Source organism: Poecilia reticulata, unplaced genomic scaffold, assembly GCF_904066995.2.
Source record: "Poecilia reticulata unplaced genomic scaffold, P_reticulata-male-v2 Scaffold_30, whole genome shotgun sequence".
NCBI classification, from domain to species: Eukaryota; Metazoa; Chordata; class Actinopteri; order Cyprinodontiformes; family Poeciliidae; genus Poecilia; species Poecilia reticulata.
The window spans coordinates 56,309-128,397 of NW_027675128.1; the positions used below are offsets into that span (position 1 = coordinate 56,309).

The 72,089-nt window shown below is 38.4% G+C and overlaps 2 long non-coding RNA genes across 2 annotated transcripts; both read left to right on the plus strand.

Moving 5' to 3' along the window:
- The first annotated feature begins 42,528 nt into the window (after positions 1-42,528).
- Positions 42,529-43,067, plus strand: LOC145550277 (uncharacterized). The gene is made up of 3 exons (XR_014086184.1): positions 42,529-42,627; positions 42,749-42,842; positions 42,906-43,067. It is a non-coding gene; the product is annotated as an uncharacterized LOC145550277 (long non-coding RNA).
- Positions 43,068-43,103: 36 nt separating this feature from the next.
- On the plus strand, positions 43,104-53,747 carry LOC145550279 (uncharacterized). The gene is made up of 3 exons (XR_014086186.1): positions 43,104-43,343; positions 43,462-43,557; positions 52,481-53,747. It is a non-coding gene; the product is annotated as an uncharacterized LOC145550279 (long non-coding RNA).
- The last annotated feature ends 18,342 nt before the right edge of the window (positions 53,748-72,089 follow it).

Consider the following 72,089-nt stretch of genomic DNA (forward strand, 5'->3'; position numbering starts at 1 on the left):
AATAAACATCATCATCGTCATCATCATCACCTGGGTCTCAGTGTTCATCCTCACCACCAACAACCACAAATCATGGCAGTTTAAGTTTTGGGAGAATGTTTGTGCATCTGAACAGCTTTATTGATACTTTATCTTTTCACTTGTGTTGACATTAGCTACATTATGTTTACAGCAGTGCTCCCTGCTGCAGCCTGCAACATCTCATGCAGATTGGCCAATGTATAGAGGAGATACAGCTATTTCATTAACCAAAAGGGTGCAGTGGAGTCAAGTTATAATCTAATCTTTAGAGGATCACCACAGTCGATCATAGAAAATCTGGTGCAAATTGGATGAAGCCTGGTTGATTTAGAGACAATTGTAGACATGGCTGGCATTGCTATTTGCTAATAAGGCACGCCCACATGCTTCAGCTAGCAGCCAACATACACAGAGTTCATCATCATGTAATTTTATATCAATTAGCACAGCATTGAACCATTTGAGTCAGAATAAAAGTAAGACTTCCGGCAAACAAAAACAGGTGACTTCCTGTTGGAGGGGGGCGTGGCTAAGGTGATGTTATCATATGACCTTGTGAATGTGATCAAGGCTGGCCAATAATGAGACATGGAAAGTCTGATGAAGTTGTCACTTTTCCTGTAGAAGTTATTGCATTTTAATATTTCATGGCACAAAGCCAAAGTTTCACACTTAGCCACGCCCACATGCTTTGATGTACGAGAATTCTTTTGATAACTTTTCATCTTCAATGTCTTAAGTGTGTGCTGAGCGAGTTTGAAGTCTGTATCTCAAAAGCTGTAGGAGGAGTTCGATCAGATGCGACGTCTATGAAAAACAGGAAATGGTGGCTTTGAGCCAAAATGGCCGACATCCTGTTGGATTTGGACCATGGGTTCAAGAGGCTTTTTTGTACATCCTGACAAGATACACATGTGACCAAGTTTCATAATTCTAGGTTAAAGCATGGCTTGGGGCTGATGATTTAAACTCTTCTAGGGGCGCTGTTGAGACATTAGGCCACGCCCACCAAATATTGCACTGGATTACTGTCCGGAGTTGGATAAGGATCCATCTCAGTGAGTTTGGTGCAGCTGGACTCACAATTGTGGAATTAACAGCCAAACGTATGGACACGGCGTTACAGGTATATTCGCCACGCCGCCACGCCCACCTGCTGCATCCAAAACAAACAGCGTTGGAAACCATAACACACCAACATGTCTTCTGTTTGTGGACACAGTTTCATGTTGATTAGGTTAAAGAGGTCAGATAGGGACCGATCACAATAAAACATGACACTTCCTGTTCTAAGGGGGCGTGGCTTAGGTAATCGCAAAATTTCGCAATTGGGTCTTGTAGGGCATCCAAAGGTGATCACACACAGAATGGTTGGTGGCTCTGTGAGTTTCTTTGTAGGAGATATAACTGTTTATTATTTTATGGTGAGTCAGTGAACTTTGACCCCTAGTATCACCCCTTCAGCATGCACGAAAACTCACCGTTTTGATAACTTTTAATCGGGCATGCCTTCTGAACCAACTGACCAAGTTTGAAGCCGATCCATCAAAAGCTTCGATCAAATGCGAAGGCTATAAACGGCCAAAATGGGGTGAAATTTGGAAATTCAATTCAAAATGGCCGACTTCCTGTTTGACATACACTATGAGAACAATTATAAATTCTGAGTGCGTTGGGGAGTTCTACAAGTGTACCAAATTTCAAGTCTCTACAATAAAGTAAGTGAATAGGAAAGGGTCTTTTGAAATTTTCTAGGGGGCGCCGTTGAGCCATTTTTTTTGCGATTTTTGCATAGACCTTAAAATACGTAAATTTTTCACAGTCTCTATGGGCCCACCAATTTTGGTGAGTTTTTGAATATGTTAAAGCCCCCAAAAAGGCAATTCATTTGAGGCGAGAAAAATAAAAAAAATAATAAACATTTGAAAAACAATAGGCCTTCGCAGCGCTTAGCTGCTCGGGCCTAATAATAAACAGCACGATTACAATAGGCCTTCGCAGCGCTTAGCTGCTCGGGCCTAATAATAATTAAAGCTCCGCGGAGCCTCGAGCTGCCCTCGCAGCCAAGCGCCGCTCGGCCTATAGCCACCGCGTGTCCCAGCACCGCCTTCCCCCAGCCACCGCTGATGCTTGATGGAGCAGCCGAACCCGCCCTCCTTGAATTACTCAGTGTGTCATGTTTGGCTTTGCTCACAGAAAAGCACAAAAATCTGTTAAGGATTGGCTGCAGCATGTAGATCAGGGGTCACCAACCTTTTTGAAACTGAGAGCTACTTCGAGGCTACCGAGTCATATAAAGACTACCAGTTTTACACGCTCTTCTGAAATAAAAATTAGCTCAGTTTACCTTAGACATTATCATTAATGATTAATGATTCTCATCTATGGGTAGAAACCAATCACGTTAATGATTTCTCACAATAATTAGCATTGAAAACTTGGTGGGAAACAGATATCAATATTCAGCACTTTATCTCTTAATCTCAGTAATTGGGTGATTCTTTTTGCGGCAACATTTCGGCCTCAGGATTTTGAAAAAATATATTGTTTTAAGTTTTACATATTTGTTACAACACTGACATGTTTAACAACAAGAAATTAATATGGGTAAGCTCGGATTAGATAAATTAATAATTATATGTGGGGGTTTTCACCATTGTCTTTCAATGTGTTCCACCCTGTTCAAAGAGTGTGTCCCTTTTACTATATAATATGTTTTATTCTTGAAATTGTAACACATCATGAAGTTACAAATCATTTCTGACTGTATTGTAAAGAAAAATCTGTTTGTTAATTCATTATTACTGACAGCATTGAAAATATTGGTAATTTTAAAAATTATACCAATATTTGCATTTATTGGTCTTCAACTCCCAACATGGCTCAGAAAAATCCAAAGTACTTAATGTTTTGTAACAATATTTAATTAAAATGTGTGGAATGGAACATAACATGGTGGATTGTCCCATAACAGGGTGGAAAATCAAAGTCTTTGATTTTAAAATCTGATGATTTTATTATTAGTTGCAGGATTGGCTTTTTCAAGTCAAAGTATAGTAGAGTATTTTGTCCTGGCCTATTGGAAAGAACATGTGATATCTATATGACTTAAAATTATTTCTTTTCACCCTAATTTCTTCCTTATTTTGTTCATAAACATAACAGGGCGGAACATAACAGGGTGGAACTTTCTAACTAATCTACCTGTAGCTTTTATGTGGTCATCATTTAGCTAGCTAACATTCAACTGAATAACAAACTTTTAGTGACTAAATCTAACATTATGTTTTTTAAATTGTACTGAATAAACCTTTTTCACAATCTTTCCTAAAAGGGTGGAACATAACAGGATGGAACTTTCTAACTAATCTACCTGTAGCTCTTTATGTGGTCAACATTTAGCTAACTTACCATCAACAGAATTACAATCCATTAACCCATGGGATTCAGTGTTCTAAATGGCCATTTTTTATTAATTTTTGATTTTACCTTATATTCTTATAAAAAACATGAATATTTCTTTATGTGCCAACATTTTTTAGGACAACTGAACTTTGTCAATTTACACGTATTTTGTCATTTGGACATACTGACATTGCATTTTGGGCCTAAATCACACAAAAAAGAAAATTGAGTAGAAAAAGTTTTGTTTTTGTCACTGTTAAACCCACAAATATGTATAACAATTACGTTTTATGGTTTAGAATTCTAAAGTATACTCTATATTTCAAAATTAATATGTACAAATATAGCAAGCAACTCATGTATATTAAATTATTATCAATAAATGTAGGTAATCCATTTGTTCCTGTGCTACAATTTACAAAATATCAAATCAAGATTCCAAAAAATGTATAACTTTCCTAATATATTTAAATTCTGGCAATTACTTCTCCTGACAATTTAACACACTATAAATTTCAAAATCAATATGTAAAAATACAGGAAACAACTCATGTTACAGTTTAAATGTCATAAGGAAATCTATTACGCTGCACTGGGACACATGAAATTGAACATGTCAGTCAACAAAAAGGTGTGTAAAAACAAAATAATATTTAAAAGGCATTTTGTTTATATTGAATAATGGCAAACATCTTAATTCATCCATCCATCCATTTATCTGCACCCTTGTCCCTTAGTGGGCAGGGAGGGTTGCTGGTGTCCATCTCCAGCTGGCGTGAAAACATCTAAATGTATAATTAAAATACTTTGTTGTACATATTTGGCACATTTTACAAAAAATAATTGTAAGCAAAACATGGGACATGGAATGTTGCCGCAAAAAAGAATCAGCTTACATTTTTTAAAATAAATCTTATCACATTTTGAACTGACAAAATCTGCTGCATTTTTCACAAAATTGTAACTCTTGCATGTCATAAACACACTTTTAAATTGAACACAATTCCTCAATATTTTAATTAAAGTTTTCCATGACACTGCCATGTTGCTATTGACATCTGGTATTGGTATCCTTATTAGTGAGAAGACTGGCATTGTATGCTGTTCACCAGTACTCCATAATCTGGTGTGTAACTTGAAACTGCAACCATGAGTGCATCTTTCAGATGTGCATCAGTGAGGCATGTTCTGTGTTTGTTCTTGATGAATTTCATGTCAGAAAACACTGATTCACAGAGATCGGTTGAACCAAACAAGCTGGTAACCTTCATAGCTGCTGTGCATACACCACTGCACCATCAATTTTACTTGGCTTTCCACACCAGAGGGATCTAGTTTTAAATTGTATGTTTTGGTTTTTAAGCTGTATGTTTTAATATTTTAATAATATTGTGTTTTAATGTACACCACTTTGTATAAGCTGTGGTTGTTTTAAAGTGCTTTGTAAATAAAGTTGGTTTGGTTTGGTTTGATTCCACTTAATTTACAGGGCTAAGTGGAATCAAGTTATAATGTAGCTGTCACATTCAGTCTTCAGTTGTTTCAGTGGCTACCTGTATTAGCTGTGTGCAAGATTTCCTGCTGTGTTGCCCGTACTGGACTGTGTTTGAGCTTCTATTTATTAAATTATAATAAACATCATCATCATCACCTGGGTCTCAGTGTTCATCCTCACCACCAACAACCACAAATCATGGCTGTTTAAGTTTTGGGAGAATGTTTGTGCATCTGAAAAGCTTTATTGATACTTTATCTTTCACTTGTGTTGACATTAGCTACATTATGTTTACAGCAGTGCTCCCTGCTGCAGCCTGCAACATCTCATGCAGATGAGCCAATGTATAGAGGAGATACAGATATTTCATTAATCAAAAGGGTGCAGTGGAGTCAAGTTATAATCTAATCTTTAGAGGTCCACCAGAATCGATCATAGAAAATCTGGTGCAAATCACATGAAGCCTGGTTGATTTAGAGACGATTGTAGACATGGCTAGCATTGCTATTTGCTAATAAGGCACGCCCACATGCTTCAGCTAGCAGCCAACATACACAGAGTTCATCATCATGTCATTTTATATCAATTTGCACAGCACTGAACCCATTTGAGTCAGAGTAAAAGAAAGACTTCCGGCAGACAAAAACAGGTGACTTCCTGTTGGAGGGGGCGTGGCTAAGGTGATGTCATCAATTGACCATGTGAATGTGATTAGGGCTGGCAAATAATGAGACATGGAAAGTCTGATTCAGTTGTCACTTTGCCTGTAGAAGTTATTGCATTTTAGTATTTTATGGCACAAAGCCAAAGTTTGACACTTAGCCACGCCAACATCCTTTGATGTACAAGAATTCTTTTGATAACTTTTCATCTTCAATGTGATAAGTGTGTGCTGAGTGAGTTTGAAGTCTGTATCTCAAAAGCTGTAGGAGGAGTTCGATCAGATGCGACATCTATGTAAAACAGGAAATGGCGGCTTTGATCCAAAATGGCCGACTTCCTCTTGGGTTTGGACCATGGCTCCAAGAGACTTTTTTGTACATCCTGACAAGATACACATGTGTACCAAGTTTCATAATTCTAGGTCAAAGCATGGCTTGGGGCTGATAATTTAAACTCTTCTAGGGGCGCTGTTGAGACATTAGGCCACGCCCACCAAATATTGCACTGGATTACTGTCCGGAGTTGGATAAGGATCGATCTCAGTGAGTTTGGTGCAGCTGGACTCACAATTGTGGAATTAACAGCCAAACGTATGGACACAGCGTTACAGGTATATTCGCCATGCCGCCACGCACACCTGCTGCATCCAAAACAAACAGCGTTTGAAACCATAACACACCAACATGTCTTCTGTTTGTGGACACAGTTTCATGTTGATTAGGTGAAAGAGGTCAGATAGGGACCGATCACAATAAAACATGACACTTCCTGTTCTAAGGGGCGTGGCTTATGTGATCACAAAATTTCACAATTGGGTCTTGTAGGGCATCCAAAGGTGATCACACACAGAAAGGTTGGTGGCTCTGTGAGTTTCTTTGTAGGAGATATAACTGTTTATTATTTTATGGTGAGTCAGTGAACTTTGACCCCTAGTATCACCCCTTCAGCATGCACGAAAACTCACCGTTTTGATAACTTTTAATCGGGCATGCCTTCTGAACCAACTGACCAAGTTTGAAGCCGATCCATTGAAAGCCCTAGGAGGAGTTCGATCAAATGCGAGGGCTATAAACGGCCAAAATGGGGTGAAATTTGCAAATTCAATCCAAAATAGCCGACTTCCTGTTTGACATACACTATGAGAACAATTATAAATTCTGAGTGGCTTGGGGAGTTCTACAAGTGTACCGAATTTCAAGTCTCTACAATAAAGTAACTGAATAGGAAAGGGTCTTTTGAAATTTTCTAGGGGCGCTGTTGAGCCAATTTTTTTGCGATTTTTCGCGGTCCTTAAAATACGTAAATTTTTCACAGTCTCTATGGGCCTACCAATTTTGGTGAGTTTTTGAATATGTTAAAGCCCCCAAAAAGGCAATTCATTTGACAGAAGAAAAAAAAATAAATAAATTAAAGCTCCGCGGAGCATCGAGCGGCCCTCGCAGCCAAGCGCCGCTCGGCCTATAGCCACCGTGTGGTTCCAGCACCGCCTTCCCACAGCCACCGCCGATGCTCTGACGGAGCAGCCAAACCGACCCTCCTTGAATTACTCAGTGTGTCATGTTTGGCATTGCTGACAGACAATGCACAAAAATACGTTGCAGATTGGCTGCAGCAAGTAGATCAGGGGTCACCAACCTTTTTGAAACTGAGAGCTACTTCATGGGTACTGAGTCATACAATGGGCTACCAGTTTGCCACTCTCTTCTGAAATAACAAATTTACTCAGTTTGCCGTTAGTTATATATTATCAATAATGATTAATGATACTTATCCATGAGAATACTCATCCATGAGAAGACACTGATCACGTTAATTATCTCACAATAATTAGCAATGAAAACAAGGTGGGAAACAAATATATATTCAGCACTTTATCTCTTTTAATCTCAGTAATTGGGTGATTCTCTTTTTTGCGGCAAAATTTCGGCCTCAGGATTTTTGAAAAAAAAGTATTTTAAGTTGTGAATATTTTGTTACAACACTGACATGTTTAACAATAAGAAATTAATAATGGGCAAGCACAGGATTGGATAAATTAATTATTACATGTGGGGTTTTTTCACCATTGTCCCTGAATGTGTTCCACCCTTTTATGAACATTTACATATGGACCACAAATAGTTAAACATAAATAATGAATTTTTCTTAGAAAGAGTGTGTCCCTTTTACTATATAATATGTTTTTTTATTGAAATTGTCACACATCATGAAGTTACAAATCATTTATGACTGTATTGTAAAGAAAACCCTGTTTTTTATTCATTATTACTGACAGCATTGAATATATTGGTAATTTCAAAAACATACCAATATTTGCATTTATTGGTCTTCAACTCCCAACATGCTTCAGAAAAATCCACAGTACTTAATGTTTCTGTAACAATATTTAATAAAAACATGTGTGGAATGGAACATAACATGGTGGATTGTCCCATAACAGGGTGGAAAATAAAAGTATTTGATTCTAAAATCTGATGATTTTCATTATTAGTTGCAGGTTTCCTAACAGGGTGGAACTTTAAGCTTTACATATACAGGTTTAACATATTTAAGATAAGAAAAAGTACAGAGACGGTAATTGTTGAAGCTCACTTTGTTTTCCATGGTTGAACTCACATCAAAACCAATTGATGTCACTTACATTAAATGGTTTTTAAGGAATTTTAGACTTTTTGAATGCAGAAATGAAACATCCTAACAGGGTGGAAAGTTAGTACTGGCACATGTATAAGATGAAGAAAATATCAAATGAGAAAATGGTTTCAGTAGATTAAATTGCATATTAAAATAAGGTGTACTCCAGTCAATCAACATAAATATAAATATATTTTATAGTTTAAATGTCATGAGGAAGTCTATTACGCTGCACTGGTCAAACATGAAATTGAACATGTCCGTCAACAAAAGGTGTGTAAAGAACAAAATATTTGAAAGGCATTTCGTTTATATTTGAATAATGACAAACATCTAAATGTATAATTAAAATACTTTGTTGTAAATATTTGGCACATTTTACAAAAATTAATAGTAAGCAAAACATGGGGACATGGAATGTTGCCGCAAAAAAAATCACCCAATTGTTACATTTTTAGATAACCACTTACATCTCTACATTTCATAGGAAAAATATCCAATTTTCACTAGCCACTCAAACAATTTTTTCAACAAATCATGAACTATGTTGCACCATGCTTCAAAAAGTTATCAATTATGTAATGTTAAAGAAAAATCAACTTACATATTTTTAAAAAAATCTTGTCACATTTTGAACTCATGACCAAATCTGCTGCATTTTTAACAAAATTATAACTGTTATATGTCATGAACATACTTTTAAATTGAACACAATTCCTCAATATTTTATTTGACCTTTGCCATGACACTGCCATGTTGCCATTTACATCGGGTATTGGTTTCCTTATTAGTGAGAAGACTGGCATTGCATGTTGTTCACCAGTGCTCTGTAATCTGCACAATAACAATAGGCCTTTGCAACATGGTGGAACTTTTCTAACTTATCTACCTGTAGCTCTTTATGTGGTCAACATTTAGCTAGCTAACCTTCAACAGAATAGCAAACTTTTAATGACTAAATCTAACATTATGTTTTTTAAATTCTACTGAATAAACATTTTTCACAATCTTTCCTAACAGGATGGAACATAACAGGGTGGAACTTTCTAACTAATCTACCTGTAGCTCTTTATGTGGTCAACATTTAGCTAGCTAACCTTCAACAGAATAACAAACCTTTAATGATTAAATCTAACATTATGTTATTTAAATTCAACTGAATAAACATTTTTCACAATCTTTCCTAACAGGGTGGAACATAACAGGGTGGAACTTTCTAACTAATCTAACTGTAGCTCTTCATGTGGTCAACATTTAGCTAGCTAACCTTCAACAAAATAACAAATCTTTAATGACTAAATCTAACATTATGCTTTTTAAATTTTACTGAATAAACATTTTTCACAATCTTTCCTAACAATCTTTCCACTGTCCAATGGCGCAACAAGTAGCCAAGCAGAAGGAGCATCGTGACTGTTTTCATCCTCCCTCCCACTGCAATGTTTGCCATCATAATAGGAGACGAAATCAATTAGCAATGAGCATGCTCTGTGTTCATACGTTCAACTTTTACTTATTCAGCGATTAAATAAATGTGTGTGTATATATATATAAAAACAAATAAGGGCTCTAAGTGAGGCTTCAGTCCTTAGTAATTAGTAAAGATCCGTCCAGAAGAATCAGATCGTTCCTGAATGTTATATCACTATATTGCAGACTTTGGTCACAGCGTTGTCCCATATATGCGACACCTCAGTCAACACCGTATAATTCAGCGCATAGTGACAACTTTTTTTAATCAGATGCAACATGTGTGTCTGTACAGCTAGCTTAGCTAGCATCACGTCCACAGATATTACCTTTCTTTAAGCTATCCTTCCAAGTGACTCTAAAAGTTGGACGAAGTCCCCGCCGTCTGAAAGCGAAGCGCTGGTGATTTTACATGTCGCCATTTATTTTGATTTATGCAGCGCTTTTATATTACTGATGATTAGGCAGCTTCACCCGCTCAGAGGAAACCACTGCGCATGTCGTGGAGCTCCGCGTGCGAGTAAAGGTGGAGCCGATGGGTAACAACAGACACTACGTCACCTTATTGCTGGGATTTTACGGCGCCACCTTAAATCCCTGAACTTCACATTTTAACGGAAGAAAAGAGCAACGCGACTTGGATGTAACAGTAACGCTGCAGTTTTGTAGAAATGTAGTGAAGTAGAAAGTACTTATACTTACTGTAAAATGTAGTGGAGTAAAAGTAGAAAGAACCCATTATTAAATCTGCTTAAGTACAGAAACACGAAAACTCTACTTAAGTACAGTACTTCCCACCACTGTTTACAGCAGCGCTCCCTGCTGCAGCCCGCAACATCTCATGCAGATTAGCCAATGTAGAGAGGAGATATAGCTATTTGATTAACCGAAGGGGGAAGTGGAGTCAAGTTATAATCTAATGCTATTGGGGTCTTTAGAGGTTCACTGAAGTCAGCCATAAATATCTGGTGGAAATCACATGAAGTCTGGTTGATTTAGAGACGATCGTTGACATGGCTGGTATTGCTATTGCTAATAAGGCACGCCCACATGCTTCAGCTAGCAGCCGAAGCATGTGGCTTCGGCTGCTAGCTACGCTTCAGCTGAAGCACGCTTGAAATCAGGATTTGGGAACGGGGGGGGGGTGACATCACCATTAGAGATGGGTTTTTTTTTTACTGAGTAAAAACTCAGTAAAAAACTGAGTCTTTTACACAGACTCAGTTTGTGTTTTACACAAAATGAGTCTGTGTAAAACACAGACTCAAAACTGAGTCTGTGTAAAACTCAGTTATACACAGAGTTGATCATCATGTCATTTTATATCAATTAGCACAGCAAGGCAGAAATGAAACATCATAACAGGGTTTAAAGTTAGTACTGGACATGTATAATATGAAGAAAATATCAAATGTGAAAATGGTTTCAGTAGATTAAATTACATATTAAAATAAGGTGTAGTCCAGTCAATCAACTTATTGAAGAAAAACATATATATATATATATATAGTTTAAAAGTGATTAAAAGTCTATTACACTGCACTGGGGACACATGAAAATGAACATGTCAGTCAACAAAAAGATGTGTAAAGAACAAAATAATATTTAAAAGGCATTGTGTTTATATTTGAATAATGGTAAACATCTAATTCCATCCATTTTCCTGCTCCCTTGTCCCTTAGTGGGGTTGGGAGGGCTGCTGGTGCCCATCTCCAGCTGGCGTGCAAACATCTAAATGTGTAATTAAAATACTTTGTTGTTCAGTTGTTTCAGTGGCTACCTGTATTAGCTGTTTGCAAGTTTTCCTGCCGGTGTTGCCCGTACTGGACTGTGTTTGAGCTTCTCTTTATTAATTTATAATAAACATAATCATCATCACCTGGGTCTCAGTGTTCATCCTCACCACCAACAACCACAAATCATGACAGTTTAAGTTTTGGGAGAATGTATGTGCATCTGAACAGCTTCATTGATACTTTATCTTGTCACTTGTGTTGACATTAGCTACATTGTGTTTACAGCAGCGCTCTCTGGTGCAGCCCACAACATCTCATGCAGTTTGGCCAATGTAGAGAGGAGATACAGCTGTTTGATTAACCTAGGGAGTGCAGTGGAGTCAAGTTATAATCTAATGCTATAGGATCCTTTAGAGAATCACTGAAGTCAGCCATAAATATCTGGTGGAAATCACATGAAGCCTGGTTGATTTAGAGACGATTGTAGCCATGGCTGGCATTGCTATTTGCTAATAAGGCACGCCCACATGCTTCAGCTAGCAGGCAACATTCAGAGTTCATCATCATGTCATTTTATATCAATTTGCACAGCACTGAACCCATTTGAGTCAGAGTAAAAGAAAGACTTCCGGCAGACAAAAACAGGTGACTTCCTGTTGGAGGGGGGCGTGGCTAAGGTGATGTAATCATATGACCTTGTGAATGTGATCAAGGCTGGCCAATAATGAGACATGGAAAGTCTGATGAAGTTGTCACTTTTCCAGTAGAAGTTATTGCATTTTAGTATTTCATGGCACAAAGCCAAAGTTTGACACTTAGCCACGCCCACATGCTTTGATGTACGAGAATTCTTTGATAACTTTTCATCTTCCATGTCTTAAGTGTGTGCTGAGCGAGTTTGGAGTCTGTATCTCAAAAGCTGTAGGAGGAGTTCGATCAGATGCGATGTCTATGAAAAACCGGAAATAGCGGCTTTGATCCAAAATGGCCGACTTCCTGTTGGGTTTGGACCATGGCTCCAAGAGACTTTTTTGTACATCCTGACAAGATACACATGTGTATCAAGTTTCATAATTCTAGGTTAAAGCATGGCTTGGGGCTGATGATTTAAACTCTTCTAGGGGGCGCTGTTGAGACATTAGGCCACGCCCACCAAATATTGCACTGGATTACTGTCCGGAGTTGGATAAGGATCGATCTCAGTGAGTTTGGTGCAGCTGGACTCACAATTGTGGAATTAACAGCCAAACGTATGGACACGGCGTTACAGGTATATTCGCCACGCCGCCACGCACACCTGCTGCATCCAAAACAAACAGCGTTGGAAACCATAACACACCAACATGTCTTCTGTTTGTGGACACAGTTTCATGTTGATTAGGTTAAAGAGGTCAGGTAGGGACCGATCACAATAAAACATGACACTTCCTGTTCTAAGGGGGCGTGGCTTATGTGATCTCAAAATTTCACGACTGGGTCTTGTAGGGCATCCAAAGGTGATCACACACAGAAAGTTTGATGGCTCTGTGAGTTTCTTTGTAGGAGATATAACTGTTTATTATTTTATGGTGAGTCAGTGAACTTTGACCCCTAGTATCACCCCTTCAGCATGCACGAAAACTCACCGTTTTGATAACTTTTAATCGGGCATGCCTTCTGAACCAACTGACCAAGTTTGAAGCCGATCCATCAAAAGCCCTAGGAGGAGTTCGATCAAATGCGAAGGCTATAAACGGCCAAAATGGGGTGAAATTTGCAAATTCAATCCAAAATGGCCGACTTCCTGTTTGACATACACTATGAGAACAATTATAAATTCTGAGTGTCTTGGGGAGTTCTACAAGTGTACCGAATTTCAAGTCTCTACAATAAAGTAACTGAATAGGAAAGGGTCTTTTGAAATTTTCTAGGGGGCGCCGTTGAGCCAATTTTTTTGCGATTTTTTCGCGGACCTTAAAATACGTAAATTTTTCACAGTCTCTATGGGCCCACCAATTTTGGTGAGTTTTTGAATATGTTAAAGCCCCCAAAAAGGCAATTCATTTGAGGCGAGAAAAATAAAAAAAAAAAAAATAATAAACATTCGAAAAACAATAGGCCTTCGCAGCGCTTAGCTGCTCGGGCCTAATTAAAGCTCCGCGGAGCATCGAGCGGCCCTCGCAGCCAAGCGCCGCTCGGCCTATAGCCACCGCGTGGTCCCAGCACCGCCTTCCCCCAGCCACCGCTGATGCTCTGACGGAGCAGCCGAACCCGCCCTCCTTGAATTTACTCAGTGTGTCATGTTTGGTTTTGCTCACAGACAATGCACAAAAGTCTGTTGCTGTTTGGCTGCAGCGATTAGATCAGGGGTCACCAACTTTTTTGAAACTGAGAGCTACTTCATGGGTACTGTTTTATATAAAGGCTACCAGTTTTACACTCTGTTCTGAAATAACAAATTTACTCAGTTTGCCTTATACATTATCACTAATGATTAATGATTCTCATCTATGAAGAAACTGATCACGTTAATGATTTCTAACAATAATTAGCCATGAAAACTATGTGGGAAACAGATATCAATATTCAGCACTTTATCTCTTTTAATCTCAGTGATTGGGTGATTCTTTTTTTGCGGCAAAATTTCGGCCTGAGGATTTTTGAAAAAAAAGTATTGTTTTACGTTTGAAATATTTTGTTACAACACTTACATGTTTAACAATAAGAAATTAATAATGGGCAAGCTGAGGATCGGATAAATTAATAATTACATGTGTTTTTTTCACCATTGTCTCTGAATGTGTTCCACCCTTTGATGAACATTTACATATGGACCACAAATAGTTAAACATTTAAATTAAAAAATTTATGACTTTTTCTTAGAAAGAGTGTGTCCCTTTTACAATATAATGTTTTATTCTTGAAATTGTAACACATCATGAAGTTACAAATCATTTATCACTATTGTAAAGAAAAATTTGTTTTTTTACTCATTATTACTGACAGCATGGAAAATATTGTGAATTTTAAAAACTTATACCAATATTTGCATTTATTGGTCTTCAACTCCCAACATGACTCAGAAAAATTTACAGTACTTAATGTTTCTGTAACAATATTTCATAAAAACGTGTGGAATGGAATATAACATGGTGGTTTTTCCCATAAAATGGTGTCTTTGATTCTAAAATCTGATGATTTTCATTATTAGTTGCAGGATTGGCTCAGTCAATGTACTGGTAGAGTGTTTGTCCTGGTTCTGTTTGGCAAGAACATTTGATATCCCTGTAGTTGATTTTCCCATGACATGTACTCATTGTTCCCCTCACATGAGTCAATGGGGGTAACTAGTGAAATGAAAACAGACAAATGGCAAAGACATCTGATAATACCTCAGACTACTCTGCAACTCTATTCCATCAACTCAAATTTTTTTATTTGACTTAAAATTATTTCTTTTCACCCTAATTTCTACCTTATTTGGTTCATGAACATAACAGGGTGGAAGATAAATTCTAACTAATTTACCTGTAGCTCTTTATGTGGTCAACATTTAGCTAGCTAACATTAAACCGAATAACAAACCTTTAGTGACTAAATATAACATTATGCTTTTTAAATTCTACTGAATAAACATTTTTCACAATCTTTCCTAACAGCATGGAACTTTAAGCCTAACATATACAGGTTTAACATATTTAAGAAATGAAAAAGTACAGAGATGGTGACAGTTGAAGCTCACTTTGTTTCACATGGTTGAATTCACATCAGAACCAATTGATGTCACTCACTTTAAATGGTTTTTATGGAATTTTAGACTTTTTCAAGGCAGAAATGAAACATCATAACAGGGTGGAAAGTTAGTACTGGGACATGTATAATAAGAAAATATCAACTGTGAAAATAGTTTCAGTAGATTAAATTGCATATTAAAATAAGGTGTAGTCCAGTCAATCAACTTAATGAAGAAAAACATAAATATATATATATATATTTTACAGTTTAAATGTTATGAGGAAATCTATTACGCTGCACTGGGGACACATGAAATTGAACATGCCAGTCAACAAAAAGGTGTGTAAAGAACAAGTTAATATTTAAAAGCCATTTTGTTTATATTTGAATAATGGCAAACATCTCAATCCATCCATCCATCCATCCATCCATTTTTCTGCACCCTTTTCCCTTAGTGGGCAGGGGAGGGTTGCTGGTGCCCATATCCAGCTGGCATGCAAAGATCTAAAAGTATAATTATAAAACTTTGTTGTACATTTTTTGCAAATTTTACAAAAAATAATTGTAAGCAAAACATGGGGACATGGAATGTTGCCACAAAAAAGAATCAACTTACATATTTTTAAATAAATCTTATCACATTTTGAACTCATGACCAAATCTGCTGCATTTTTAACAAAATTGTAACTGTTACATGTCATGAACACACTTCTAAATTGAACACAATTCCTCAATATTTTAATTGAACTTTGCCATGACACTGCCATGTTGACACTGACATCTGGTATTGGTTTCCTTATTAGTGAGAAGACTGACATCCTTATTAGTGAGAAGACTGGCATTGCTTGCTGTTCACCAGTACTCCATAATGTGGTGTGTAACTTGAAAGTGCAACTGTGAGTGCATCTTTCAGATGTGCATCAGTGAGGCATGTTCTGTGTTTGTTCTTGATTAAGTTCATGTCAGAAAACGCTGATTCACAGAGATAGGTTGAACCAAACAGGCTGGTAACCTTCATAGCTGCTGTGCTTACACCACTGCACCATCTATTTTACTTTCAATACCAGCAGGATCTAGGTTTAAATTGTATGTTTTAATTTTTTTATTGTTGTGTTTTAATGTACAGCACTTTGTATCAGCTGTGGTTGTTTTAAAGTGCTTTGTAAATAAAGTTGGTTTGGATTGATTCCACTTAACCTACAGGGCTAAGTGGAATCAAGTTATAATGTAGCTTTCACATTCAGTCTTCAGTTGTTTCAGTGGCTACCTGTATTAGCTGTGTGCAAGATTTCCTGCCGGTGTTGCCCGTACTGGACTGTGTTTGAGCTTCTCTTTATTAAATTATAATAAACATCATCATCGTCATCATCATCACCTGGGTCTCAGTGTTCATCCTCACCACCAACAACCACAAATCATGGCAGTTTAAGTTTTGGGAGAATGTTTGTGCATCTGAACAGCTTTATTGATACTTTATCTTTTCACTTGTGTTGACATTAGCTACATTATGTTTACAGCAGTGCTCCCTGCTGCAGCCTGCAACATCTCATGCAGATTGGCCAATGTATAGAGGAGATACAGCTATTTCATTAACCAAAAGGGTGCAGTGGAGTCAAGTTATAATCTAATCTTTAGAGGATCACCACAGTCGATCATAGAAAATCTGGTGCAAATTGGATGAAGCCTGGTTGATTTAGAGATGATCGTAGACATGGCTAGCATTGCTATTTGCTAATAAAGCATGCCCACATGCTTCAGCTAGCAGTCAACATACACAGAGTTCATCATCATGTCATTTTATATTAATTTGCACAGCATTGAACCCATTTGAGTCAGAGTAAAAGCAAGACTTCCGGCAGACAAAAACAGGTGAATTCCTGTTGGAGGGGGGCATGGCTAAGGTTATGTCATCATATGACCTTGTGAATGTGATCAAGGCTGGCCAATAATGAAACATGGAAAGTCTGATGAGGTGGTCACTTTTCCTGTAGAAGTTATTGCATTTTAGTATTTCATGGCACAAAGCCAAAGTTTGACAATTAGCCACGCCCACATGCTTTGATGTACGAGAATTCTTTTGATAACATTTCACCTTCAATGTCTTAAGTGTGTGCTGAGCGAGTTTGAAGTCTGTATCTCAAAAGCTGTAGGAGGAGTTCGATCAGATGCGACGTCTATGAAAAACCGGAAATGGCGGCTTTGATCCAAAATGGCCGACTTCCTGTTGGGTTTGGACTATGGCTCCAAGAGGCTTTTTGGAGGACTTGTGAACATACACACATGTATCAAGTTTCATAATTCTAGGTTAAAGCATGGCTTGGGGCTGATGTTTTAAAATATTCTAGAGGGCGCTGTTGAGACATTAGGCCACGCCCACCAAATATTGCACTGGATTACTGTCCGGAGATGGATCAGGATCCATCTCAGTGAGTTTGGTGCAGCTGGACTCAAAATTGTGGAATACAGAGCCAAACGTAAGGACAGGTATATTCGCCACGCCGCCACGCCCACCTGCTGCATCCAAACCAAACGGGGTTGGACACCCTGACACACCAACATGTCTTCTGTTTGTGGACACAGTTTCATGTTGATTATGTTAAAGAGGTCAGATAGGGACCGATCACAATAAAACATGACACTTCCTGTTCTAAGGGGGCGTGGCTTAGGTAATCTCAAAATTTCACAACTGGGTGTCGTAGGTCATCCAAAGGTGATCACACACAGAAAGTTTGGTGGCTCTATGAGTTTCTTTGTAGGATATATAATTGTTTATTATTTTATGGTGAGTCAGTGAACTTTGACCCCTGGTATCACCCCTTCAGCATGCACGAAAACTCACCGTTTTGATAACTTTTAATCGGGCATGCCTTATGAACCAACTGACCAAGTTTGAAGCCGTTCCATCAAAAGCCCTAGGAGGAGTTCGATCAAATGCGACGTGTGTAAACGGCCAAAATGGGGTCAAAATCGGAACTTCAATCCAAAATGGCCGACTTCCTGGGATACTTGCACTATGACATTAATTGTAAATTCTGAGTGTCTTGGGGAGCTCTACAACTGTAGCGAATTTCAAGTCTCTACGATAAAGTAAGTGAATAGGAAAGGGTCTTTTGAAAATTTCTAGGGGGCGCTGTTGAGCCATTTTTTATGCGATTTTTGCGTAGACCTTAAAATACGTAAATTTTTCACAGTCTCTATGGGCCCACCAATTTTGGTGAGTTTTTGAATATGTTAAAGCCCCCAAAAAGGCAATTCATTTGAGGCGAGAAAAATAAAAAAAAAAAAATAAACATTCGAAAAACAATAGGCCTTCGCAGCGCTTAGCTGCTCGGGCCTAATAAACATTTGAAAAACAATAGGCCTTCGCAGCGCTTAGCTGCTCGGGCCTAATAAACATTTGAAAAACAATAGGCCTTCGCAGCGCTTAGCTGCTCGGGCCTAATAACTTCTACAGGAAAAGTGACAACTTCATCAGACTTTCCATGTCTCATTATTGGCCAGCCTTGATCACATTCACAAGGTCATATGATGACATCACCTTAGCCACGCCCCCCTCCAACAGGAAGTCACCTGTTTTTGTCTGCTATATATATATATATATATATATATATATATATATATATATATATATATATATATATATATATATATATGTTTTTCTTCAATAAGTTTATTGACTGGACTACACCTTATTTTAATATGTAATTTAATCTACTGAAACTATTTTCACATTTGATATTTTCTTCATATTATACATGTCCCAGTACTAACTTTCCACCCTGTTATGATGTTTCATTTCTGCCTTCAAAAAGTCTAAAATTCCACAAAAACCATTTAATGTAAGTGACATCAATTGGTTTTGATGTGAATTCAACCATGGAAAACAAAGTGAGCTTCAACTGTCATCATCTCTGTAGTCTTACATTTACTCTGACTCAAATGGGTTCAATGCTGTGCAAATTGATATAAATTGACATGATGATCAACTCTGTGTAAAACTGAGTTTTACACAGACTCAGTTTTGAGTCTGTGTTTTACACAGACTCATTTTGTGTAAAACACAAACTGAGTCTGTGTAAAAGACTCAGTTTTTTATTGAGTAAAAAACTGAGTAAAAAACTCAGTTTTTTACTGAGTATTTTACTCAGTAAAAAAAAACCCATCTCTAATGGTGATGTCACCCCCCTGTTTCCAACTGCTGATTTCAAGTGTGCTTCAGCTGAAGCGTGCTGAAGCATGCTTCAGCTAGCATGCGTCAGCACATGCTAGCTGAAACATGTGGCTTCAGCTAGCAGCCGAAGCCACATGCTTCGGCTGCTAGTTGAAGCATGTGGGCATGCCTTATTAGCATATAGCAATACCAGCCATGTCTACGATCGTCTCTAAATCAACCAGGCTTCATGTGATTTCCACCAGATATTTATGGCTGACTTCAGTGAACCTCTAAAGACCCCAATAGCATTAGATTATAACTTGACTCCACTTCCCCCCTTCGGTTAATCAAATAGCTATATCTCCTCTCTACATTGGCTAATCTGCATGAGATGTTGCAGGCTGCAGCAGGGAGCGCTGCTGTAAACAGTGGTGGGAAGTACTGTACTTAAGTAGAGTTTTCGTGTATCTGTACTTTACTTAAGCAGATTTAATAATGGGTTCTTTCTACTTTTACTCCACTACATTTTACAGTAAGTATCTGTACTTTCTACTTCACTACATTTCTACAAAAATGCAGCGTTACTGGTACATCCAAGTCGCGTTGCTCTTTTCTTCCGTTAAAATGTGAAGTTCAGGGATTTAAGGTGGCGCCGTAAAATCCCAGCAATAACGTGACGTAGTGTCTGTTATCACCCATCGGCTCCACCTTTACTCGCACGCGGAGCTCCAAGACATGCACAGTGGTTTCCTCTGAGCAGGAGAAGCTGTCTAATCATCAGTAATATAAAAGCGCTGCATAAATCAAAATATATGGCGACATGTAAAATCAGCAGCGCTTCGCTTTCACAGACGGTGGGACTTCGTCCAACTTTTAGCGTCACTTGGAAGGAAAGCTTAAATAAAGGTAATATCTGTGGACGTGATGCTAGCTAAGCTAGCTGTACAGAGACAAATGTTGCATCTGATTAAAAAAAGTTGTCACTATGCGCTGAATTATACGGTGTTGACTGAGGTGTCGCATATATGGGACAACGCTGTGACCAAAGTCTGCAATATAGTGATATAACATTCAGGAACGATCTGATTCTTCTGGACGGATCTTTACTAATTCCTAAGGACTGAAGCCTCACTTAGAGCCCTTATTTGTTTATTTATATATATATATATATATATATATATATATATATATATATATATATATATATATATATATATATATATATATATACACACACACACATTTATTTAATCGCTGAATAAGTAAAAGTTGAACGTATGAACACAGAGCATGCTCATTGCTAACTGAAGACTGAATGTGACAGCTACATTATAACTTGATTCCACTTAGCCCTGTAGGTTAAGTGGAATCAAACCAAACCAACTTTATTTACAAAGCACTTTAAAACAACCGCAGCTGATACAAAGTGCTGTACATTAAAACACAACAATAAAAAAATTAAAACATACAATTTAAAACTAGATCCCGCTAGTATTGAAAGTAAAATAGATGGTGCAGTGGTGTATGCACAGCAGCTATGAAGGTTACCAGCCTGTTTGGTTCAACCTATCTCTGTGAATCAGCGTTTTCTGACATGAACTTCATCAAGAACAAACAAAGAACATGTCTCATTGATGCAAATCTGAAAGATGCACTCGCAGTTGCAGTTTCAAGTTACACACCAGATTACAGAGCACTGGTGAACAGCATGCAATGCCAGTCTCCTCACTAATAAGGAAACCAATACCAGATGTCACTAGCAACATGGCAGTGTCATGGCAAAGTTTAATTAAAATATTGAGGAATTGTGTTCAATTTAAAAGTGTGTTCATGACATGTAACAGTTACAATTTTGTGAAAAATGCAGCAGATTTGGTCATGAGTTCAAAATCTGATAAGATTTATTTAAAAATATGTAAGGTGATTCTTTTTGCGGCAACATTCCATGTCCCATGTTTTGCTTACAATTATTTTTTGTAAAATGTGCCAAATATGTACAACAAAGTATTTTAATTATACATTTAGATGTTTGCACGCCAGCTGGAGATGGGCACCAGCAGCCCTCCCGACCCCACTAAGGGACAAGGGTGCAGGAAAAAGAATGGATGGATTTAGATGTTTACCATTATTCAAATATAAACAAAATGCCTTTTAAATATTATTTTGTTCTTTACACACCTTTTGTTGATGGACATTTTCAATTTCATGTGTCCCTAGTGCAGCATAATAGTCTTTCTCATGACATTTAAACTATAAAATATATTTATATTTATGTTTTTCTTCAATAAGTTGATTGACTGGACTAAACCTTATTTTAATATGCTATTTAATCTACTGAAACTATTTTCTCATTTGATATTTTCTTCATATTATGCATGTCCCAGTACTAACTTTCCACCCTGTTAGAATGTTTAATTTCTGCCTTAAAAAAGTCTAAAATTCCATAAAAACCATTTAATGTAAGTGACATCAATTGGTTTTGATGTGAATTCAATGATGGAAAACAAAGTGAGCTTCAACTGTCACCATCTCTGTACTTTTTCTTATCTTAAATATGTTGAACCTGTATATGTTAAGCTTCAAGTTCCACCCTGTTAGGAAAGATTGTGAAAAATGTTTATTCATGAGAATTTAAAAAACATATTGTTATATTTAGTCATTAAAGGTTTGCTATTCTTTTGAAGGTTAGCTAGCTAAATGTTTACCACATAAAGAGCTACAGGTAGATTAGTTAGAAAGTTCCTCCTGTTATGTTCCTCCCTGTATATTCATGAACCAAATAAGGTAGAAATTAGGGTGAAAATAAATAACTTATGTGATATAAAAATTTTGAGATGATGGAATAGTGTTGCAGAGTAGTCTGAGGTTTTATAAGATGTCTTTGCCATTTGTCTGTTTTCATTACCCCATTGACTCCTGTGAGGGGAACATTGAGTACATGTCATGGAAACATCCACTACAGGGATATCACGTTCTTTCCAAATAGAGCCAGGACAAATATTCTACATATACTTTGACTTGAAAGAGCCAATCCTGCAACTAATAATGAAAATCATCAGATTTTAAAATCAAAGACTTTTATTTTCCAACCTGTTATGGGACAATCCACCATGTTATGTTCCATTCCACACATGTTTTATTATTAAATATTGTTACAGAAACATTAAGTACTGTGAATTTTACTGAGCCTGTTGGGAGTTGAAGACCAATAAATGCAAATATTGGTTTAAGTTTTTAAAATTACCAATATTTTCAATGCTGTCAGTAATAATGAGTAAAAAAACAGATTTTTCTTTACAATACAGTCATAAATGATTTGTAACTTCATGATGTGTTACAATTTCAAGAATAAAACATATTATATAGTAAAAGGGACACACTCTTTCTAAGAAAAAGTGATTATTTTTCAAAATGTAAATGTTTAACTATTTGTGGTCCATATGTAAATGTTCATAACAGGGTGGAATACATTAAGAGACAATGGTGAAAAAAATGTAATCATTAATTCATCCAATCCTGAGCTTGCCCATTATTAATTTCTTATTGTTAAACATGTCAGTGTTGTAACAAAATATTCAAAACTTAAAACAATACTTTTTTTCAAAAATCCTGAGGCCGAAATGTTGCCGCAAAAAAAGAATCACCCAATTACTGAGATTAAAAGAGATAAAGTGCTGAATATTGATATCTGTTTCCCACCTAGTTTTCATGGCTAATTATTGTTAGAAATCATTAACGTGATCAGTTTCTTCATAGATGAGAATCATTAATCATTAGTGATAATGTATAAGGCAAACTGAGTAAATTTGTTATTTCAGAACAGAGTGTAAAACTGGTAGCCTTTATATGACACAGTACCCATGAAGTAGCTCTCAGTTTCAAAAAGGTTGGTGACCCCTGATCTAATCGCTGCAGCCAAACAGCAACAGACTTTTGTGCATTGTCTGTGAGCAAAGCCAAACATGACACACTGAGAAAATTCAAGGAGGGTGGGTTCGGCTGCTCCGTCAGAGCATCAGCGGTGGCTGGGGAAGGCGGTGCTGGGAACACGCGGTGGCTATAGGCCGAGCGGCGCTTGGCTGCGAGGGCCGCTCGATGCTCGCGGAGCTTTAATTAGGCCCGAGCAGCTAAGCGTGCGAAGGCCTATTGTATCGTGCTGTAATTATTATTATTATTCTTCTTCGTAAAGTAAATTGGCTTTTTGGGGGCTTTATCATATTCAAAAACTCACCAAACATCGCGGGCGCATAGAGACTGGTGAAAATTTACGTTTTTTAAAGTCACCGCAAAAATCGCACAAGAAACTGCTCAAGGGCGCCCCCTAGAAACTTTCAAAAGACCCTTTTCTATTCACTTACTTTATCGTAGAGACTTGAAATTCGGTACAGTTGTAGAGCTCCCCAAGACCCTCAGAATTTACAATTAATGTCATAGTGCAACTATCCTAGGAAGTCGGCCATTTTGGATCGAAGTTCCGATTTTGAGCCCATTTTGGCCGTTTACACTCGTCGCATTTGATCGAACTCCTCCTAGGGATTTCGATCGATCGGCTTCAAACTCGGTTAGATCGTTCATAAGGCATGGCCCATTCAAAGTTATCAAATTCGTGAGTTTTCGAGCATGCTGAAGGGGTGTACCAGGGGTCAAAGTTCACTGACTCACCAGAATGTAATAAACTGTTATATCTCTTACAAATAAACTCACAGAGCCACCAAACTTCTGTGTGTGATCACCATTGGATGACCTACGACACCCAGTTGTGAAATTTTGAGATTACCTAAGCCACGCCCCTTAGAACAGGAAGTGTCATGTTTTACTGCGAACGTTCACTATCTGACCCCTTTCACCTAATCAACATGAAACACTGTCGACAGACAGAAGACATGTCGGTGTGTAGGGTGTCCAACCCCGTTTGTTTGGATGCAGCAGGTGGGCGTGGGGCGTGGCGAAGTGACCTTTAACGCCGTCTCCTTACGTTTGGCCTTCAATTCCACAGTTTAAAGCCCAGCTGCACCAAACCACTAGGATTGATCCTTGTGGGCCCCTCGACAGGAATCCAGTGTGATTTTTGTGCGTGGCCTAATGTCTCAACAGCGCCCCTTGAAGATTTTAATAATCAGCCCCAAGCCATTCTTTAACCTAGAATTATGAAACTTGGTACACTTGTGTATCTTTCAGGACCTACAAAAAGCCTCTTGGAGCCATGGTCCAAACCCAACAGGAAGTCGGCCATTTGGATCAATTCGCATTTGCTGTTTTTCACAGATGTCGTGTTTGATCGAACTCCTCCTACAGCGTTTCACATACACACTTCAAACTCAGTCAGCAGAGTGTTCAGACATTAAAGGTCTAAAGTTATCACAGGAATTTTTGTATGTAAAAGCATGTGGGCGTGACTAAGTGCCAAACTTTGACTATTCGCCATAAAACATCAAAGTGACATAACTTCCACATACAAGGTCACAGCTGCTTCAGACTTCCTAGGTCTCACTACAGACCAACCCTCATTACATTCTCATGGTCAGATGATGACGTAACCTTAGCTCCGCCCACTTTTAACAGGAATTCAGCTGTTTTTTTCTACTGTATGTCTTATTTTTACTGAGTAATACATATGGAATTAATCTTCTACCACTCACATAATATCAACTGATAATGAACTGTGAGGATGAACTCTGACTCATGGGGGCGTGGCAAACTGTCTGTCCTTCGCCATATGAATAGAACTGTCTCTGAATCACACACGCATCTTCCAATTGGAACCAAACTGGATGGTTTGACCTGTGTTCAATGCTAAAGAGCCCATCGGGTTTGAATTGTGATTTTACTCTGCAGCGCCCCCTAGTTATCCCATCACCAATATCTTCTCTCTACATGACCGATCTGCACCAAATTTGTGGTGTGTCGCCAGGGAACCATGCCGAACTCAACGGTGCGAAATGCCTGGCGGAGGCGCGCCTCAACTGTGCGAAAGGGTACGCGTGGCAGGCGGGTGGCGGTGCTGGGTCCCCGCGGTAGCTATAGGCCGGAGCGGCGCTTGGCTGCTCGGGCCGCTTGAGGCTCCGCGGAGCTTTAATTAGGCCGAGCAGCTAAGCGCTGCGAAGGCCTATTGTAATCGTGCTGTTTATTATTATGATTCTAACGTAAATAAATTGGCTTTTTGGGGGCTTTATCATATTCAAAAACTCACCAAACTTGGCGGGCGCATAGAGCCCGGTGAAAATTTACGTATTTTAAGGGCCTCGCAAAAATCGCAGAAGAAACGGCTCAAGGGCGCCCCCTAGCAACTTTCAAAAGACCCTTTTCTATTCACTTACTTTATCGTAGAGACTTGAAATTCGGTACACTTGTAGAGCTCCCCAAGACACTCTGAATTTACAATTAATGTCATAGTGCATCTGTCCTAGGAAGTCGGCCATTTTGGATTGAAGTTCCGATTTTGAGCCCATTTTGGCCGTTTACAGACGTCGCATTTGATCGAACTCCTCCTAGGGATTTCGATCGATCGGCTTCAAACTCGTCAGATTGTTCATAAGGCATGGCCGATTCAAAGTTATCAAATTCGTGAGTTTTCGAGCATGTTGAAGGGGTCGTTCCAGGGGTCAAAGTTCACCGACTCACCAGAATGTAATAAACTGTTATATCTCTTACAAATAAACTCACAGAGCCACCAAACTTTCTGTGTGTGATCACCTTTGGATGACCTACGACACCCAGTTGTGAAATTTTGAGATTACCTAAGCCACGCCCCCTTAGAACAGGAAGTGTCATGTTTTACTGCGAACGTTCACTATCTGACCCCTTTCACCTAATCAACATGAAACTGTCTCCACAGACAGAAGACATGTTTGTGTATTAGGGTGTCCACCCCCGTTTGGTTAGGATGCAGCAGGTGGGCGTGGTGGCGTGGCGAAGTGACCTTTAACCCGTCTCCTTACGTTTGGCCTTGAATTCCACATTTTAAAGCCCAGCTTCACCAAACTCACTAGGTTTGATCCTTGTGGGCCCCACGACAGGAATCCAGTGTGATTTTTGTGGGCGTGGCCTAATGCCTCAACAGCGCCGCCTTGAAGATTTTAAATAATCAGCCCCAAGTATTCTTTAACCTAGAATTATGAAACTTGGTATACTGGTGTATCTTGTTAAGATTTACAAAAAACTCTTTGGAGCTATGGTACAAACCCAACAGGAAGTCGGGCATGTTGGATAAAAGCCCCATTTGTCGTTTTTCAGAGACGTCATATTTGATCGAACTCCTCCTTCAGCGTTTGAGATACAGACTTCAAACTCAGTCAGCAGAAAGTTGAGACGTTAAAGGTCTAAAGTTATCACAGGAATTTTTGTATGTAAAAGCATGTGGGCGTGGCTAAGTGCCAAACTTTGACGATTCGCCATAAAATATGAAAGTGACATAACTCCACATACAAGGTCACAGCTGCTTCAGACTTCCTATGTCTCACTACTGACCAACCCTCATGGTCAGATGATGACGTAACCTTAGCTCCGCCCACTTTTAACAGGAATTCAGCTGTTTTTTCTACTGTATGTCTTATTTTTACTGAGTAATACATATGGAATTAATCTTCTACCACCTGACATAATATGAGCTGATGATGAACTGTGATGATGAACTCTGACTCATGGGGGCGTGGCCAACTGTCTGTCCTTCGCCATATGCATAGAACTGTCTCTGAATCACACACGCATCTTCCGATTGGAACCAAACTGGATACGTTTGACCTGTGTTCAATGCTAAAGAGCCCATCAGGTTTGAATTGTGATTTTACTCTGCAGCGCCCCCTAGGTTATCCCATCACCAATATCTCCTCTCTACATCGACCGATCTGCACCAAATTTGTGGTGTGTCGCCAGGGAACCATGCCGAACTCAACGGTGCGAACTGCCTGGTGGACGCGCGCCTCAACTCTGCGACAGCTTACGCGGTGGCAGGCGGGCGGCGGTGCTGGGTCCTCCGCGGTGGCTATAGGCCGGAGCGGCGCTTGGCTGCTCGGGCCGCTTGAGGCTCCGCGGAGCTTTAATTAGGCCCGAGCAGCTAAGCGCTGCGAAGGCCTATTGTTTTTCAAATGTTTCTTATTTTTATTTTTCTTCTGTCAAATGAATTGCCTTTTTGGGGGCTTTAACATATTCAAAAACTCACCAAAATTGGTGGGCCCATAGAGACTGTGAAAAATTTACGTATTTTAAGGTCTACGCAAAAATCGCATAAAAAATGGCTCAACAGCGCCCCCTAGAAATTTTCAAAAGACCCTTTCCTATTCACTTACTTTATCGTAGAGACTTGAAATTCGCTACAGTTGTAGAGCTCCCCAAGACACTCAGAATTTACAATTAATGTCATAGTGCAAGTATCCTAGGAAGTCGGCCATTTTGGATTGAAGTTCCGATTTTGAGCCCATTTTGGCCGTTTACACATGTCGCATTTGATCGAACTCCTCCTAGGGCTTTTGATGGAACGGCTTCAAACTTGGTCAGTTGGTTCATAAGGCATGCCCGATTAAAAGTTATCAAAACGGTGAGTTTTCGTGCATGCTGAAGGGGTGATACCAGGGGTCAAAGTTCACTGACTCACCATAAAATAAAAATTATATATCCTACAAAGAAACTCATAGAGCCACCAAACTTTCTGTGTGTGATCACCTTTGGATGACCTACGACACCCAGTTGTGAAATTTTGAGATTACCTAAGCCACGCCCCCTTAAACAGGAAGTGTCATGTTTTATTGTGATCGGTCCCTATCTGACCTCTTTAACATAATCAACAGGAAACTGTGTCCACAAACAGAAGACATGTTGGTGTGTCAGGGTGTCCAACCCCGTTTGGTTTGGATGCAGCAGGTGGGCGTGGCGGCGTGGCGAATATACCTGTCCTTACGTTTGGCTCTGTATTCCACAATTTTGAGTCCAGCTGCACCAAACTCACTGAGATGGATCCTGAGCCAACTCCGGACAGTAATCCAGTGCAATATTTGGTGCGCGTTGCCTAATGTCTCAACAGCGCCCTCTAGAATATTTTAAATCATCAGCCCCAAGCCATGCTTTAACCTAGAATTATGAAACTTGATACACATGTGTATCTTTTCAGGATGTACAAAAAAGTCTCTTGGAGCCATGGTCCAAACCCAACAGGAAGTCGGCCATTTTGGATCAAAGCCGCCATTTCCTGTTTTTCATAGACGTCGCATCTGATCGAACTCCTCCTACAGCTTTTGAGATACAGACTTCAAACTCCCTGAGCACACACTTAAGACATTGAAGGTGAAAAGTTATCAAAGAATTCTCGTACATATAAGCATGTGGGCGTGGCTAAGTGTCAAACTTTGGCTTTGTGCCACAAAATACTAAAATGCAATAACTTCTACCGGAAGAGTGACAACTTCATCAGACTTTCCATCTCTCATTATTGGCCAGCCTTTATCACATTCACAAGGTCATATGATGACATCACCTTAGCCACGCACCCCTCCAACAGGAAATCACCTGTTTTTATCTGCCGGAAGTCTTTTACTCTTAATCAAATGGGTTCTATGCTGTGCAAATTGATATAAAATGACATGATGATGAACTCTGTGTATGTTGGCTGCTAGCTGAAGCATGTGGGCGTGCCTTATTAGCAAATAGCAATGCCAGCCATGTCTACAATCGTCTCTAAATCAACCAGCCTTCATCCGATTTGCACCAGATTTTCTATGATCGACTGTGGTGATTCTCTAAAGGATCCAATAGCGTTAGATTATAACTTGACTCCACTGCACTCCCTAGGTTAATCAAACAGCTGTATCTCCTCTCTACATTGGCCAAACTGCATGAGATGCTGCGGGCTGCACCAGAGAGCGCTGCTGTAAACACAATGTAGCTAATGTCAACATAAGTGAAAAGATAAAGTATCAATGAAGCTGTTCAGATGCACATACATTCTCCCAAAACTTAAACTGTCATGATTTGTGGTTGTTGGTGGTGAGGATGAACACTGAGACCCAGGTGATGATGATGACGATGATGATGTTTGATGATGTGTGATACAAAGTGCTGTACATTAAAACACAACAATAAAAAATTAAGACATACAGCTTAAGAATACAACATACAATTTAAAACTAGATCCCGCTGGTGTTGAAAGCCAAGTAAAATTAATGGTGCTGTGGTGTATGCACAGCAGCTATGAAGGTTACCAGCCTGTTTGGTTCAACCTATCTCTGTGAATCAGAGTTTTCTGACATGAAGTTCATCAAGAACAAACACAGAACATGCCTCACTGATGCACATCTGAAAGATGCACTCACAGTTGCAGTTTCAAGTTACACACCACATTATGGAGTACTGGTGAACAGCATGCAATACCAGTCTTCTCATTAATAAGGAAACCAATACCAGATGTCAGTGGCAACATGGCAGTGTCATGGCAAAGTTCAATTAAAATATTGAGGAATTGTGTTCAATTTAAAAGTGTGTTCATGACATGCAAGAGTTACAATTTTCTTAAAACTGCAGCAGATTTGGTAATGAGTTCAAAATGTGATAAGATTTATTTAGAAATATGTAAGTTGATTCTTTTTTTGCGGCAACATTCCATGTCCCCATGTTTTGCTTACAATTATTTTTTGTAAAATGTGCCAAATATGTACAACAAAGTATTTAATTATACATTTAGATGTTTGCACGCTAGCTGGAGATGGGCACCAGCAACCCTCCCGACCACACTAAGGGACAAGGGTGCAGGAAAATGGATGGATGGATTTAGATGTTTACCATTATTCAAATATAAACAAAATGCCTTTTAAATATAATTTTGTTCTTTACACACCTTTTTGTTGATGGACATGTTCAATTTCATGTGTCCCCAGTAAAGCGTAATAAACTTAATCATGAGATTTAAACTATAAAATATATTTATATTTATGTTTTTCTTCAATAAGTTTGATTGGCTGGACTTAACCTTATTTTGATATGCAATTTAAACTACTGAAACTGTTTTCACATTTGATATTTTCTTAATATTATACATGTCCCAGTACTAACTTTCCACAATGTTATTATGTTTCATTTCTGCCTTCAAAAAGTCTAAAATTCCATAAAAACCATTTAATGTAAATGACATCAATTGCTTCTGATGTGAATTCAACCATGGAAAACAAAGTAAGCTTCAACTGTCACCATCTCTGTACTTTTCTTATTTTAACTATGTTAAACCTGTATATGTAAAGCTTAAAGTTCCGCCCTGTTAGGAAAGATTGTGAAAAATGTTTATTCAGTAGAATTAAAAAACCTAGTATTATAATTAGTCATTAAAGTTTTGTTATTTTGTTGAAGTTTAGCTAGCTAAATGTTGACCACATAAAGAGTTACAGGTAGATTAGTTAGACATCTACCTATAACTAGAATTCCTGTTTGGAACATACCAGAGTGTTATGTTCCACTCTGTTATGATCCACCCTGATAGGAAAGATTGTGAAAATGTTTAATCAGTAGAAATTAAAAAACACAATGTTAGATTTAGTCACTAAAAGTTTGTTATTCGGTTGAATGTTAGCTAGCTAAATGTTGACCACACAAAGAGAAACAGGTAGATTAGTTAGAAAAGTTCCACCATGTTATTTTCCACCCTGTTATGTTCCACCCTGTTAGGAAAGATTGTGAAAAATGGTTATTCAGTAGAATTTAAAAATATAATGTTAGATTTAGTCACTAAAAGTTTGTTATTCGGTTGAATGTTAGCTAGCTAAATGTTGACCACATAAAGAACTACAGGTAAATTAGTTAGAAAAGTTCCACCCTCTTATGTTCCACCCTGGTATGTTCTTGAACCATTAAGGTAGAAATTAGGGTGAAAAGAAATAACTTTGTCAATTAAAAAATTTTGAGATGATGGAATAGAGTTGCAGAGTAGTCTGAGGTATTATCAGATCTCTTTGCCTTTTGTCTGTTTTCATTTAACTAGTTACCCCCATTGACTCTTGTGAGGGGAACAATGAGTACCTGTCATGGAAAATCCACTACAGGGATATCACATGTTCTTGCCAAATAGAGCCAGGAAAAAATCTCTACATATACTTTGACTTCAAAGAGCAAATCCTGCAACTAATAATGAAAATCATCAGATTTTAGAATCAAAGACTTTGATTTTCCACCCTGTTATTGGAAAATACACCATGTTATATTCCATTCCACAAAAGTTTTTATTAGGCCCGAGCAGCTAAGCGCTGCGAAGGCCTATTGTAATCGTGCTGTTTATTAAATATTGTTACAGAAACATTAAGTACTGTGGATTTTTCTGAAGCATGTTGGGAGTTGAAGACCAATACCAAAATTGGTGGGCCCATAGAGACTGTGAAAAATTTACGTATTTTAAGGTCTACGCAAAAATCGCATAAAAAATGGCTCAACAGCGCCCCCTAGAAATTTTCAAAAGACCCTTTCCTATTCACTTACTTTATCGTAGAGACTTGAAATTCGCTACAGTTGTAGAGCTCCCCAAGACACTCAGAATTTACAATTAATGTCATAGTGCAAGTATTCTAGGAAGTCGGCCATTTTGGATTGAAGTTCCGATTTTGAGCCCATTTTGGCCGTTTACACATGTCGCATTTGATCGAACTCCTCCTAGGGCTTTTGATGGAACGGCTTCAAACTTGGTCAGTTGGTTCATAAGGCATGCCCGATTAAAAGTTATCAAAACGGTGAGTTTTCGTGCATGCTGAAGGGGTGATACCAGGGGTCAAAGTTCACTGACTCACCATAAATAATAATTATATATCCTACAAAGAAACTCATAGAGCCACCAAACTTTCTGTGTGTGATCACCTTTGGATGACCTACGACACCCAGTTGTGAAATTTTGAGATTACCTAAGCCACGCCCCCTTAGAACAGGAAGTGTCATGTTTTATTGTGATCGGTCCCTATCTGACCTCTTTAACATAATCAACATGAAACTGTGTCCACAAACAGAAGACATGTTGGTGTGTCAGGGTGTCCAACCCCGTTTGGTTTGGATGCAGCAGGTGGGCGTGGCGGCGTGGCGAATATACCTGTCCTTACGTTTGGCTCTGTATTCCACAATTTTGAGTCCAGCTGCACCAAACTCACTGAGATGGATCCTGATCCAACTCCGGACAGTAATCCAGTGCAATATTTGGTGGGCGTTGCCTAATGTCTCAACAGCGCCCTCTAGAATATTTTAAATCATCAGCCCCAAGCCATGCTTTAACCTAGAATTATGAAACTTGATACACATGTGTATCTTTTCAGGATGTACAAAAAAGTCTCTTGGAGCCATGGTCCAAACCCAACAGGAAGTCGGCCATTTTGGATCAAAGCCGCCATTTCCTGTTTTTCATAGACGTCGCATCTGATCGAACTCCTCCTACAGCTTTTGAGATACAGACTTCAAACTCCCTGAGCACACACTTAAGACATTGAAGGTGAAAAGTTATCAAAAGAATTCTCGTACATATAAGCATGTGGACGTGGCTAAGTGTCAAACTTTGGCTTTGTGCCACGAAATACTAAAATGCAATAACTTCTACAGGAAGAGTGACAACTTCATCAGACTTTCCATCTCTCATTATTGGCCAGCCTTTATCACATTCACAAGGTCATATGATGACATCACCGTAGCCACGCACCCCTCCAACAGGAAATCACCTGTTTTTATCTGCCGGAAGTCTTTTACTCTTAATTAAATGGGTTCTATGCTGTGCAAATTGATATAAAATGACATGATGATGAACTCTGTGTATGTTGGCTGCTACCTGAAGCATGTGGGCATGCCTTATTAGCAAATAGCAATGCCAGCCATGTCTACAATCGTCTCTAAATCAACCAGGCTTCATCCAATTTGCACCAGATTTTCTATGATCGACTGTGGTGATCCTCTAAAGGATCCAATAGCGTTAGATTATAACTTGACTCCACTGCACTCCCTAGGTTAATCAAACAGCTGTATCTCCTCTCTACATTGGCCAAACTGCATGAGATGCTGCGGGCTGCACCAGAGAGCGCTGCTGTAAACACAATGTAGCTAATGTCAACATAAGTGAAAAGATAAAGTATCAATGAAGCTGTTCAGATGCACATACATTCTCCCAAAACTTAAACTGTCATGATTTGTGGTTGTTGGTGGTGAGGATGAACACTGAGACCCAGGTGATGATGATGACGATGATGATGTTTGATGATGTGTGATACAAAGTGCTGTACATTAAAACACAACAATAAAAAAATTAAGACATACAGCTTAAGAATACAACATACAATTTATTAAAACCGGTACTCATGAAGTAGCTCTCAGTATCAAAAAGGTTGGTGACCCCTGATTTACTCGCTGCAGCCAATCAGCAACAGATTTTTGTGCATTGTCTGTGAGCAAAGCCAAACATGACACACTGAGTAAATTCAAGGAGGGCGGGTTCGGCTGTTCCGTCAGAGCATCGGCGGTGGCTGGGGGAAGGCGGTGCTGGGCACACGCGGTGGCTATAGGCCGAGCGGCGCTTGGCTGCGAGGGCCGCTCGATGCTCCGCGGAGCTTTAATTATTAGGCCCGAGCAGCTAAGCGCTGCGAAGGCCTATTGTTTTTCAAATGTTTTTAGGCCCGAGCAGCTAAGCGCTGCGAAGGCCTATTGTAATCGTGCTGTAAATTATTATTCTTCTTCCGTAAAGTAAATTGGCTTTTTGGGGGCTTTATCATATTCAAAAACTCACCAAACTTGGCGGCCGCATAGAGCCCGGTGAAAATTTACGTATTTTAAAGTCATCGCAAAAATCGCACAAGAAACTGCTCAAGGGCGCCCCCTAGAAACTTTCAAAAGACCCTTTTATATTCACTTACTTTATCGTCGAGACTTGAAATTCGGTACACTTGTAGAGCTCCCCAAGACGCTCAGAATTTACAATTAATGTCATACTGCAAGTATCCTAGGAAGTCGGCCATTTTGGATTGAAGTTCCGATTTTGAGCCCATTTTGGCCGTTTACACACGTCGCATTTGATCGAACTCCTCCTAGGGATTCCGATCGATCGGCTTCAAACTCGGTCAGATTGTTCATAAGGCATGGCCGATTCAAAGTTATCAAATTGGTGAGTTTTCGAGCATGCTGAAGGGGTCGTACCAGGGGTCAAAGTTCACCGACTCACCAGAATATAATAAACTGTTATATCTCTTACAAATAAACTCACAGAGCCACCAAATTTTATGTGTGTGATCACCTTTGGATGACCTACGACACCCAGTTGTGAAATTTTTACATTACCTAAGCCACGCCCCCTTAGAACAGGAAGTGTCATGTTTTACTGCGAACGTTCACTATCTGACCCCTTTGACCTAATCAACATGAAACTGTGTCCACAGACAGAAGACATGTTGGTGTGTCAGGGTGTCCAACCCCGTTTGGTTTGGATGCAGCAGGTGGGCGTGGTGGCATGGCGAAGTGACCTTTAACGCCGTCTCCTTACGTTTGGCCTTGAATTCCACAGTTTAAAGCCCAGCTGCACCAAACTCACTAGGTTTGATCCTTGTGGGCCCCTCGACAGGAATCCAGTGTAATTTTTGTGGGCGTGGCCTAATGTCTCAACAGCGCCCCCTTGAAAATTTTAAATAACCAGCCCCAAGCCATTCTTTAACCTAGAATTATGAAACTTGATACACTTGTGTATATTGTCAAGACCTACAAAAAAGTCTCCTGGAGCCATGGTCCAAACCCAACAGGAAGTCAGCCATTGTGGATAAAAGCCGCCATTTGCTGTTTTTCACAGACGTCATATTTGATCGAACTCCTCCTACAGCGTTTGAGATACCGACTTCAAACTCAGTCAGCAGAGAGTTCAGATATTAAAGGTTTAAAGTTATGACAGGAATTTTTGTATGTCAAACCATGTGGGCGTGGCTAAGTGCCAAACTTTGATATTCGCCATAAAACATCAAAGTGAGATAACTTCCACATAAAAGGTCACAGCTGCTTCAGACTTCCTATGTCTCACTAATGACCAACCCTCATTACATGCTCATGGTTAGATGATGATGTAACCATAGCTCCGCCCACTTTTGACTGGAAGTAACTTGTTTTTTCTACTGTATGTCTTATTTTTACTGAGTAATACATTTGGAATTAATCTTCTACCACCTGACATAATATGAGCTGATGATGAACTGTGAGGATGAACTCTGACTCATGGGGGCGTGGCCAACTGTCTGTCCTTCGCCATATGCATAGAACTGTCTCTGAATCACAGATGCATCTTCCTATTGGTACCAAACTGGATACGTTTCACCTGTGTTCAATGTTAAAGAACCCATCAGGTTTGAATTGTGATTTTACTCTAGAGCGCCCCTAGGTTATCCCATCACCAATATCTTCTCTCTACATCGACCGATCTGCACCAAATTTGTGGTGTGTCGCCAGGGAACCTTGCCGAACTCAACAGTGCGATCTGCCTGGCTGACGCGCGCCTCAATTGTGCGAAAGGGTACGCGGTGGAAGGCTGGCGGCGGTGCTGGATCCCCCGCGGTGGCTATAGGCCGAAGCGGCGCTTGGCTGCTCGGGCCGCTTGAGGCTCGGCGGAGCTTTATTAGGCCCGAGCAGCTAAGCGCTGCGAAGGCCTATTGAAATCGTGCTGTAAATTATTATTCTTCCGCAAAATAAATTGGCTTTTTGGGGGCTTTATCATATTCAAAAACTCACCAAACTTGGCGGCCGCATAGAGCCCGTGTGAAATTTACGTATTTTAAGGTCCTCGAAAAAATCGCACAAGAAACGGCTCAAGGGCGCCCCCTAGCAACTTTCAAAAGACCCTTTTCTATTCACTTACTTTATCGTAGAGACTTGAAATTCGGTACAGTTGTAGAGCTCCCCAAGACACTCTGAATTTACAATTAATGTCATAGTGCAACTATCCTAGGAAGTCGGCCATTTTGGATTGAAGTTCCGATTTTGCCCCCATTTTGGCCGTTTACAGACGTCGCATTTGATCGAACTCCTCCTAGGGATTTCGATCGATCGGCTTCAAACTCGGTCAGATTGTTCATAAGGCATGGCCGATTCAAAGTTATCAAATTCGTGAGTTTTCGAGCATGCTGAAGGGGTCGTACCAGGGGTCAAAGTTCACCGACTCACCACAAAGTAATAAACTGTTAGATCTCCTACAAAAAAACTCACAGAGCCACCAAACTTTCTGTGTGTGAACACCTTTGGATGACCTACAACACCCAGTTGTGAAATTTTGAGGAAGTGTCATGTTTTACTGCGAACGTTCACTATCTGACCCCTTTCACCTAATCAACATGAAACTGTGTCCACAGACAGAAGACATGTTGGTGTGTCAGGGTGTCCAACCCCGTTTGGTTTGGATGCAGCAGGTGGGCGTGGTGGCGTGGCGAAGTGACCTTTAACGCCGTCTCCTTACGTTTGGCCTTGAATTCCACAGTTTAAAGCCCAGCTGCACCAAACTCACTAGGTTTGATCCTTGTGGGCCCCTCGACAGGAATCCGGTGTGATTTTTTGTGGGCGTGGCCTAATGTCTCAACAGCGCCCCCTTGAAGAATTTAAATAATCAGCCCCAAGCCATTCTTTAACCTAGAATTATGAAACTTGGTACAATTGTGTATCTTTTCAGGACCTACAAAAAAGTCTCTTGGAGCCATGGTCCAAACCCAACAGAAAGTCGGCCATTTTGGATTAAATTCGCCATTTGCTGTTTTTCAGAGACGTCATATTTGATCGAACTCCTCCTACAGCGTTTTAGATACAGACTTCAAACTCAGTCAGCAGAGAGTTCAGACATTAAAGGTCTAAAGTTATCACAGGAATGTTTGTATGTAAAAGCATGTGGGCGTGGCTAAGTGCCAAACTTTAACTATTCGCCATAAAACATCAAAGTGACATAACTTCCACATACAAGGTCACAGCTGCTTCAGACTTCCTATGTCTCACTACTGATCAACCCTCATGGTCAGATGATGACGTAACCTTAGCTCCGCCCACTTTTAAAAGGAATTCAGCTGTTTTTTCTACTGTATGTCTTATTTTTACTGAGTAATACATATGGAATTAATATACCACATGAAATAATATGAGCTGATTATGAACTGTGATGATGAACTCTGACTCATGGGGGCGTGGCCAACTGTCTGTCCTTCGCCATATGCATACAACTGTCTCTGAATCACACACGCATCTTCCGATTGGCACCAAACTGGATACGTTTGACCTGTGCTAAATACTAAAGAGCCCAACGGGTTTGAATTGTGATTTTACTCTACAGCGCCCCCTAGACTATCCCATAATCAATATCTCCTCTCTACATCGACCGATCTGCACCAAATTTGTGGTGTGTCCTCAGGGAACCATGCCGAAGTGAACGGTGCGAACTGCCTGGCGGAGGCGCGCCTCAACTGTGCGAAAGGGTACGCGGTGGAAGGCGGGCGGCGGTGCTGGGTCCCCGCGGTGGCTATAGGCCGGAGCGGCGCTTGGCTGCTCGGGCCGCTTGAGGCTCCGCGGAGCTTTAATTATTATTATTCTTCCGTAAAATAAATTGGCTTTTTGGGGGCTTTATCATATTCAAAAACTCACCAAACTTGGCGGCCGCATAGAGCCCGGTGAAAATTTACGTATTTTAAGGTCCTCGCAATAATCGCACAAGAAACGGCTCAAGGGCGCCCCCTAGCAACTTTCAAAAGACCCTTTTCTATTCACTTACTTTATCGTAGAGACTTGAAATTCGGTACAGTTGTAGAGCTCCCCAAGACACTCTGAATTTACAATTAATGTCATAGTGCAACTATCCTAGGAAGTCGGCCATTTTGGATTGAAGTTCCGATTTTGAGCCCATTTTGGCCGTTTACAGACGTCGCATTTGATCGAACTCCTCCTAGGGATTTCGATCGATTGGCTTCAAACTCGGTGAGATTGTTCATAAGGCATGGCCGATTCAAAGTTATCAAATTCGTGAGTTTTGAGCATGCTGGAGGGGTCGTAGCAGGGGTCAAAGTTCACCGACTCACCAGAATGTAATAAACTGTTATATCTCTTACAAATAACTCACAGAGCCACCAAACTTTCTGTGTGTGATCACCTTTGGATGACCTAGGACACCCAGTTGTGAAATTTTGAGATTACCTAAGCCACGCCCCTTAGAACAGGAAGTGTCATGTTTTACTGCGAACCTTCACTATCTGACCCCTTTAACCTAATCAACATGAAACTGTGTCCACAGACAGAAGACATGTTGGTGTATTAGGGTGTCCAACCCCGTTTGGTTTGGATGCAGCAGGTGGGCGTGGCGGCGTGGCGAAGTGACCTTTAACGCCGTCTCCTTACGTTTGGCCTTGAATTCCACAGTTTAAAGCCCAGCTGCACCAAACTCACTAGGTTTGATCCTTGTGGGCCCCTCGACAGGAATCCGGTGTGATTTTTTGTGGGCGTGGCCTAATGTCTCAACAGCGCCCCCTTGAAGAATTTAAATAATCAGCCCCAAGCCATTCTTTAACCTAGAATTATGAAACTTGGTACACTTGTGTATCTTGTCAGGACCTACAAAAAAGTCTCTTGGAGCCATGGTCCAAACCCAACAGAAAGTCGGCCATTTTGGATCAAAGCCGCCATTTGCTGTTTTTCAGAGACGTCATATTTGATCGAACTCCTCCTACAGCGTTTGACATACAGACTTCAAACTCAGTCAGCAGAGAGTTCAGACATTAAAGGTCTAAAGTTATCACAGGAATTTTTGTATGTCAAAGCATGTGGGCGTGGCTAAGTGCCAAACTTTAACTATTCGCCATAAAACATCAAAGTGACATAACTTCCACATACAAGGTGACAGCTGCTTCAGACTTCCTATGTCTCAATACTAACCAACCCTCATTACATTCTCATGGTCAGATGATGACGCAACCTTAGCTCCGCCCACTTTTGACTGGAAGTTACCTGTTTTTTCTACTGTATGTCTTATTTTTACTGAGTAATACATATGGAATTAATCTTCTACCACCTGACATTATATGACCTGATGAGGAACTGTGATGATGAACTCTGACTCATGGGGGCGTGGCCAACTGGCTGTCCTTCGCCATATGCATAAAATTGTCTCTGAATCAAACACGCATCTTCCGATTGGCACCAAACTGGATACGTTTGACCTGTGCTCAATGCTAAAGAGCCCAACAGCTTTGAATTGTGGTTTTACTCTACAGCGCCCCCTAGACTATCCCATCATCAATATCTCCTCTCTACATCGACCAATCTGCTCCAAATTTGTGGTGTGTCCTCAGGGAACCATGCCGAAGTGAACGGTTCGAACTGCCTGACGGAGGCTCGCCTCAACTGTGCGAAAGGGTACGCGGTGGCAGGCGGGCGGCGGTGCTGGGTCCCCCGCGGTGGCTATAGGCCGGAGCGGCGCTTGGCTGCTCGGGCCGCTTGAGGCTCCGCGGAGCTTTAATATTGGTTTATAATTTTTACTGTTGTATCCCATGGATGATTGCTAAAACATGGTGTTTACAACCCAAAGATCGAACACCAGAATTGCTTTTAGTAAGGAGGTGGAGGAGAGAGAGGGATAAGGATTACATTTTAGTGGCATCTGCAGCAGTTGAGAGCATGAGAAGAGACAGAAAGGTTATATCAATACACACATATATGTGCTGCCATATGAATGGCAACACATTGGGGTTATACACAATTCTTAATTCAGATATGTAGAAATGTACTTTTGAGTAGTTATAATTATGTTCAAGATATCTTAAGTTATAATAATCTATATGTGTCTGGTGAAATAGCAGATGTGGCGAAATCATTTTAGATATCTCGAAAGTAATATTTACTTGTAAAAATGAAATTTAAGATATCATGAATTATTATTTTTACTAGCCAAAATGTAAATTTAGATATCTTAATAATTACCTTTCTGAATAATCAAAATTTACTTTTGTCTAGAATATACATTTTTATAAATCAAGAATTCCAAATAGTTACAGAAAATCACATTTATGTTAAAGTGGGTTGCCATAAAATATGACATTCTACAGGCAACTGTTTGGATAGCTTAATGGCAGCAGAGAAGGATTTACATGTAATTTTGAATTTAGATATTAAAAATTAACAATATCTAGTCATATGTATTTTCACATGTTTTAAAGAAAAGTGTATCTTTTCTAGTCAAGATTAATTTTTAGATATCTAGAATGTAATTAATGATCCCAATCTATGTTAATTTGGCTTGCCATAAAACATAACATTCTGCAGGCAACTGTTTGGACAACTTACTGGCACCACATAAAAGCTTAAATGCAACTCTTAATTTTGATATTAAAATGTAATTGTGACTAATAAGTTTTTCGAGATATTTTAAATAAAAATGTGGTTTTGTATAGTCAAAGTGCACTTTTAGATATCTGAAATATAATTAATTATGGTTGGACAAAACCGAATTTATATTAAAACGGCCTTCCATAGTTTCCTACATATCCATGTTTATGCTTTTACCTTCAGAAATGGCGACTAGCCACTGCATAAGACATAAACCTCCCACAAAGTAGTGAGGTTTTTTCTGAAGTGCCATTGGTTGAATTACATTAATCTTTGTATCTTTTAAACCCATTTGTTGATTGGCTTCTGTAACGTTTTACCAACAGTGAATCTAATCAGTCCTTCACAGACCCACTTTAAGTTTACTTGCTGTGCTCAGTATTCAAACAACCTTCCGAACACATGGAGAATTTTAACCGAACAGCTTTCAAGCATATTCTGTTGATTCACCGCGTGCAGGAAGCTATTTCCATCAAAGTAAAATTTTTTTTGTATGTTTTATAAAGACATTATGACTGGGAGTTTGTTAAAACACAATTTTTATTATGGTCAAAATATAAGCTACTGCACACTCATGTAGCTTTAGTCTAGCTGTTCATATTTCTGCTGCTGATGTGAATAATTATAAAGCTGGAATAGCTCCTAAACGTTATGTTACATTACGTTACATTACGACCTTGACTGATAGTAAGCCTTTTGTGTGAAATTCTGTTCCGATGTGAAAATCAACAAGTCTTGACAATTTTATATTTGCTCTTTATTTACCAGTTATGAGTACGGAACCATATATTTTAGTTGCCTGAAATAATATGTTCTCCTTAAAAAAATTAGGCTATTTCAGGTGACTAAAATAGACTAAAATACTTGGTTCACCCTCATAACTTTGTCAAATAAAGAGGAAATGTTTTCAAACTTGCATGATTTAATGTTTAAGATGAAAGGAATAAACAGTTATAGACTTGTAGGTAAAGATGTACTTTAATATTTGCAGAAATGTGTACTCCCTTTTATGTTGCATTATAATATTTATATTGCTGTAATTATAAATATTAATTCTTTCCACTGAACTCTTTCATGTTAAAATGTAGATGCCTTGAGAAAAGTCCCACTGCTGATCCAAAGCTGCAAGAAGGGTAGAAGCAGTTCGAATTGGGCATGTAGGGATACCCAATGACTCCAGTGATTTTAATTTCACATGAGTGTTTAATTTAATAATATTATTTTAAATTGAATGTCTTATTGGTATGTCAGATGAAGTATCCAGAGTACATATTTTATATTTTTTAAAATAATTTTATGTATTCTTCCATTTATGTTTTTTAATAGCTGGTCATTCCTGAGGTGTGCCCGGATAAGAAAGTAAGTAAAATCAGCAATGATTTCAAATAGATTATGTAGGCATAGTTCTCAAGTTGCTGTGTTTGTATGATTTTAGTTTGTCCTTCTGATCGGAGCGTCCCATTTGCAGTCCTTCATGGATGTGATTGTTGAGATGCCAAGTGGCTGCTAACAGTTTGGCTTCATGTCTACCCCTGGAGCCTGTGCAGCTGACTTGCGTCTTAAGGTAATGAAAGCCAATGTACCTTGGGAGCCTGACGCTGTCTGCATTATGGCTCTGTCAAACAACCTTACGGCCAGTCACCATCCAGAATAAGCCGGACAGAAATTTGAGTGGTACCTGTTGACAATCTGTAGTCGTTGGCCTAAGGTGGGCACTGTTGATTAAAAACCAGTGTTTCTCAATCCCAGTTCACAGATACCACTGCTCTGCATGTTTTAGAAATGTCCCTTCTGCTACACATATAAAGCATGTAGAGCAATAGTGTTTGAGGACTGGAATGTAGAAACAGTGATATAAACATCAACTTTTTAATGGGTTATTATTTTCCTACATCTTTTGAATGTAAATTTCTAAATCGGTTATTTATTCTAGGTCTTTTGTACCGGCTTCGTCCCCCGCTTGACTGAGTCCACAGAGAAGCAGAACTTGTTCCAGCAAGAATTCCACCCCAGGTCAGCAAAGCTAGGTAGGTATTAAATATTTCTAATCATGTTTTTGTTTGGTAAATGTATTGCAGCTCTTTTCATGTCATCTTTGGTGATTTGGTATTTGCAAAATTAATTTTTATTTTGTCATTATCTTTCCAGGGATTCCATATTTTTCCACCGCTTACCACTTTCCTCTGGACCGTCTCACTCTGTGGTGCCATGATAGCAAGAGTACATCTTCATTTTAAACACGGTAAGGAACAAATTGACATTCATATGAAATATTAATTTTATCTCTGACTGTTTATATGTGCAGATCCACCTTAGCGATGACCACGGGATGCACATCCTCAGGAATCTGATTTGGAATGCTAACTATCAGTTCCTGGAGTTGTCTGGACCAAAGCAATTGGTGCAGAGTCAGGCAACTTCTCCGTTTAAACCAAGGTTTGTGCCCCATCTGGTAGTGAAGGGAGTGGAGAGTTCTTGTCTTTCTACACGTGAGATCCGGCAGGAAGGTATGGATCTTTTATTGGCTTGCAATGAAAGAAAGGTGTTCCTTTAACTATTGATAGTCATCCTAAAAGTCTAATATGTGCTCTACCTTTACAGAGGAATCACTCGGGGGAATTGGACTCTTTCTCTGATTCACCCAAGAAAAGAGTGGTTCATTACCAAGTCCATGAAGCTTCAAGCTTGTAGCCAGAGGTGTTGAATGTGTGCCGCCCAAAAACACTGTGTTTTTCACATTAAGGTTAAATGTGTAATTTAGAATGAATTACTAAGAGTTTTATTGAAAACATTTGACATTGCATCTTTGTTGATTTTGTGCAAAATCAGCTTGATATGTTTTTTGTGTCATTTATTTGCAGGTCAAGCTTACGCTTCAACCTGCATGTCCTCAGGAGGCGTCTGACCGTCCTGCTGTGGGGTGCGTCTGTCCTTTGGAGGTTCCTGCTGGCCAGGGGGTTTGTATAATGTGCTCTGCAGTGTGCATTAATAAATAAAAAATATCTGTGTTCTTTTCAGTCTACAATTTTCATAACATAGTTACAATTTTCAAATTTTTGACATTTCAAATGTTGTTGGAAGTTTATTTGATTCTTTTGCCATAACAATTTGGTATTTTTTCTGTTGTAAATACTGACTAATGAATAAGAGGAGATTGTATTTTACTGGAAATGAGTGGTTTGATCACACACAAAACTTAAGAAACATTTTCAAAATCTTTCTTAGGTTTTTTGACAATGCTCTTAGTAACATCATTGCATTGTAGTTTTAACATTAATACTTTAAAATAAATTTAAATAGAATCTACTTCAATCTGATGTTTTTCTAGTTTTTATAAAAACAATATATAAAAATAATTGCAGACAACAGTAAAAATAATTAAATTTCACTACAGCACCCTCTGATGGTTCACAGAAAATATAGCAGGCTGCGTAATCTCATTGTAATTCACAATTGTGCAAAATAACAAGTTCAAAATGTTTCCCTGTAGTGTTCCCATCGGGTTTTAACACATACCAAGAAAAGCAACAATATTGTTTGACTTTGAGTCATTATCTTAATAACCAACTTATTCATGCTGATGGTAGATTTGCGCTTAATGTAGAATCTATATTCTTTGCACAGTACATGTTAGAACTGGAACAGTTGTGTCTAAAGTTTCAATAACTTAACGTAAAGGCAAAAATTGTACATCTAAAAATATGACTGAGGTTTTGAAGGATGGAAACTCCTTAAATAAGTTGTTGGAATTTGATGACAGATATCGTTTCTTGAAACCCATTCGAGGCACACCTGCTTCCTTGCAGTCGGCTCAACGCGACTTGCTAGCAGGTGTTAGAATGTTGGGAAAACCCATATGGTTTGCCTCATTTTCATCTGCTGATGCGAGATGCACAAATATACTTTATAGCATTTAAAGCAGGAAGGGCGAACACAGATTTTGGAACAGTTGAGGTGGGTAGATAAGTGTGAATTGCTGCATCAAAACCCTGTTACTGCTGCCAGAATGTTTGATTTTAGATGGTATGTTTTTGTAAAAGAAGTTTTAATGTCTCCTGCAAATCTGATTGGAAAAATTGAAGACTACTATTATCGTGTAGAATTGCAGCAGTGTGGTTCTCCCCATTGTCATTGTCTTTTTTGGATTTATGGTGCTCCAATTTTGGAAAAGAACACAGATGAAGAGGTTATTGCATTTATTGATAAGCATGTGACATGTGAAATTCCATCTGAAGAAGATCCGTTGTTTTATGTTGTAACATCTGTACAGCAGCATTCAAAATGACATTCAAAAACTTGTAAAAAGAAAAAATTCTGTTGTTTCAATTTCCCATGGCCTGCATCTTACCAAACCTTTATTTGTTGTGGTGAAAAATATCAAGATCCAGTGAAGACTTGCAAATATAATTTGGATAAAACTGATAATAAAATATGTTGTGAATGTCTTGGTAAGGACAAGAAAAGCTGGGAACAAATTGAGAGAGATAGAGCAACTGAGGGGGTCGGGTTGCTTATATGCGACCCGACCCTGGATAAGTGGAAGAAAATGGATACGGGCGGACGGACGGGCGGGCGGACGGACGGATGGACGGATGGACGGACGGATGGACATTTTATTTAATGTAAAGAATACCATCTCTGATGAGAATTGTCCATTTAGTACTGTGGAAGAAATGTTTCAAGCTTTGGGGATAAGTCAAGATGTATTTGAAATGGCATATAAGCGATCCAGTAGGAATACTCATGTCATGCTTAAAAGACAAATTAATGACATATGAATTAATCAATATAGCAAGCCACTCTTAAAAGCTTAGAATGCAAATAATGATATTCAGTATTGTGTTGATGATTATACTTGTGTTTATATAGTGTCTTACATGTCCAAAAGTGAGCATGAAATTGGCCTTCTGTTGGGAAATGCACAAAGAGAAGCAGCCAAAGATGGAAATGTTAGTGCTAACAAGACTTTAAATAAACTTGGTAGCGTGTATTTACATAATCAGAATGTTTGTACGCAGGAAGCAGTATACCGACTAATCAAAGAAGTGTTCTCGGAAAGGGGTTTTTGTTCCTACGGGCGATAATATCACAGAAATGAGTTTACCAATTTCTATTTTGAGAGAAAAAGCTGCAGCACAGGATCTCACTCCAGAAGACATGTGGATAACTGGTATAGTTAACAGCTATAATAATAGGCCAAATGATGATGTCTTTAATGCAGTGGTTCTTAACCTGGGTTCGATCAAACCCCAGGGGTTCGGTGAGATGGTCTCAGGGGTTCGGCGGAGCCTCTGCCGCAGAGGTAAAGTCACACTTGTGTAAAGTCGAGATGACATGCCCCGTTTTGCCATCACTTGCTGTATCACTCCGCAGCACTTCAATCAGTGCTGCAGAGGAGCACTGATTGGGATTTGAACTTGTCTTTAAAAACTCACCATCTTTACCAAATTCTATAGTCTAAATCTGCTCCTTAGTCGCATCTTTTTGGGTGTGCTACTGCCTCTAGTGGCGTGGGGTGGTAACATAACTAATATAATTACATTATTAAATCAGAATACCGCAAAGTATTCTGTGTGTCTACAGGGGGATGAGAAGGTTTCGGTGAATGCGCATATGAAACAGGGGGGTCTGGTACCTCATAAAAACTTAAGAACCACTGCTTTAGTGATATGTACCTGGCTAAGTTTGCTTCAGAGTATCGTGTTTTGACCAAAAATGAAAAGTGTAGAAATTCAGTAGAGTTCAATAAGGACTTTGGGTTTGTTGTGAATAGAACTCGAACAAAACCAGCAGTTGTTCGATATGCACGTTTCTCTGAAACATAACAGCCAGAAAAGTTTTATCAAAGAATAATGCAGTTATTTCTGTCTTATCGCTTTGATAGTGAACTTAAACCTGCACATTGTGAAACCTATGGCGATTTTTACAGAACTGGTGTTATTGGATTTGTTGACAAAACATTCTGTAAAGTCTGTGGTAGATTTAAATAGGAGTGAATTTGAGTTGAGATCTGATCACTTTGAGGCTGTGGACAATGTTACTGGTGATGTAATGCTGGAGGATACATGGGCTGAGTTGTGTCCTGAGGTTGAATTGGAACGCTTGGAGTGTGTTGAATTACAAAAAGAGAGACCAATAGAAAATGATGCTCAGGAACATATTCCTGATTTAAGTTCTAACAGTAAAGAAATGTCAGTATTTGAGACAAAACAAATAAGTAGATCTGAAGGCCTTGCATTGATTAGACCTTTAAATGAAAAACAGTTTTCTGTTTTTAATTAAATCCGGCAGTGGTATTTAGACAAAGACAATGGAAAAAATCCAGAACCACTGCACATATTTATTACGGGGGGCGCCGAATGAGGGAAAAGTCATTTAATCAAAGCATTTGAACATGAACCAAAATGGTTATTGTTCACTGTGTGTAGGTTTCCTGATAACAAATGCATAAAACTGACAGCTCCCACTGGCATTGCTGCATATAATTTAGAAGCGACAACAATCCACATCACTTTTTCTATTGGAAAGGATGTACGTCTACCACATACTCCTTTGGGCGAAGATAAACTAATTTCCTTATGTGTCAAATATTGTGATCTGCAGCTTCTTATAGATGAAATATCAATGGATGATCACAATCTCTTATCATATGTTAACGGTCGATTGCATCAGATTGAACAACCACGAACGTATATGGGGTATCGGAATCATTACAACAGGCGATCTCTTCCAGTTGCCTCCTGTTATAGGGAAGCCGATATACACTGAGGGTGTTGCTACAAATTTATGGTCAGAGTTATTTCAAATTGTAGAATTAACTGAATTTGTTAGGAAAAAAGATGCTCTATTTTCTCAACTGCTTAACAGGATGAGAACTCATTCCAAAGATAAACCAATCCTTGCTTATGATTTAAAGATTTTAAAACGTTGTGAAACAGGTGAGGTTAGCTCAGCATTGCACATTTTTGCAACTAATAACCAAGTAAATGAGCACAATATTAAATGCTTATATGAGACTTGTCCTGAATTTTTAAGTATTGGGGCACAGGATTATATAAATGATAAAAATCAGGAAAACAGGTTGTTAGAAGGGAGTCATGCGAAAGCTTCAAATACTTGTTTATCAGAAGTACTGTTGTTGGATGAAGGCGCATGTGTTATGCTGTCCACATGTGTAAAAATGTGGACATTAGCGATGGTCTGGTTATTGGTGTCAGGGGTACTGTTACAGTAATATTAATACCAGAAAAGGCAGTTTCCTAAAGTTGTCTATGTTAAATTTGATGATGATCAAGTAGGCATGAAGAAGAGGAAGAGCTGTCTCAACGCATCATAAGATTTAGCAGGATCAATACCCATTGAACCGGAGGAGGAGGGCGCAACTTTAAAGGGTTGATTGCGTAGACAATTTCCACTCAAGTTAGCATGGGCATGTACTGTACACAAAGTTCAAGAAAAAACTGTTGATGAAGCTGTTGTTTGTTTTAGTAAAATATTTTCACCAGGACAAGCTTATGTCACTGTATGTCGTGTTAGAAGTCCTTTAGGTTTGACGATTCAAGATTTTGATGAAAAAATGATATTTTGTAAGGATGACATTGCTGTTGCTCTTCCGAGTATGATGCCTCTTTCGAGTGGATCTTTTCAGTTGGATCGATTTAAAACATCTCTTTTTACTGTATTCTTGATGAATGTGCAAAATTTAAATCGGCATGTAAAAGATTTGGCCTGATTTACAGAACACTGGAAACCTAAATGTGTTGCTGTCACAGAAACATGGTTGTCTTCAACCCAAACGGATACAGTAATGATAGATGGTTATAGTTTTCCCAATCAACCACATTTGTCATATACCAGAAGGCATCCCAAATTGATTGCATTGCAAGACCAACAACATGGTGGTGTTGGCATGTATTGTGCACATGATGTGGAATTTTAAATTTTACAACAACCAGGGCAACATTTGGAATGTTTAGTCTATCAGTTTTGTCGTTTTAAGATGTCATTGGGGTGATTTACCAACCACCATTATATCCTTTGTCACTATTTAAGAAAAATCTTGCAAAGTTACTTGATTGGCTTGAGAAACAAAACCACACAATAGCACCGATTGGAGATTTTAATGATAATATTTTGAAGTCATCAAGTATATTAAAATTAGTTTCTGATAAAGGATACCTACAAATGGTTGGAGAAGCAACCACTGAAAAAGGTACGTTGATAGATTATGTTTACATTAAATCTCACATATATTAAGTTGAGGCAGTAGTTGTGCCAACATATTTCAGTGATCATGAGGGGGTAATGTGTGGTTTTAAGCTGTTGTAATCATGTGACATTATGAACATTCAAAAAGGTTTTGTTTTCTTGATTAGGATGAATGAAAATTTTTTTATAAGACATTGAAAATTGCAATATATATTTTATTATATCAAAATGTATTCATAATATATAAATACAATACCTAATTAGTGAAACATTTCTATTCCAACTTATTTAAAAGTATCTTAGTAGTTGTTAATGCAGCTTTACACAAAAAGTTAACAAAAGTTTTTTAGTTATTTACAATTAATTTACTTTAAGTGTTTCATTTCTTGCATTAAGACAGCATTTTTGAAAGTTAAAGTTAAAAGTGTTGGATACATACACAAAGTAATAATGAGACATTAAGATTTTAGCAATTGGTATATTGTCATTTACATTATCTCATTTCCCTTTGGGATCAATAAAATATTATGGAATTTCAATAGTTAATTATCTTTGTAGCTGTTCTTAATGTAGGGTTTGCTTTACCTTGTCACATAGCACAAAAAAGCAAAGGCAGTTGTAATGGTACTTCCACTTGGAACGAGGTTCAATTCCTTGAGCTTCCCTACTATTTGTGCTGACAATTGATGGTAAAAGTTTAAAATTATGCAACCTTTTATGCTTGAATTATTTTTTTGAAGTATTTACAAATGTCGTTTTTTAGTTTTCTCAAATTTAAATATAGTATTTAAATAAAAAAATCTTTTGGTTTATTTAATTTGTTGAAGTCATTATAAAAAACTTACAGATCTTTAAAGCTCCTCACATATTTTATTATTAAAAAAGAAATGTGTTGGGAACTTGGGTTTTTGGGATTTTTGTGTGCTGCTTTCTATAGTTGTCCACAAGATGGAGCCAGGAGATCACAATTACCTGGAGGATAGGCCTTACTCCTGCACCTTTACACACCTGTAACTTCTTTACTCCCATCAGTTTTAAGTATAAGAGGAGCAGTCTGCCAGCACTTCAGCACCTCAGTGTTATCCTATCTAGGTACCTTCAGTCACTCTGAGCTTGTCTCTGAGATCACGTAGCAAATCTGGAATTTCCCCTTCACAGGGGAATTTCCTGTGAAATTCCCCTATGGTTTCCTGGGCCATTCCCTTCGTGTAACCTGAGCATCTCGGCTTCCAATCCAGTAAGCTACCCAGTTTTGTCATCAGATTCCCAGTACGGCACACATTTCTTGCCTTTGCCTTCATTTCTCCCTAGTGTCCCATTGTTATGGCCAATGGCCATGTATGTTTTCTTTTCTTTCATTTCTGCATATCTGCAGCTTCTAATAAGATTCACTTCACCTGGAAGTGGGTGCTGCCCTGTTGTCCTGTACCACACCCTGAGGCCTACTGTAATTGGGTCATCAAATGTCGGCTCTACCAATCACTGTTAAGGCCTCCCTTTTAAAACCAAGGACTTCCTGGGAGAAGGCACAGCTGTTTCTTTGTTCAGACAGCTTTCCAATTTTTTGGATGTTTGTTTTGGCTGCTGTAAACTTGCTTTGTTAGCTCTTAGAGCTTAGTCAGCTCTCACAGCTTTTGATAGCTTTAATAGCTTGTGTAACTAACTTTCTCCCTGTTGGGGGGATTTTTGTATCTTGGCTAAAGATTTGTAGTTTGTTTTTGTTTAACCTATACTAAAAGTTCATTTTTGTTTGGTTAAGATCTTTGGTTTACAACTCTTATTGTTTTATGGATTTTCTTTTATCTAGTACATTTTTTTAAGTCCCTACATTTTGGTTACTGTTCATTTTTACCCTTTTATTTTTGTCAAAACCGAACAACCTCTAAATTGTTCAACTTTAACATCTAGGTTTCTTTAATGTTACTTCCCTTTGCTCTGGCTAAGCCTGGTCATAACGCCCAGCAAGCCTGGTTTGCAGACCAGTATTCAAGAACCCCTCTTTCTTTCATTTGTTTCCACAATTTCTTAATTTGAACAATAATTCACCTTTTTCTTATTTCCAAGTTACCCTGGTGTGTTTCTGTATGTGAGTCAAGACATCTAGCCTCCAACATTACAATATGTCTAAACATGATTTTGTGACATAACTGTAAATGTAAGAATTCTTATGAGTCAGTGTTATAAAATTGTCTTTTTATTATGGTCAATTTTAGAGCAGTTCAAAAAAATTTATTTGTTCAAAGAAACATTTGCACAAGAATTTGTGGTAAAATCGTAGAAAAAGCAATGGTTGCAATGTAGCATTCCAGAATTGTTGACCCAATTAAGCATTTATCCTGGAAATAATCAGTAAAACATAATTTACATGATGTTGGATTTATGATTTTAGTACCCTGAAACACTGAAATCCAATAGTCATGATGCAAAGCAGAACATAGAAAACAACCACAGAATATGTCAGCGTTTTTGTATCACTTTCAGTCTTTTTAATATTCATGTTCAGAATAATTTGACAAACATCTAATAAGTTTTAGATTTTGTCACTGAAAACCTGCCTCCGTGGACCAATAAAATGACAAGCATTAAAACAACCCCATCTGCAATGCAGATGGAGTTGCATTGCAGGTGGAGTTGTTAATTTTACAATTGTACAATAATTGTACAATAATTTGTACAATTATTGTGCAATAATTGTACAATAATTGTACAATAATTTGTACAATTATTGTACAATAATTTCACAATTATTGTACAATTATGCTTAAATATTTAGACAGCAGTACATCAATTTTAGGGACTGGGGGATCTTCTAAAAACCATTACAAATAAAGCAATACAGATTATTTAGGAGACACAGCTAACTTCCAATTTATAAAGACATTATACAGAAAAAGCGGACAAATAAAACATTCGAGTCCATTTCAACTCTCATCTTCATCCAGAGCTTTTCTTATAAGGCTGTCATATGGTCACTCCACAAAACTGGCCCTCAGGAAGTCAATGTGAAAGAGAGATAAGTTAGTGGCCTTTAAAATAAAAGAATAACAAAGAAAAAATATTTGTAGTGTCTAAGTATTTGCTTCATGTTAGTGAGGGACATGTTTTACAGAACCACTCCATATAAAATTTACATGGAACATATGGATGCATTTAAAATCAATGACATTCATTAAAGAAATAACTGAAATTAACTGTTTTAGGTATCTTTCTTTACAACATCGTTTCCTAATTGTACAAGATAATGAATGTAGTTAATTTATTCAAAACACAAAGTCATTTTTAAGTGGGTCAGGTTTGCCGATGTCATCAGTTTACAACAAAATTATGTACAGTAAAGGTTCCTGAAAAATCTAGTGCAGATTGGATGGTCTTGATTCTAGACCATCTAGACTCTAGAAGGAGATATAGCTAACAGAATAGCCTGGGGAGTGCAGTGGATTGAAATTACAATTTAATCCTATCGGGCTCTTTACAGGTTGATAAAAGTACACCATAAAAAGTTCAGTGTCAATCCCATGATCCATGTATGATTTATAAATGACCGTATACATTCTGTATTTCATGGGCTCCTATTATGTTTAAGGTTTTGGGAGAATATGTTTATCTGAAAAGCTGGATTTAAGTGTTATCTCGTAACTTATGTTGACATTAACAACATTGTGTTTTCAACAGGACTCCCTGGTGAAGTATGCAACATCTGGTGAAGATCGGCCGTTGTAGTGAGGAGATATAGCTGATGGAATAACCTAGGGGGCGCGGTGGAGTCAAATTACAATTCAAGATTTTATGATTTAGAGACAATCGTGTGCATATGGCGAGGGAGGGACTGCCATTTGGCCACGCCCCCACAGGTCAGAAAGCATTGACAGAGTTCATCATCAGGTCATTTTATGACATTTGGCAGAGGATTAATTACAGATGAATAACAGTAAAAGTAAAACATACAGTAGAAAAAACAGATGACTTCCTGTCTGAAGTGGGCGGGGCTAGGGTTACATTGTCATATGACCATGAGAATGTAATGAGTGTTCATCAGAAATGATACATAGGAAGTCTTATGCAGCTGTGACCTTCGTTCTGGAAGTTATCTCACTTTAATGTTTCATGGCAAATAGTCAAAGTTTGGCACTTGGCCACGCCCACATGCTTTGAAATACAAAAACTCTTGTGATAAATTTTGACCTTTAATGTCTCAACTCTCTGCTGACTGTGTTTGAAGTCTGTATCTCAAAATCTGTAGAAGTGTGATCAGATGCGACATCTATGAAAAACAGGAAAAGGCAGATTTTAATCAAAAATGGCCGACTTCCTGTTGGTTTTGCACCATGGCTCCAAGAGACTTTTGTAGGGCCTGAGAAGATACACATGTGTACCAAGTTTTATAATTCTAGGCTAAAGCATGGCTTGGAGCTGATCAATTAAAAAATTCTAGGGGGTGCTATAGAGAAATTAGGCCACGCTCATCATCAACTTGTTTTGGATTCCTGTTGGGGGTTGGATAAGAATGCATACTCGTGATTTTGGTGCAACTGGGCTGAAACATGTGGAATCTAGAGTCAAACGTATATTGGTGGTGTGACCTCTGATTCACCTTGTTGCCACGGCCACACCCTCTTCTGAAAAATCTTGGCGCTTTTACGCAAGTGAGACCAACTTGTCATCTCTCATCCAACTCAGAATCATCTTCGTTAGGTCGAGCTTTCCAATGAATAAATGGCACTTCCTTTTCTGAGGGGGCGTGGCTTAGATGATGTGAGTCTATGACCAAATAGGATTGTAAGGGATCCAACCAGGATCACTCATGTCACTTTTGGTGCAGCTCTGCTGAAAATTGTGGAATCTAGAGCCAAACGTACGGACACAGCGTTACAGGTCAATTCGCCATGCTGCCACGCCCACCTACTCTAACGAAAACAAACAGGGTGGGAATCGACATTACTCTAACATGTCGTCTGTTTGTGCACATAGTTTCATGTTAATTAGGTCAAATGGGTCAGAAAGGTACTGTTAAGGGTAAAACATGTTACTTCCTGTTCTCCGGGGGCGTGGCCTAAGTGATGTTATCATTTGACCATTGCTTATTGTAGGTGACACGATGATGATCAATCACTGAAAGTTTGGTGCCTCTGTGAGTTTTTGTGTAAGAGTTATAAGAGTTTTGTGTTTCATGGCAAATAGGTGAACTTTGATCTCAGGAAACCGCCCTTTGGCAGGCACAAAAACAAAATGTTTCTGGTAATCACATCGCTTAAGGCAGCTTGTCAGTTTCACAGTGTTATACCCCTGAAATGATTCCTAAACAAATATGTACGGACCAGCACAGTATGCACTCTGTCTTGTTTGAATAAGATTATTCAGCATTTGAAAAACAGAAATAAATCATGCATTCCTTCCCACAGCTGTCATCAGCATCACTCAGTATAATCTGAATCCGTCACATCCCCCTGCTAATTCCTAAAATGATGTTTGAAGTAGATAAATTTCAGCCTCTAGGGGAATACTAGAATCAGGTTTTCTTTCTTCATTATATCCATATTCCCAATTATATTCACTAGACACGGCTTTGGAATTTGAAATGCCTTTTTTGTTAGGATGTCTCAAAAAGTATAAGGCTGCTGGTTTCATGAATACCTCCTTTTACACAGCACAATAATGATCAATGCAATAAAAAATGTTCAAACATCAATTGCATAGAAAATATTATTTGTTTTTTTTCCAAATTGAATGAAGATTTTACAAAGTTGTAATTTTTTTAAGTAATCCAGTTTAGGCTTCATCAGGTAGAATACACACTCATACAAAACTGTAGATTATTTGTTTAATAATATTGGGAACTCATCATTCCTGGATTTGTGTTACCATCTTGGAAATAGGCACAGTTCTTTATGATCTTTGTGGATGGAAAGATTAGTGCCAGATATCAGGGCTGTTATGGAGATTCAACATTGCACCAGACCCCCGATAACAGATCTATTGTCATCTGAGATTGACAGAAGGTCTGGGAGACGATTTTGAACCCTTCCATTTCAAATGTGTGCAAAATGTGCAATTGCAGTGTTTTAGATTTAGATTTAAAAGTATAAGGCTGCTGGTTTCATGAATACTTCCTTTTACACAGCACAATGAGATTTTTACATTTCTCATTTGATCAATGAAATAAAAAAAGTTTAAAATCAATTGCATAGAAAATATTATTTGTTTTTTGTCTTTTCAAATTGAATAAAGATTTTACAAAGTTGTAATTGTTTAAAGTAATCCAGTTTAGGCTTCATCAGGCAGATGTTTTAGACTTAACCTGAAGTAACGTAACAGCTTTCATTAAGATGAAGTGAAATAGCCTAATATCATTAGACAACCTTGATGTATAACAATAATGCTTTCTAACTGCACTAACACAAGATGTGTTTTCATCGACCATAAATTGCTCAATTTGAATTTTGAAAGTAAATTAGCTTAATGGAAACTTGTTTTTTGCTAAAAACGTTTTCACACTGTGTTGAGGTTTTTTAAATCATATTTAAATAGGTATAATTGGTAAAATTGCAAAGGAAACACTTTACAAGCCACGTGGTCAACAACCAGCTGTTACTGGCTCAAACCACAAAGAATTAGACAGGTAAATAAATGTCTGTTTTAGTCTGTATGAATTGTCTGTGTTGTTGTCATGTTATACTTTAAATGTTAGAATAAACTCTGAAAATGTATGACGTGGAGCATTGACTGTCATTTCTGTGTGGCTTTTGTTTCCACGCATGGAATCATTGAATCCAGGAGCACAAAAGAATATAACAAGCCAGAAGTTAATGATTTTATTCTCTTAACACTGGCCATTAGCATGGTGTTGATGTGTTAAGGTTTGTAAGTAGCCTGTCATGTCCAGTCAAATTGCTGGACACTCTTCTACAGTCCTGGTAGAAAGTCAATGATCTGGCTTGGCAATTTCCAGTTTTGCAATAACTATGCGAGGCGTGTTTCAGTTACCGGTACCAAGGTTTTCAAAACTTTGGGTTCCATAAACACTAACATTTTTAGACTCCCAAAGGTTTGGAGTTCTTTTAATAAGATGCCCGACAACATGCCAGAGTAGGTGCAACACAGTAAGGCCTGAGAAGAACTTCAGTCTACTCTGTTGTCCACTCGACTAAATTGTTTCTGATTTTATCATCTGTACCCGTCCCACTACGATGTGTTGGTACTCTCTGTGGACAGTCACATGGACAGATTTTTTACCTGCGTACAAGATGATACGCTCACTCAGAGTGTGGCGCCAATCACATAACAGATAGTAAATGTCATGGGTCAGACCATGAGTAGAATAACAACAAAGCTTTATTTTGAAGGAATTCCATGAAGAGCTTAATTCTGAATCAATTAGGACAATATAACTGCATTGATTTCCAGTTGAGACCCTTTCTTGTTGTCTCTTGTTTTTCTTTTTCTCAGAATAACAACAGTACAAATCATCCCATTGTCGCCCTCTAAGAGGCTGCATTGTCAACTGAATATCACTGATTGAAGTGTGGTAGTTCACCAGAGATGAAAATAACAGAGAGCCCTTCTTACCCATGAGGTCCAAGCAGCTTGGATTTTGATTTGCCCCTCCCACACCTCTTGCTGCACACTGCGATTAACTGACTGGAAGAAGTCTCAAATACTTTTGTCTCTTTCATATGATTACAGATATTTCTGGTTGCAATAAATGAAAGGAGCACCACCCATCATTCCTGTGAGGTAATTCTGTTTTCAGACTGAAGCTGGCAAACTGTGAGTGGTATGCCAATTAACCAGCTGGCTACAGGCTCTTTGTGGACCTCCAGGGATTTGATTTCTTCATATTAGTGCATTGTATTTTAGTAAATATTTTTACTTAATTCTACATATTATATAAACATATATTATTAAAACTTATCCGATTATTTTAGATTTTTCTTGTACATTTTGCATAAACACCTTAAAACCAACTGTATTCAAGATTATCATAGCTCGAGTATTTCACACAGAATCATGGGAGTTACAGATATGCAGGCAGTTTGCCAAACACAAACAGCTTGTTTATCTTGGCTTGTTTATCTTGGCTTTTGATGGCTTTTGAGGTTTGATGTTTATCTGTCCGAAATCAAAAGGTCTCAATGCAAAAAGTCTCCTTGAAATCAAAGTTGATTTTCCAGCATAGAAAAAGCAGTCTTAAGGAAGACCAAAGGAAGGTTTTGATTCCAGTAGGAGGCCACGAGACACTGGATCGAGTGGCAGAGATGAATCTAATTAACCGCAGTGCAAAAAAATAAAACACAAAACAAAACAAAACAAAACAAAAAACATGAGGATTATATTAAGAAATATCTGAGAAATTAACACTCATCTCTAGCATGAGCTCTTTTATTGTTGCTTCACAACAGGAGAACAGTAATTGCCAGTGTGCTGGGGTAATTTATTGGCTCCAGGACCATAAATCATCTCTGATGTTCACTAAGATAATTAACCTGGACTGGGGAAGGAATGACTGTGACTCGGCTGGGACACGCTCAAAGTCATGGGGATCCAGTTGAAGGAACTAGACTTTTGAACCCACGGCACCGAGACCCTCTATCTTCTGTTGTGCCATTTCTTGCTGTTTTGCTAATCTGAGTAGCAACGTTGCAAATTTGCTTGCATATAATTAGCAATAAGCACGACTCGTGCACATTATCGCTGCATTTGCTGCATATGACTGCATAGATCCAATGACGCAGTGCCACATGTTTCTCTTTCTCTTCCCTTCTTGGCTCTTTAGATTTGCACTTGCAAAGCAATCATGTACATTTTGTGCTGCGCAGTAGAAGAATTGTCTTCTTAAAAGATCTTGATGTTAAGAGTTTTTTCTTAGCAAGCCAGGGGCAGCAACAATAAAGAATATGTAACCTGAGTGTAGATGTTGAGTTCCATTTTCTGGTTCTCTACTAGTTATCCACTTTGCCTTCTAAAATTGTCTCAATAGTTGATACATAACTGCAAATCTTGTGAGAATTACTAAGCAGCCAATCTTTGTTTAGTGTCTGAGTCACATGTACCACCATCGGCCCATTAGCTAGGTATATTAGATGGAACAAGAAGCATGGAAGATTAGAACGAGTTTGGGAGAGCAGAGCTGCAGGTCGGTTTAGCATAATGTTCTGTTTTTTTCTTTGATCTTGTATGATGCTGATCAAATTGTACTAACTTCAGGAGTCTCCTCTTGTGAGCTGAGAGATAAGAGAAACACAAATCCGATTGTATGCCTTATGAACTGCGGAATTGGTGAGTCATTTATGAAGACTTGGTATTAGTCAGTATCAATCTGGATCGTCTGTTGCGACTGAACAAACAAATTGGAGAACAATGAGGTGCCTTAAGTATTTATTAAAGTATTTACCTAGCTTGATATTTTTAAACTTGTTGGTCTTGATTTTGTACGAAGCATATTTATTGACTTTTTATGAATAAGATTTATCTTGAATCTTTGTATTTATTTTGAAATACATATTGATTACCAAAACAATTATTGGGATTATTCATAGTGCAATGAGTGCCAGTTATTTGTGTGCACACTGGGATGTTTTGATTATATATATTTGAGACTGGTCCTGCTTTATTATACAGGCCAGGTTTGATGGTGAGCTGAAGAATCAGGTCCAAGAGCCTAAAAGAATTTCACCTGTGATGTCAAAAGATTTGGTTTCCCCACCAGGCTGGTGGGAGACTTCCTGCAGCCCTTGAACAAAACTGTTCCCACTCTGATCTGACTTTTGTCAGCCTAGGAATTGCAGCAAGCACTCTAACCAACTCACCTGACCAACTCACTGAACCACCTTAGTTTGGGGGGGTTATAATCTGAATGGTGTGGCTTGTTGCAAGAACTATGGAACTGATTGATTGTTTCTTTGATTTGTTAATTTAAGTGTTTCCTTGGGTATTTTCTTTTATTTAATATGGCCATTTGAATGTTTTTTTCCCTTCGTGTGAGACAATATATATATATATATATATATATATATATATATATATATATATATATATATATATATATATATAGAATTATTCACTGTGAATACAAGGTACACACGTCTGCAAACTTCTAGTCTGTCTACTCCTTCATGAGTCGTATCTTGACTTCTGAGATCTAGCCCATTGACCTTGTTGGTCATAATCTAATTTCAATTGTTTAGAAATATGGTATACTGTTTACACAGATATGCTACAAAGAGGTAAAACTGAAACCTGGATTGCGTGAGCAGCAAAGTTTCATGATTTACAGTCTTTTAGAGTCTGGTCATTTTCGCTTTAGAATCACTGCTGTGTAACACTAGAAGTCTAATAAGCAAATATTAGCTCGTTCATAAATTAGAATATCTGCTGTGCAGAGCTTGAAGTCAGCAGCTTCACATGTCTGCTGCTCGTACTCTCATAACAGCGCTGCTTTATGAAGACTTGTAACTTTGATTTCCACCAATGACTTTGCAGCTGAATTTGGTTTTCTGTTAAGGAGGAAAAAAGTGAACCCCCCTTTCTAACCAGACATATGTTGGAGAAATATCGAGTCATTTCCAGAACTTTGTTATGTCTCTCACCAAACTGAAGCTGTTTTGAAGCTTCTAAAATCCCAGGCAGTCCCTCCAGGGTTTTGCAATTGTTTTCTGATTTCCTTGCAAACAAAATCACAGATTTTGTGGCATTGCATTAGCAATATGTGCAAGGGATTTTACAATAACACATACCAAAGGTACCATATAGCGAAGTGTGCAAAAATAATGCTCCTCCACTCTCATGGAGAACAGAATGATACAGATTTGCATATGACATTTAACTTTTTCTTACTCTCCACATCGATCACAGACTGAATAAGCAGTCTAGTAAAAGTAAGAGCTACTGTCACCTGCAGACGGGAGTAGCACTGACATAAACTCATTATTTCTTGATGATTTTTTTTAATTTGCAAGAATCTCACAATTACCCAGTAAAACACACAAAAAGGAATGCAAATGCACAGGTAGGACGTGCTTGTGGAAACATTCCAAGGTAGAATACAACCTAAATTAAGTTTTTTTCTTTATTATCATTACCATTCTCTTTTAGACACATTTCAATAACAGTTGCTTGAACAACAGTTTTAAATTAAAAACCAAAATGATTTGATTAAATTTGAAAATGAGACAAAGTAGTTAAAGTTGTTGGAATGTAACCATGGTTGAACAATACATATTCATGCTAGCATACTTGAGTTGAATTTTAGTAATTCTAATGGCTGATATTGAAACCCATCAAAATAAATGTTTATTGTGAGTAGCTGTTAGTCTGCTGCTAAAAAATACCCAGTTTTAAGAAACTGTCTGTAAACTCACTCAACCCAGATTCTACCATCTATAAGTGACATAGCATAAGAATGTCAAACATTTGGTCCACAAAAATCATGTTTAATGAATCTGAATATAAGTGTAAGTTTTTAACCCATTCCTATTATCTGTTAGGTAATGTTTTCTAGTATCCATACACCGAGAACTGACTGATTTCATATGGTGACGTGTTCTTTGAAAGAATTCAAACAGAAAGAACATTTGTTTTATGCTACAATGTGTTTTTTTCATGATGGAGAAAATATTTACTTTTCAACAGCAACAACTTAGACATTTTGACTCTTTTAAGACTAATAAAAGTGAATTTAATAATTTCTGTTAAGATTTATGGTAATAAAAATGTTTATAGAAAATGTTAATATTTTAGTTAAGTCATACTGGCCCTAATGTCAAACACTGGCTCTGTCAAACAAATGTGGGACAAAAACATGCATGTTTTGTAAAGTGATCTGTAGATCAAGATTTATTGGGCAGAAATGCCAAAGAACAAAATGACGTCAGTTCTAAAACAAATCCACACGAGACAAATTCAATGAGTCATGGGGTCACTTTCAATAAAATCAAGCCACATGTTGTTAATGTAGACATAAAAAACAACACTGAACAAAAAGAAAAATGCAATAAAATAAAAGCTCCTTGAAAACATTAAGCAGAGATAAGTTAAGTATAATTACTGTTATGGTTTCCTTATGTGAAATATTTTTCTTCTCAGCATCAGGCCGAAGTTATCTAACCCCTCATTTGAAAATATGTCAGTTGATCTGATAACAGAACATAAGCTGAAGGACAATAACGCTGGGCTGGATTCACAAAATAGGATTTTTGGGTTTTCACGGCGGTTGTGTGAAAGCAGAGCGCCGCCGGCTACAGGCAAGGACTGAGCATTTGATGAGAATGTACAATTTTTTGCACAATGCGGTTGGTGAGGAGCTGTAGAAGACGTACTGATGGGGAACATAGACTGACGTAAAAACAAAAAGTCTCAGTACGCAGAAGGGTAAAACGGTAGAGGATGCCGATAGTAAGAGCAATCCCGATTACTTAAAGCACTTAACTGAGTGATTAATATTTCATAGAGGTGTCCTTACTGAGGAATATAATTTACCCTATACTTTCCAAATTATGAAAATCATGTAGATAGTTTGAATATGTGTCAAGTATGTTTTGATAAGAATACAACTCTTTAAAAAATCTAAGAAAGGGAAGGAAACATATCAGACACTAGACAAGAAACAGCAGTGTTCCATGCATATATTAGTAATTAAGCCCAAGCAGTGCTGAGAAGGCCTATTGTAATTGTACTGTTTATTAGGCCTGTGCAGCTAAGTGCTGCAAAGGCCTATTGTTTTTGTACTGTTTATTATTAGGCCCGAGCAGCTAAGCGCAGAGAAGGCCTATTGTTTTTGCACTGTTTATTATTATGCCCAAGTAGCTAAATGCTGTGAAGGCCTATTGTTTTTCGAATGTTTATTTATTTATTTTTCTTCTGTCAAATGAATTGCCTTTGGGGGCTTTAACATATTCAAAACTCAGCAAAATTGGTGGGCCCATAGAGTGTGTGTGTATATATATATATATATATGTGTGTATATATATATATATATATTATATATATATATATAATATATATATATATATATATATATATATACATACATACACACACGCACACACACACACACACATTTATTTAATCGCTGAATAAGTAAAAGTTGAACGTATGAACACAGAGCATGCTCATTGCTAATTGATTTCGTCTCCTATCATGGTGGCAAACATTGCAGTGGGAGGGAGGATGAAAACAGTCACGATGCTCCTTCTGCTTGGTTACTTGTTGCGCCGTTGGACAGTGGAAAGATTGTTAGGAAAGATTGTGAAAAATGTTTATTCAGTAGAATTTAAAAAACATAATGTTAGATTTAGTCATTAAAGGTTTGTTATTTGTTGAAGGTTAGCTAGCTAAATGTTGACCACATAAAGAGCTACAGATGAATTAGTTATAAAGTTCCACCCTGTTATGTTCCACCCTGTTAGGAAAGATTGTGGAAAATGTTAATTCAGTAGAATTTTAGAAACATAATGTTAGATTTAGTCACTAAAGGTTTGTTATTCGGTTTAATGTTAGCTAGCTAAATGTTGACCACATAAAGAGCTACAGGTAAATTAGTTAGAAAAGTTCCACCCTGTTATCTTCCACCCTGTTATGTTCATGAACCAAAAAAGGTAGAAATTAGGGTGAAAAGAAACAATTTTAAGTCAAATAAAATATTTTGAGTTAATGGAATAGAGTTGCAGAGTAGTCTGAGGTATTATCAGATGTCTTTGCCATTTGTCTGTTTCATTTCACTAGTTACCCCCATTGACTCATGTGAGGGGAACAATGACATGTCATGGGAAAATCAACTACAGGGATATCAAATGTTATTGCCAAACAGAACCAGGACAAACACTCTACCTGTACTTTGACTGAGCCAATCCTGCAACTAATAATGAAAATCATCAGATTTAGAATCAAATACTTTGATTTTCCACCCTGTTATGGTACAATCCAGCATGTTATGTTCTATTCCACACGTTTTTATTAAATATTGTTACAGAAACATTAAGTACTGTGGATTTTTCTGAGCCATGTTGGGAGTTGAAGACCAATAAATGCAAATATTGGTATAAGTTTTGAAATTACCAATATTTTCAATGCTGTCAGAAATAATGAGTAAAAAACTGAGTTTTCTTTGCAATACAGTCATAAATGATTCGTAACTTCATGATGTGTTACAATTTCAAGAAAAAAAACATATATAGTAAAAGGGACACACTTTCTAAGAAATAAATCTTTATTTTTTAATTTAAATGTTTAACAATTGTGGTCCATATGTAAATGTTCATTCAGAGACAAGGGTGAAAAAACCCACATGTAATTATAAATTCATCCAATCCTGAGCTTGCCCATTATTAATTTCTTATTGTTAAACATCAGTGTTGTAACAAAATATTGAAAACATAAAACAATACTTTTTTCAAAAATCCTGAGGCCGAAATGTTGCCACAAAAAGAATCACCCAATTACTGAGATTAAAAAGATAAAGTGCTGAATATTGATATCTTTTTCCCACCTTGTTTTCATTGCTAATTATTGTGAGAAATCATTAACGTGATCAGTGTCTTCTCATGGATGAGTATTCTCATGGATCAGTATCATTAATCATTATTGATTATATATAACTAAAGGCAAACTGAGTAAATTTGTTATTTCAGAAGAGTGTCAAACTGGTAGCCCATTGTATAACTCAGTACCCATGAAGTAGCTCTCAGTTTCAAAAAGGTTGGTGACCCCTGATCTACTCGCTGCAGCCAATCTGCAACAGATTTTTGTGCATTGTCTGTGAGCAATGCCAAACATGACACACTGAGTAATTGCAGGAGGGCGGGTTCGGCTGCTCCGTCAGAGCATCAGCGATGGCTGGGGAAGGCGGTGCTGGGATCACGCGGTGGCTATAGGCCGAGAGGCGCTTGGCTGCTCGTGCCGCTGGATGCTCCGCAGAGCTTTAATTAGGCCCGAGCAGCTAAGCGCTGCGAAGGCCTATTGTTTTTCAAACAATAGGCCTAATTTTTCTTCTGTCAAATGAATTGCCTTTTTGGGGCTTTAACATATTCAAAAACTCACCAAAATTGGTGGTCCCAAAGAGACTCTGAGGAATTTACGTATTTAAGGTCTACGCAAAAATCGCAAAAAAAAAATGGCTCAACAGCGCCCCCTAGAAAATTTCAAAAGACCCTTTCCTATTCAGTTACTTTATTGTAGAGACTTGAAATTTGGGAAACTTGTAGAACTCCCCAAGGCACTCAGAATTTATAATTGTTCTCATAGTGCATGTCAAACAGGAAGTCGGCCATTTTGGATTGAATTTGCAAATTTCATCCCATTTTGGCCGTTTATAGCCTTCGCATTTGATCAAACTCCTCCTAGGAATTTTGATGGATCGGCTTCAAACTTGGTCAGTTGGTTCATAAGGCATGCCCGATTAAGTTATCAAAATGGTGAGTTTTCGTGCATGCTGAAGGGGTGATACCAGGGGTCAAAGTTCACTGACTCACCATAAAATAATAAACAGTTATATATCCTACAAAGAAACTCACAGAGCCCCCAAACCTTCTGTGTGTGATCACCATGCGATGCCCTACAAGACCCAATTGTGAAATTTTGAGATCATATAAGCCACGCCCCCTTAGAACAGGAAGTGTCATGTTTTATTGTGATCGGTCCCTATCTGACCTCTTTAACCTAATGAACATGAAACTGTGTCCACCAACAGAAGACATGTTGGTGAGTTATGGTTTCCAACGCTGTTTGTTTTGGAGGCAGCAAGTGGGCGTGGCGGTGTGGCGAATGTACCTCTAACACCGTGTCCATACATTGGCTCTGTATTCCACAATTTTGAGTCCAGCTGCACCAAACTCAATGAGATGGATCCTTTTGCAACTCCGGACAGTAATCAAGTGCAATATTTGGTGGGCGTGGCCTAATGTCTCAACAGCGCCCCCTAGAAAAGTTTAAATCATCAGCCCCAAGCCATGCTTTAACCTAGAATTATGAACCGTGGTACACATGTGTATCTTGTCAGGATGTACAAAAGAGTCTCTTGGAGCCATGGTCCAAACCCAACAGGAAGTCGGCCATTTTGGATCAAAGCCGCCATTTCCTGTTTTTCATAGACGTCGCACCTGATCGAACTCCTCCTACAGCTTTTGAAATACAGACTTCAAACTCGCTCAGCACACACTTAAGACATTGAAGGTGAAAAGTTATCAAAATAATTCTCGTACATCAAAGCATGTGGCGTGGCTAAGTGTCAAACTTTGGCTTTGTGCCATGAAATACTAAAATGCAATGACTTCTACAGGAAAAGTGACAACTTCATCAGACTTTCCATGTCTCATCATTGGCCAGCCTTGATCACATTCACAATGTCATATGATGACATAACCTTAGCCACGCCCCCCTCCAACATTAAGTCACCGGTTTTGTCTGCCAGAAGTCTTACTTTACTCTAACTCAATTGGGTTCAGTGCTGTGCAAATTGATATAAAATGACATGATGATGATGAACTCTGAATGTTGGCTGCTAGCTCAAGAATGTGGGCGTGCCGTATTAGCAAATAGCAATACCAGCCATGTCTACAGTCGTCTCTAAATCTACCAGTCTTCATGTGATTTCCACAAGATATTTATGGCTGACTTCAGTGAACTTCTAAAGACGCCAATAGCATTAGATTATAACTTGACTCCACTGCACTCCCTAGGTTAATCAAACAGCTGTATCTCATCTCTACATTGGCTAATCTGCATGAGATGTTGTGGGCTGCACCAGGGAGCGCTGCTGTAAACACAATGCAGCTAATGTCAACACAAGTGACAAGATAAAGTATCAATCAAGCTGTTCAGATGCACATACATTCTCCCAAAACTTAAACTGTCATGATTTGTGGTTGTTGGTTGTGAGGATGAACACTGAGACCCAGGTGATGATGATGTTTATTATAATTTAATAAAGAGAAGTTCAAACACAGTCCAGTACAGGCAACACCGGCAAAAAAACTTGCACACAGCTAATACAGGTAGCCACTAAAACAACTGAACAACAAAGTTTTTTAATTATACATTTAGATGTTTGCACGCCAGCTGGAGATGGGCACCAGCAACCCTCCCAACCCCACTAAGGGACAAGGGTGCAGGAAAATGGAGGATGGATGAATTGAGATGTTTACCATTATTCAAATATAAACAAAATGCCTTTTAAATATTATTTTGTTCTTTACACACCTTTTTGTTGAAGGACATGTTCAATTTCATGTGTCCCCAGTGCAGCGTAATAGACTTCCTCATGACATTTAAACTATAAAATATATTTATATTTATGTTTTTATTCAATAAGTTGATTGACTGGACTAAACCTTATTTTAATTTGCAATTTAATCTACTGAAACTATTTTCTCATTTGATATTTTCTTCATCTTATACATGTGCCAGTACTAACTTTCCACCCTGTTATTATGTTTCATTTCTGCCTTCAAAAAGTCTAAAATTCCACAAAAAGCATTTAATGTAAGTGACATCAATTGGTTTTGATGTGAATTCAACCATGGAAAACAAAGTGAGCTTCAACTGTCACCGTCTCTGTACTTTTTCTTATCTTAAATATGTTAAACCTGTATATGTAAAGCTTAAAGTTCCACCCTGTTAGGAAAGATTGTGAAAAATGTTTATTCAGTAGAATTTAAAAAGTAAATGTTAGATTTAGTCATTAAAGGTTTGTTATTTTGTTGAAGGTTAGCTAGCTAAATGTTGACCACATAGAGAGCTAAAGGTAGATTAGTTAGAAAGTTACACCCTGCTATGTTCCACCCTGTTAGGAAAGATTGTGAAAAATGTTTCTTCAGTAGAACTTAAAAAACAGAATGTTAGATTTAGTCATTAAAGGTTTGTAATTCTGTGGAATGTTAGCTAGCTAAATGCTGACCACATAAAGAGCTACAGGTAGATTAGATACAAAAGTTCCACCATGTTATGTTCCACCCTGTTATGTTCCACCCTGTTAGGAAAGATTGTGAAAAATGGTTATTCAGTAGAATTTAAAAACATAATGTTAGATTTAGTCACTAAAAGTTTGTTATTCGGTTAAAGAAATAACTTTAAGTCAAATAAAATTTTTGAGATGATTGAATAGAGTTGCAGAGTTTTCTGAGGTATTATCAGATGTTTCTGAGTGCCTTGGGAGTTCTACAAGTGTACCGAATTTCAAGTCTCTACGATAAAGTAAGTGAATAGAAAAGGGTCTTTGAAAGTTTCTAGGGGGCGCCCTTGAGCCGTTTCTTGTGCGATTTTTGCGAGGTCCTTAAAATACGTAAATTTTCACCGGGCTCTATGCTGCCGCCAAGTTTGGTGAGTTTTGAATATGATAAAGCCCCCAAAAAGCCAATTTATTTTACGGAATAATAATAATAATAATAATAATATAATAATAATAATAATAATAATAATAATAATAATAATAATAATTAAAGCTCCGCGGAGTCTCAAGCGGCCCGAGCAGCCAAGCGCCACTCCGGCCTGTAGCCACCGCGGGGGACCAAGCACTGCCACCTGCCTGCCACCGTGTACCCTGTCGCACAATTGAGGCGCTTTTATGCCAGGCAGTTCGCACCGTTGAGTTTGGCATGGTTCCCTGGCGACACAACAAATTTGGTGCAGATCGGTCGATGTAGAGAGGAGATATTGGTGATGGGATAAACTAGGGGGCGTTGTAGAGTAGACTCACATTTCAAACCTTTTGGGCTCTTTAGCATTGAACACAGGTCAAACGTATCCAGTTTGGTGCCAATGGGAAGAAGCGTGTGTGATTCATAGAAAATTTTAGGCATATGGCGAAGGACAGCCAGTTGGCCACGCCGCCATAAGTCAGAGTTCATCATCACAGTTCATCATCAGGTCATATTATGACAGGTGTTAGAAGATTAATTCCATATGTATTACTCAGTAAAACTAAGACATACAGTACAAAAAACAGGTGACATCCTGTCAAAAGTGGGCGGAGCTAAGGTTGCGTCATCATCTGACCATGAGAATGTAATGAGGGTTGGTCAGTAGTGAGACATAGTAAGTCTGAAAGAGCTGTCACCTTTTATGTGGAAGTTATGTCACTTTTATGTTTTATGGCGAATAGTCAAAGTTTGGCACTTAGCCACGCCCACATGCTTTTACATACAAAAATTCCTGTGATAACTTTAGACCTTTAATGTCTGAACTCTCTGCTGACTGAGTTTGAAGTCTGTATCTAAAACGCTGTAGGAGGAGTTTGATCAAATACGACGTCTGTGAAAAACAGCAAATGGCGAATTTAATCCAAAATGGCCGACTTTCTGTTGGGTTTGGACCATGGCTCCAAGAGGCTTTTTTGTAGGTCCTGACACGCTACACAAGTGTACCAAGTTTCATAATTCTAGGTTAAAGAATGGCTTGGGGCTGATTATTTAAAATCTTCAAGGGGGCGCTGTTGAGACATTAGGCCACGCCCACAAAAAATTACACTGGATTCCTGATAAACGTCTGTAAACGGCCAAAATGGGGGCAAAATCGGAACTTCAATCCAAAATGGCCGACTTCCTAGGATACTTGCACTATGACATTAATTGTAAATTCTGAGTGTCTTGGGGAGCTCTACAACTGTACCAAATTTCAAGTCTCTACGATAAAGTAAGTGAATAGGAAAGGGTCTTTTTAAAGTTGCTAGGGGGCGCCATTGAGCCGTTTCTTGTGCGATTTTTGCGAAGACCTTGAAATACGTAAATTTCACACGGGCTCTATGCACCCGCCAAGTTTGGTGAGTTTTTGAATATGATAAAGCCCCCAAAAAGCCAATTCATTTGGCGTTAGAAAAATAATTAAAGCTCCGCGGAGCATCGAGCGGCCCTCCCAGCCAAGCGCCGCTCGGCCTATAGCCACCGCGTGGTCCCAGCACCGCCTTCCCAGAGCTCTGACGGAGCAGCCGAACCGACCCTCCTTGAATTACTCAGTGTGTCATGTTTGGCATTGCTCACAGACAATGCACAAAAATATGTTGCAGATTGGCTGCAGCAAGTAGATCAGGGGTCACCAACCTTTTTGAAACTGAGAGCTACTTCATGGGTACTGAGTCATACAATGGGCTACCAGTTTGCCACTCTCTTCTGAAATAACAAATTTACTCAGTTTGCCGTTAGTTATATATTATCAATAATGATTAATGATACTTATCCATGAGAATACTCATCCATGAGAAGACACTGATCACGTTAATTATCTCACAATAATTAGCAATGAAAACAAGGTGGGAAACAAATATCAATATTCAGCACTTTATCTCTTTTAATCTCAGTAATTGGGTGATTCTTTTTTGCGGCAAAATTTCAGCCTCAGGATTTTTGAAAAAAAAAGTATTTTAAGTTGTGAATATTTTGTTACAACACTGACATGTTTAACAATAAGAAATTAATAATGGGCAAGCACAGGATTGGATAAATTAATTATTACATGTCGGGTTTTTTCACCATTGTCTCTGAATGTGTTCCACCCTTTTATGAACATTTACATATGGACCACAAATAGTTAAACATTTAATTTGAAAAAATAATGAATTTTTCTTAGAAAGAGTGTGTCCCTTTTACTATATAATATGTTTTTTTATTGAAATTGTCACACATCATGAAGTTACAAATCATTTATGACTGTATTGTAAAGAAAACCCTGTTTTTTTACTCATTATTACTGACATCATAGAATATATTGGTAATTTCAAAAACTTAGACCAATATTTGCAATTATTGGTCTTCAACTCCCAACATGGCTCAGAAAAATCCACAGTACTTAATGTTTCTGTAACAATATTTAATAAAAACATGTGTGGAATGGAACATAACATGGTGGATTGTCCCATAACAGGGTGGAAAATAAAAGTATTTGATTCTAAAATCTGATGATTTTCATTATTAGTTGAAGGATTCCTAACAGGGTGGAACTTTAAGCTTTACATATACAGGTTTAACATATTTAAGATAAGAAAAAGTACAGAGACGGTGATTGTTGAAGCTCACTTTGTTTTCCATGGTTGAACTCATCAAAACCAATTGATGTCACTTACATTAAATGGTTTTTAAGGAATTTTAGACTTTTTGAATGCAGAAATGAAACATCCTAACAGGGTGGAAAGTTAGTACTGGCACATGTATAAGATGAAGAAATATCAAATGAGAAATGGTTTCAGTAGATTAAATTGCATATTAAAATAAGGTGTACTCCAGTCAATCAACTTATTGAAGAAAAACATAAATATAAATATATTTATAGTTTAAATGTCATGAGGAAGTCTATTACGCTGCACTGGTCAAACATGAAATTGAACATGTTCGTCAACAAAAGGTGTGTAAAGAACAAAATATTTGAAAGGCATTTCGTTTATATTTGAATAATGACAAACATCTAAATGTATAATTAAAATACTTTGTTGTAAATATTTGGCACATTTTACAAAAATTAATAGTAAGCAAACATGGGGACATGGAATGTTGCCGCAAAACAATCACCCAACCGTTACATTTTTAGATAACCACTTACATCTCTACATTTCATAGGAAAAATATCCAATTTTCACTAGCCACTCAAACAATTTTTCAACAAATCATGAACTATGTTGCACCATGCTTCAAAAAGTTATCAATTATGTAATGTTAAAGAAAAATCAACTTACATATTTTAAAAAAAATCTTGTCACATTTTGAACTCATGACCAAATCTGCTGCATTTTTAATAAAATTGTAACTGTTATATGTCATGAACACACTTTTAAATTGAACACAAGCTAGCTAACCTTCAACAGAATAACAAACCTTTAATGACTAAATCTAACATTATGCTTTTAAATTTACTGAATAAACATTTTTCACAATCTTTCCTAACAATCTTTCCACTGTCCAACGGCGCAACAAGTAACCAAGCAGAAGGAGCATCGTGACTGTTTTATCCTCCCTCCCACTGCAATGTTTGCCATTATATAGGAGACGAAATCAATTAGCAATGAGCATGCTATGTGTTCATACGTTCAACTTTTACTTATTCAGCGATTAAATAAATGTGTGTGTGTATAAAAAAAAAAAAAATTCCCTTCTCACCCTCCTCGGGTGGTCTGTTTCATCCTCTGAGCTCGGGTCCTCTACCAGAGGCCTGGGAGCTTGAGGTTCTGCGCAGTATCTTGGCTGTGCCTAGAACTGCACATTTCTGGACTGAGATGTCTGATGTTGTTCCTGGGATCTGTTGTAGCCACTGCTCCAGTTTGGGGGTGACTGCCCCGAGGGCCTCAATAACCACAGCCAGCACCTAGGTCTTCCCCTTCCAGGTCTTTTCCAGTTCCTCGCTGAGGCCCTGGTACTTCTCCAATTTCTCATGCTCCATTTTCCTGATGTTGTAATCACTTGGTATTGCTACATCCACCACAACGGCTTCCTCTGTTCTTTATCCACCACCACAATGTCCGGTTGGTTCGCCATTACCATCTTGTCTGTCTGGATCTGGAAGTCCCACAGGATCTTAGCTCGGTCATTCTCCACCACTTTTGGGGGTGTTCCCCACTGTGATCTCGGGGCTTCCAGTCCATATTCTGCACAGATGTTCCTGTACACTATGCCCGCCACTTGGTTATGTCGTTCCATGTACGATTTCCCTGCCAGCATCTTGCACCCTGCTATTATGTGCTGGACTGTCTCAGGGGCCTCCTTGCACAACCTACACCTTGGGTCTTGTCTGGTGTGGTAGATCTGAGCCTCTATTGCTCTGGTGTTTAGGGCCTGTTCCTGGGCAGCCAGGATGAGAGCCTCTGTGCTGTCCTTGAGTCCAGCTTTCTCCAGCCATTGGTAGGTTTTCCTGACATCAGCCACTTCAGTTATTGTCGGTGGTACATCCCATGTAGGGCTTGTCCTCCCATGATGGTACTTCCAGCACCTTGTCTTCTGTTCCCCATTGCCTGAGACATTCGCTGAGCACATCGTCCGTTGAGGCTTTGTCCTTGATGTATTTATGGATCTTGGATGTTTCATCCTGGACAGTGGCTCTCACACTCACTAGTCCTCTGCCTCCTTCCTTACGGCTCGTGTACAGTCTCAGGGTGCTGGATTTGGGGTGGAATCCTCCATGCATGGTTAGTAGCTTCCTAGTCTTAACATCCGTGGCCTTCATCTCTTCCATTGGCCAGCTAATTATTCCGGCAGGGTATCTGATTACTGGTAAGGCATAGCTGTTTATTGCACGGATCTTGTTCTTGCCATTGAGCTGGCTTCTCAGGACTTGCCTTATTCGTTGGAGGTATTTGGCTGTGGCTCCTTTCCTTGTG